Source organism: Schistocerca serialis, chromosome 4 (assembly GCF_023864345.2).
Source record: "Schistocerca serialis cubense isolate TAMUIC-IGC-003099 chromosome 4, iqSchSeri2.2, whole genome shotgun sequence".
Taxonomy (NCBI): Eukaryota; Metazoa; Arthropoda; class Insecta; order Orthoptera; family Acrididae; genus Schistocerca; species Schistocerca serialis.
The window spans coordinates 767,971,073-768,043,161 of NC_064641.1; positions in this window are offsets into that span (position 1 = coordinate 767,971,073).

A 72,089-nucleotide genomic window follows, 5' to 3' on the forward strand; every position below is an offset into this window, starting at 1 on the left:
CAAGTGACTTAAACTATGAGACTAGCCGGCCAGTGGACAGAAGGGGCACCCTTGACTTCGCACTGCCGCCTTCCGCGGCAGATCTGATTCCTTACTTGAACGTGCCGAACCGTTTAGTGATATTGAAATGAGGACATTGAAGCGACATTGTCAATAATTTGATGAGACGGTTGCTTGCTTACGTAACCTTTGCTTATCAGTACATTACGCGGTTTTTCAGATTTGTTCAAGGCAAGTAGTTTAAAATTGTATTTCCTGTTAGCAATGTTAGTACTCTTGTTCGGGTCCCACTACTTTTTTATAAAAAATGGGAATAAATATTGATTTTCTGTTTATTCATCTGGCTCTGAAAGTTGGCTATGTTCTTGGTTTTCTACTCATTAAATAATATTGTTGGTGTTAATATGAATATAGGATTATTTTTCTTCCTTTTTTAAATGGGTGGCCATGCAAAGTCACGTGGTCCGTTGAAGGTACTTGTATGTAAGACATACGACTTGTATTTGTTTTCTGCATAATACACAAGGTGAACGAAAGCTCCAACGATGAGCTTTCAGAAGTATGGACCAAAAGAATACTACCGAATAATTTGGAATAAATATCCATTTTCTATTGATTCATCTGGGTCTGTAAGTTGTCTATGCCATTGGTATTAAGGGTAATATTAAGGATATTAATATGAACATAGGATTAACTTTCTGTCTTCTTAAATGTGTGGTCACACAGAGTTAAGACAAGAGACTTGTATTCATTTTCTATACAATACACAAGGTTAACCAGAACTCCAACGTTAAAGTTGAAGAAGTATGAACCAAAAAAAGACAACCATATGAGCTGTGAGCATTTGTTTATCTTCGGTACACATGACTTATACTAATGGAAGGAGGTAGTATGGATCAAAACAAAAAACAAAAAAGACCGGAAAACAATGCCTCTAAAATGCATACCTTAAGAGCTGCTAGCACTTGTTCTGGACATTCTTTTCTTATTTTGTCCGTACTACGTCCTGCCAAAACAGGGAACCAAAGAGCTATCAGTATAAGACAACAGTCTGATAGTAGTGAAGTTGAACAAGCCCTTAAGGTAAGAACTGAAGAGAAGCTCATGTTTACCAGACTTATTTTCTTGTTTATGTCCATTATGCAGCCTCTGAATGTTTTTTGAAGTCGTTCTGGTTCATTCTGTATACATGCTTATTCACTATTCATATAATTTGTGACTCTTACGAAGTCATTTCCCACTCCTTTGATGTTTGTTTAACCCCTCACATGTGCTCACTTCAGAATCTCGTTAACGAGAGAATTACTTTCAGTTCCAATATATTTCAAGACGAAAGAGAGTGATCTGCCTACATCAAGGAGAATATTTTTAAGTGGGATTTTCAACTAGCAATTTAAGTGTGTTTCGCAGTGGACGTTCAAGGCACGTGTGTGGCAAGAGTTCGTTAAATCTCCCTTTCATTATTCCGTTGCGCTGTGAGAAAGCTCCTGGTCACTACAGCATATAAGGTAAAGGTTAAATCGAGGGCGTTTTTGTTCACTTACGAGTCACATTTCAGTTAAAGGGGAATGTTTGAGAACACTAAAACCGAGGCCAAAGTATTTTAAAAACTTGTAGGTTTAAGTAATGAGCAGCATATGAAATAAAGTTATTAAAATCGCTAAAACGTACATTTTAAAAATATTGGGGATTAATTATAGAAAAAATGGTGGACAATACGAATTTTTAACTATCATATTGGGATTCGCTACTCTTTAAACCACAAAAAGACCTACTTTAATTAAAAAAAACGGTTTTCGTCGTCGGCATTTATAAAGAATAGCAAAAAGAAACCGAGAGGTCTCCTACTCTTAATTGCAGACATACGTATGGGCAAGCAGCAACACGTAAGTAGTTAGGGAACATCTGGATTCACAGCTCGCGCGTAAGACGCACAAAACAGGCCGCAGACCACGTTGAAACACGACTTTCCACTAGGCCGCATTAGCAGCGTTACTGAAGCAGAACTAAAGAGTGGTGCTCAGTTCGCGACAGGTTTGTTCATTTAACGCGATACCGGAAATTTCCAACCACGTGCCTTGCACTACCAGACAACCACCTGGAATCTCTCGAGCAGTGTCTGCATTCAGCATGTGAGTGGTTAACAGCTCCTGGTATAGATACTGCAATATCAATAGTGAGCGACACCGACATCAAAGAGACTTTCAAGACTTTGACGCACTCTGTATCTACGGCCTCGTGGTGGTGTTTCTGATTCCTATAGTTTCCAAATATCAAAACCTAAGCGGTAATGATTGGTCATTCTTAGCTCATTAGCCAGAAATATTGGGATTGCCCGCCATCTTTCACCCTAAATGGGACAAAGATCAAGTTCTCTCCTTCAGAGAAGAGCCTACGTATAATAATAAATGAAAATCTCAAATGGACTGAGCACGTAACCGTAATGTGGAACACCTGACAAAGAAACTTCTACAAACACATCCAAATACTGATTACAGCGATGTTAATCTGCAAGGCCTTTTTCGGTGCAGCTCACGGCCGCTGGAACTGGTTAGGAATGCTTGTGTTAGTAATATCTGTGACGTTTGATTCTTTGATCAGATTTCACCATAATATGCACAGATATCCCGACTGCATGCAAACAAGCGTAGAGATTTCCGTACCCATTGTCTTCTCTACTGTCTTATCTACGCACGCTGTCCCCCTAACACTCCTCGACCTTAACGTCCTTGTCTGAACAACGAGACAGAAAAACCCGTTCCCATCAGAGTAAAATCCTTTCTGTCCTAATCCATCGCTCAGCCAATTTCTCGAAGTCCTTCTCAGTTGTAGAAACCGATTCTGAAATCAACTCCCGCAGTATATTAGAGAATTGAATAACATCTCCAGCTTCGGAAGGCAGTTAATGACATATCTACTAAAGGAACGACATTGATTACCATTACCTGTACGCATTCATTACTGTTGACCACCCTCTTTCCAGTCACATCTTCCTCATTTTCCAGTATTCTTAGGTGATTCAGCCTCCATTAATTTCTGTTTCCCCGAGATTCCTGCATCAGAAAACATCGTTTTGAACACCTGTAGATACTTGTCATATTTGCCACTATCGTTGTTGAAATGACTGTTAGTATTATCACCATTAATGGCAGCAACAGCAGTACAAGTACTGCCAGTATTAATTTTATTAGTTCATAGTCAGAATTATCTACTATCATTGTCACTATAAACACTCAAATCACTTTAATACTATTTGTCATGTTAAAATTGTTATTTCTCAGGTAATTACGACATAAAAAGAACTGTATATGTGAAACACTGTTCAGATGAAGAGAGGGCCTCATAGCCCTAATCAGATCAGTTTCAATAAATAAATAACTAAATAAAATAAGGGAATGAATCTATTAAAGTATGAAAGAGCGACTCAAAGAATTTAGAAAAAGAAATGACGCCTCGTGATAAACATGAATAAGCAATTCTTGACTTTCCTCCGATCAGATGCATTTTTCTTGTACCATTGCTGATCTACTTCTTCATTTATTGCTGGCGATCCAGAAGATTCGCGAATGCTAGGTGATCCACCTTCATGGTGTGTCTTTCCGAAACTGTAAATGTGCCCTCTATTCCATCTTCGTATATTTTGCGTGGAGATTGTGTTGAGTGACGAGAGTACCTTCACGGCGATATTAAACGCCAGGATGTGGGCGCAAAATTGAATTTCCCGTGTGACGGCACACATGGCAGACTTACCGGCCCACTTTTCGTTGTGACCAAACAACTACGGCAAGCCTAGTCCCGTAGTGTTGGAGAGCGTCAATGTTCTTGACGTAAATAGGTCTCGCTGAAGCGTGCAACGAACACTCATAATTTAATGAATGTCGTATAAAATCTGGGAAGAGCAGCTCTCCTTACCTCCGTAAAATTTTAACAAAGGCACTTTTAAGGTTTTCCAGTGCTCTCAGCAATATTCATGTGCCTTTAGGTGTGGCAAGCGTCACAGTCCGAAATCGAAAGTGAGAACCAGAAACTACAACGAATCTTTAAAATTCAGAATTCACTAGTTATCGTTTTACACTTCACAGAGTAGTCTGTATGATTAGTCCCTTTGGCACTGACCATAACCTTAAGTCACTTTTGCCGGCCGATGTGGCCGAGCGGTTCTAGGCGCTTCAGTCCGGAACCTCGCGCCTGCTACGGTCGCAGGTTCGAATCCTGCCTCGGACATGGATGTGTGTGATGTCCTTTGGTTAGTTAGGTTTAAGTATTTCTAAGTCTAGGGAACTGATGACCTCAGCCATTTGAGCCATTTTAAGTCACTTTTTTTAATGCGACTACTTGTCTGCTGTTAAGTTTTTTGCTAAAAGCTCCGGAAATAATTTATATGTAAAGGGTCCTCAGGCATAATAAATTTCTTGACAGAAATAACTATCATGTATCAGCTGTTATCAGTGCCTTTTTTATATTTTATTTTGCGTGGTACATCGATTCAGCTGTGTATACACTCTCAGGTAAAATGTTCTCAACGGCTTAAACATTTCACTTGCTGATAGCTACGCAGCCGAAAAGTCGTAGTACGCGAAATAAGAATAAAATGGAACGAATAAAAGGTGATGCAGGTAAGTTATTTCTTTCAATGAGAACCCTGAACTCGTATTTGAGACGAATGAAGTTCAAAAGCAGTTTGCATTCACACAGATTTAGGTTTTCTTTGTTTTTCAAAATCGCTCAACAAGAAGGATGGGATTATTTGACGAACATCCTTTCCTATACGAGGTGCATTCAAGTTCTAACGCCTCCGATTTTTTTTCTAATTAACTACTCACCCGAAATCGATGAAACTGGCGTTACTTCTCGACGTAATCGCCCTGCAGACGTACACATTTTTCACAACGCTGACGCCATGATTCCATGGCAGGGGCGAAGGCTTCTTTAGGAGTCTGTTTTGACCACTGGAAAATCGCTGAGGCAAAAGCAGCACGGCTAGTGATGTGCGTCCACGGAGAGTGTCTTTCATTGTTGGAAAAAGCCAAAAGTCACTAGGAGCCAGGTCAGATGAGTAGGGAGCATGAGGAATCACTTCAAAGCTGTTATCACGAAGAAACTGTTGCGTAACGTTAGCTCGATGTGCGGGTGCGTTGTCTTGGTGAAACAGCATACGCGCAGCCCTTCCCGGACGTTTTTGTTGCAGTGCAGGAAGGAATTTGTTCTTCAAAACATTTTCGTAGGATGCACCTGTTACCGTAGTGCCCTTTGGAACGCAATGGGTAAGGATTACGGACTCGCTGTCCCAGAACACGGACACCATTTTTTCAGCACTGGCGGTTACCCGAAATTTTTTGGTGGCGGTGGATCTGTGTGCTTCCATTGAGCTGACTGGCGCTTTGTTTCTGGATTGAAAAATGGCATCCACGTCTCATCCATTGTTACAACTGACGAAAAGAAAGTCCCATTCATGCTGTCATTGCACGTCAACATTGCTTGACAACATGCCACACGGGCAGCCATGTGGTCATCCGTCAGCATTCGTGACACCCACCTGGATGACACTTTTCGCATTTTCAGGTCGTCATGTAGGACTGTGTGCACAGAACCCACAGAAATGCCAACTCTGGAGGCGATCTGTTCAACAGTCATTCGGCGATCCCCCAAAACAATTCTCTCCACTTTCTCGATCATGTCATCAGACCGGCTTGTGCGAACCTGAGGTTGTTTAGGTTTGTTGTCAGACGATGTTCTGCCTTCATTAAACAGTCGCACCCACGAACGCACTTTCGACACATCCATAACTCCATCACCACATGTCTCCTTCAACTGTCAATGAATTTCAATTGGTTTCACACCACGCAAATTCAGAAAACGAATGATTGCACGCTGTTCAAGTAAGGAAAACGTCGCCATTTTAAGTATTTAAAACAGTTCTCATTCTCGCCGCTGGCGGTAAAATTCCATCTGCTGTACGGTGCTGCCACCTCTGGGACGTATTGACAATGAACGCGGCCTCATTTTAAAACAATGCGCATGTTTCTATCTCTTTCCAGTCCAGAGAAAAAAAATCGGAGGCCTTAGAACTTGAATGCACCTCGTACTTGGCCTATTCAAGCCTATGCTCTGTTTCTGATGACGAGTCGGCAAAACACTTTTTTTCCTTCCTTTGTTCATTTCCGACTGCAAATCGTGGGTTCAGATCCCATCTACAGTAACCAATCAGTGCACAGAAGTACTTGGATACTTAATGAGCAGGTAAAAGTCAACAGATCGCGTATTATTTGCACAATTGCTAGTTTCACTCTGTAGTTGAAACTAGTGTGTTAACGACAATGCCACTAGGTCAATGAATATCTAAAAAATGTTCTCGTCTGTACGGTGAAACTACTAATAAGTCAAACGCGGCCTGTGGAGATCATCTGTGTTCTAATTCCTAATGGTCGCTGTGTATCTTGCAGATGACACCTGCGTTTGTTCCATTTGATTCCTTTTTATAACGATAAAATCTTATTCTCTCTCGCATTTGATCAGCAGTCAACAAATGTGACATCCATAATACACTAAAATGCCACATAGTTGACGCCACATACACTGATAAGCCAAAACATTATGACCACTGCCCACCGCAACGTTGGATGCCGCCTGGTGGCGTTGTGGTCACGTGACGCGGTAACAAAAGTATGATAGCAAAGTAGGCACGGACGGGGGATCACCCTAACGAAGATATGGGGTGCAAATGGGAAAATACATTGAGATAAGCGACTTTGACAAGGGCAGATTATTATTACACGGAGTCTGTGGACGAGTATCTCGAAAACGCCGAATCTGGTCGAAAGATCACGTGCTACTGTCGTGTGCATCTACGGAAAGAAGTAGGACAGAGAACGTACCATTAGGTGCTAAGTGGTTGGACGTCCAAGACTCCTTACAGAACATGCGGTTCGGAGGCTTATCTGCTCTGTAAAGTGATCTGGTCTCTGCCGAAAGAGCACAATGCTGATACACGCACATGTCTTTCTGGGCACTTCGTTACATTGTTGAACATGGAGCTCCGCAACAGACCACCCATACGTGTTCACATGTTGACACAACGACATCGTCAATTGCGATTGTAGTGGGCACGGGACCATCTGGATTCGACGGTCGATCAATGGAAACGTATCGGCTCTTCGGGTGAATCACACTTTTGCTGCACTAAGTCGCTTGATGACAGACCCCTGAAGGTGGAGGACAAAGTCTTTGAAAGGGTAAAAGACTTTAAATATCTTGGGGCTAAATGAAAGGAACGAGACGGACTAGGAAAGTACCGCACGAATACAAGCAGGAAACAGGTCAAGGTTAGCTCTGGGAAAGCTGTTAAAGTCCCATCTTCTGTCGAGATCCTCAAAGACCAAGATCTACAAGACCATAATACAACCTCTAGTCTCATATGGAGCAGAAACCTGGACCATCACCCAAAAGATGGAAAGAAAACTCTGACCTTTGAGAATGTCATCCTCAGAGAGATTTTTGGTGTCAGTGAAGGATGGAGATGAATGGAGGAAACGAAAGAACTGTGGATTGCTGGAGCTATACAAGTCGATGGACATGGTGGCAGTGATCAAAGAAAGAAGACTGAAGCAGTATGGACACGTAATGCGTCGAGAAGACCAGATCATCAAGCAGGTTGTGGAGGAAGATATTAGAGGCAAAAGACCACGGGAAAGACCACGATTCCGATGGATTGATCAGGTCAGAGAGGATGTGGGTACGCTGGGGCTGTCTGAAGAAGAGTACATGGACCGAGGCCGCAGGAGAAGGCTGATTGGTGAGGCCATAGATAGACTGCGGTTTGTGTGGCCAACGCAGTAAGTAAGGTCAGTTGTATTCTCCACAAACGTCATCATCGAGGTGAAGGGCGGCTCGAAACGTGCTGCGCGCCACGGACGCAGGCTGATGGGAGCACTATTAAGCCATGGGAGACATTCTCTTGTGTTTGTGTGGGACCTGTGGTAGTAATCGAAGGCACACTGACAGCTGCGGACCATCTGCATCCCCTCATTATTGATGTCTTCCCCGACAGCGATGTCATCTTTCAGCGGTATGGTAATATGTGTCTCGGAGAGCCGCGCCGGGTTAGCCGCGCTGTCTAGGCGCCTTGTCACGGTCCGCGCGGCTTCCTCCGTCGGAGGTTCGAGTCCTCCCTCGGGCATGGGTGTGTGTGTCGTCCTTAGCGTAAGTTAGTTTCAGTTACATTTAGTAGGTGTAAGCTTAGGGATCAATGACCTCAGCAGTTTGGTCCCATAAGACCTTACCGCAAACTTCCAAAATTTGCGTCTCGGAGCCATAAACGTGCTACACTGGTTTGAGGAGCGTTGTAGTGAACTCACATTGATGTCTCGGCAACCAAATTCGCCCGATGTAGATCTTATGGAAACCATATGGGTCGCTATCGGGCGCCATAATCGAGTGCGCACATCAGTGGCTCGTTATTTACCTGAATTGCATGATCTGTCCGTAGACATCTGATCCCACATACCTCCACAAACCTACCAACAAACTGTCGGATCCCTGATGCCCAGAATCAGTCCTGTATTTTGTTCCAAAGACGGACAGACAAGCTATTAGGCAGGAAGTGATAATGTTTTGGCTCCAGTGTATACAGCAAGCTGAACTCGATGAAGATCACTTTGAGTTCCGGAAAAATGTAAGAACACACGAGCGAAAACTGGCCCCACAACTTATCTCAGAAGACGGGTTAAATAAAGGCAAACACACGTTTGCAGCATTTGTAGATAAGAGACAGCTTTTGACATTGTTGACTGGAATAAGGTCTTTGAATTTCTGAAGTTAGCGGGGATAAAATACAGAGAGTGAAAGGTAATCTGCAAATTGTGCCAGAACCAGACTACAGTTAAAAAACACGAAAGAGCAGTGCCTATGTTATTAAGAAGTACGACGGAATTTTCCCTCGGACTTGCAGGCAGTGGCCAATATCAGGCCCTCGACTCTCAATCAATATGTCCTTCTTGGACGGAAAAATACGTAACGTACGAGTGCAGTTTGTGACACAAGGACGACGACATGTGAAAATTTGGGCCTGGCTGTAATTCGTGCACGGATAGCGGAAGCAATTAAGGCGACGGCCAGCGCAAAGCGGGAAATCAGGGTTCAAGTCCCTGTCCAGCACAAATTTTTATATTATTTTCTCTTGGGCACGCAGTATGGTAGATGTCTTGTAATGACATAATAAAATAAAAGACGGTAATGTAACAGAATGCAGCTATAATTGCTAACTGATAGACGTTTTATATTAGCAACTGGCCTATTTCGGCATTATCGTCATCTTCAGGCTATTCCATATTGCCTTGTGGCGCTATCGCTGTCTTACACTCCTGGAAATTGAAATAAGAACACCGTGAATTCATTGTCCCAGGAAGGGGAAACTTTATTGACACATTCCTGGGGTCAGATACATCACATGATCACACTGACAGAACCACAGGCACATAGACACAGGCAACAGAGCATGCACAATGTCGGCACTAGTACAGTGTATATCCACCTTTCGCAGCAATGCAGGCTGCTATTCTCCCATGGAGACGATCGTAGAGATGCTGGATGTAGTCCTGTGGAACGGCTTGCCATGCCATTTCCACCTGGCGCCTCAGTTGGACCAGCGTTCGTGCTGGACGTGCAGACCGCGTGAGACGACGCTTCATCCAGTCCCAAACATGCTCAATGGGGGACAGATCCGGAGATCTTGCTGGCCAGGGTAGTTGACTTACACCTTCTAGAGCACGTTGGGTGGCACGGGATACATGCGGACGTGCATTGTCCTGTTGGAACAACAAGTTCCCTTGCCGGTCTAGGAATGGTAGAACGATGGGTTCGATGACGGTTTGGATGTACCGTGCACTATTCAGTGTCCCCTCGACGATCACCAGTGGTGTACGGCCAGTGTAGGAGATCGCTCCCCACACCATGATGCCGGGTGTTGGCCCTGTGTGCCTCGGTCGTATGCAGTCCTGATTGTGGCGCTCACCTGCACGGCGCCAAACACGCATACGACCATCATTGGCACCAAGGCAGAAGCGACTCTCATCGCTGAAGACGACACGTCTCCATTCGTCCCTCCATTCACGCCTGTCGCGACACCACTGGAGGCGGGCTGCACGATGTTGGGGCGTGAGCGGAAGACGGCCTAACGGTGTGCGGGACCGTAGCCCAGCTTCATGGAGACGGTTGCGAATGGTCCTCGCCGATACCCCAGGAGCAACAGTGTCCCCAATTTGCTGGGAAGTGGCGGTGCGGTCCCCTACGTCACTGCGTAGGATCCTACGGTCTTGGCGTGCATCCGTGCGTCGCTGCGGTCCGGTCCCAGGTCGACGGGCACGTGCACCTTCCGCCGACCACTGGCGACAACATCGATGTACTGTGGAGACCTCACGCCCCACGTGTTGAGCAATTCGGCGGTACGTCCACCCGGCCTCCCGCATGCCCACTATACGCCCTCGCTCAAAGTCCGTCAACTGCACATACGGTTCACGTCCACGCTGTCGCGGCATGCTACCAGTGTTAAAGACTGCGATGGAGCTCCGTATGCCACGGCAAACTGGCTGACACTGACGGCTGCGGTGCACAAATGCTGCGCAGCTAGCGCCATTCGACGGCCAACACCGCGGTTCCTGGTGTGTCCGCTGTGCCGTGCGTGTGATCATTGCTTGTACAGCCCTCTCGCAGTGTCCGGAGCAAGTATGGTGGGTCTGACACACCGGTGTCAATGTGTTCTTTTTTCCATTTCCAGGAGTGTATAATCTTGCTGCCGCATAGTTCGTTTCCAACTGCATCGAAGTTTTCAAATATCTGTCTTAATCTTTACTAATTGCTATTGTTCGCAGATGTATCCTACGTCTTTTATCGCTTGTATATACTGTTGGAACAGTAAGATTGTAAAACAGCGACAGCGCCACGATGCAATATGGAAATAGCCCGAAGTGGGCGATAATGCCAAAATACCCCTGTTGCTAATGTAAAACAACAGTTAGCAATTATAGTAGCATTCTGGTACATTACCGTATTTAATTTTATTTTATAAATTTTCACTGTCGTCATTCTAATCTATGGCCGAAGGTGTTTCATGTTCGCAGCTGCAAACACATTTCCTGCAATTATAAGAGTCGAAGGACATGAAACGGAAGCAGTAGTTGAGAAGGGAGAGAGTCAGAATTGTAGCCTATCGCCGATGTTATTCCATCTGTACATGGAGCAAATAGTAAAGGAAACAAAACAAAAATTTGTAGAAGGAATTAAAGTTCAAGGAGAAGAAACAAATACTTTGATCTGAATAATACCGCTGTTTTCTCCCACCTTGTTAGCAAGGTTGAAAATCGTGCATATGCAGTGACAGAAAAAATGAAAAAAACTCGCAACACAAAGATTGCAAATTTAACCAACACACCCACAAATGACACCAAGTCTAAGGAAACACGCCAGTTCTATCCAAGACCGGTCAAACTCACTGACACTATTTTGCATACAGAAGAAACAACACTACTCGAAAAAGGTCTGAAACACAGCGTCAACATACAGATAGGCGAAAAATACATAGAAAACCTCATAGTTCAATCAGAAAGCATTCTCATCCAGGTAAACAGAAACGAAACAAGTGAGGTAAACATTGGTCTGACGGGAGAGCTAATCAGTAATGAAATCAAAAACATAATAACACAGATGAAAGAAAAGAGAAGAAACCGAAACAATACAGATTCTATAACACTGACAAAACTTAGAAAGAAACTACAGGAACACAACACCATCATCAGAAAGGCAGATAAAGGAAACCCAGTGGTTCTCAGGGATAAAGAGCAATACACCGGTAAGACGCAAGAGTTCATAAAAAAAAATTATAAAATTAATATTAGATCCAGAAAACATATTCCAAACGAAGCTAAGAAACACTCTGAAAGACACCGAACATTCAATAGAAAACAAAGAAAAAGGAAACTGATACAAAGAAATCCCAGTGCACCTTCCCTTCAATGCAAACCAAAGCTACACAAGAAAGATCTCCTTGTCAGAGCCATTGTGAATTATGGAAACGCTCTCACTTACCTACTTGCAACATATATGTTGAAAATATTATCAGAAAACTACAAATTACATGAAGACAGCACTATAAGAAACACCACACATTTGATTTAGTACATAAAAGACATACACGTTACAGACACAGCCACCCTTCTATCATTTGATGTAGAGAATATGAATTCCAAAATACCAATAACTAAAACAATAAACATAATAGAACAAAATTTGAAGACACATGGTACACTTTCACATGAATATACCAAAGAAACAGTCAGGCTTCTAGACCTAATAACAGAACAGAATTATTTTCAGTTCAATAATGAATTCTGTTTACAAAGTGAAGGATTACCAACGGGATCTCCAGTGTCTGGAACCATAGCAAACATATTTATGAATCATGTGAAACAGGTTATATTTAACAAAATAGTGCCAAATAGGTACAATATCCTATACTGGATTATATATATTGAGGACATCATGTCCCTGATAGATAAACCAAAAAAATAAAATTGACCAGTTACACACAGAAATAAATTCTGTTCATGATAAATTCGTTTTACAATAGAGAAAGAGCAAAATAGACAGTTAAATTTCTTGGATATCACCATCAAGATTCAAAACAACTAACACACATTTTCCACATACCGAAAACCGACAATAACAGACAAAATTATAAATGAGACACCACAACACTCCAATTCTCAAAAAGCAGGCGTCACTTAGATACATGCTCCACAAGCTAAACACAGTACCATTAGATACAGACAATTACGAAAAGGAAATGAATACTATAACAGAAATAGCTACAAACAATGGATACAAAGAGAACTTAGTAACAAAGCTGAACAAAAAAAATCAAGAAACACAAAAGAACAAACAGCTATCTGTTGCCAACACAAGGACAAAATCACACACAAACAAATACACAAAATACAAGAATAGAAACAGCACAAAGTGTGAAAGAAGCTGACAGTAAAAGATGGTACACAAAGGCATACAACTACAAATATACACACAAAATATCCAATACTTCCAAAAAACAAGGCATAAAAATAGCATAGCAAACCAAGTTCTCAATTCAGAAATACTTCCCAAAAACAATGGGAAAAACTGATCTGTATCAGAAATCAGGAATATACCAACTGAAATGCAACACATGTGATGGAAGATACATAGGTCAAACCAGAACGACATTTGACACTAGATACAAAGAACATGTAAGAGCATGGATGTGTAGGACAAATCATTCAACTTTTGCAGAACACTTACACCAACACCAACATAAAATTACAACCAGAGACACAGATATGGAAATCATAAGGATAAGTAACAACAAAAAAAACCTCCTCACCTTACAAGAAAACTACCACATCCAAAAAACCATAACAGAAAAGAAACAACTCATAAATGATCAGATTAATTTGGCAAACCACACACTCTTTACACAGATTGACCACTTAATATAACATTAAAAGTACACATATAATCACAGGCTCCATTTACCACTACCATTTCCCCCCAGATTCTGTCCTACAATCGCTGTCCAGGTCATTCCTATCTTCCTTCCCTCCCCCCCCCTTCCCCCTCCTCTGTTCGTTTCATAGGTTGGCAACACTCGCAACGTGAACGAAAACAAACGAATAGGCATAAACACTGTGGCAGTGATGAATGGAAAACAGTTAAGAAACTCAATTGTAAATTGTGCAGCGCCTTAAATAACGCAAAATGCCAAAAACTGCCAAATACAGATGTGAAATGAAGCCTGTCGATACCAACCACTGCTAGCAAGAGGGGAAGGTGTAGGCTATGTAAAGAAACACCGTAAGTAGCTTGCAGACCAACTTTATAAAGAAAACGCTGTTTTTAACCGAAGACAATAAAAAATGTACAGACGTGTGTATCCAATTTACAGAATACCACAGAAGACTCTTTGTAAATAAAAGCGAAACGCGTTTGGTGTAATTCTTTTTAATTAGATTGCAGTCAGCTCAAGACAGATAACCTATAATAACAGAACTTTGATATTTGTCGATAAACTTGCGATTTTGTCAGAAACAGCAAATGATTTGACTGAGTAGATTAATGGAAAGAATAGTGTCTTGAAAAGAACTTTTAAGATGAACAATGAATAATAGCAAAAGTGAAACAGTCGTAGTGGAACGTAGTCAAATAAAGCACGTGATTTTGATAGAATTAGTTTACGAAATGAGACACTAAATGTAGTGAACGAGTTTTGCTATTTGGGCAACAAATAAGCTAATGATGGCTGAAGCAGATAGGATAAAAAGTAACCAGTAGTAGCAATGGAAGTATTCCTAAAAAAAAAATATTTAATGTAAGTGTTAGGAATTCATTTCTGAAAATATTTGTATGTGTATCCTTATACAGAACTGAGACTTAGAAGATAATCAGTTCAGACAAGAAGAGAATTGAGGCTTTTGAATTATAGTGTTACACATGGCTACTGAAAATTAGGTATGTAGATAGAATAACCAATGAAAAGGTAGTGCCGGCCGAAGTGGCCTTGCGGCTGTAGGCGCTACAGTCTGGAACCGGGCGACCGCTACGGTTGCAGGTTCGAATCCTGCCTCGGGCATGGATGTGTGTGATGTGCTTCGGTTAGTTAGGTTTAATTAGTTCTAAGTTCTAGGCGACTGATGACCTCAGGAGTTAAGTCGCATAGTGCTCAGAGCCATTTGGAAAGGTAGTGAATCGAACTGGGGTCAAAAGAAATTTGTGGTACAAGGCTTGAACACAGAAAATAGGTTCAAATGGCTGCAGGTTGCAGGAGTTATGCAGAAATAAGAGGCTGGCACAGGATAGAATAGCGTGCAGATCTGCAACAAACCAATCTTTGGACTGAAGACCACAACAGCAACATACAACATCCCGCTACTCTATGGCCTAAAATACCCATAGTGCCAACTATTTTATACGCTTTTAATCGCTGATCTTCAGTTACCATATATGAAGCCTTTGGTGGCAGTTACGTCACTACCTCCAACGTGGACCACTTCGAGGAAAGTACGGTCATGTTACACATCACTCCCAAGTCTTAACTGTGGAAATAATAGACAGTCTACAAACCTTTACCACCTTTAGATTGTCGATGACGCGTCCGAAACGAATAATTTTGTAACGTCGCAGCAGCGGGAATTCGCCGTCAGATATGTGAATTTTACGATGATAACGTTGCGAGTGACAGAAAAGTTTGAAATGGTTGAGAATGTTCAGGGATGAACGGGTTAATGTACATGAGGAGCCACGCCCTAGTCGACCTTGTCTAGATTTGGTTCGCGACATGAACAACAAAACCCAAGAAGATCGAGGATTCATGATTTCAAAGTTACCAGTTGGATTTTGACAGGTTACAAGGGCAGTTTTATACAGTATTGTTTCCGAGAAACTGAATTATCGTAATTGTTTTCTCGTTGGATTCCAAGACTGCTTTCTGATGATCACGATGGCTTGATACAGGCAGACAGGAGATGAATTTTTGGATCATATCGCCAGAGGAGATGCGACTTGGGTGTCGCATGTGACTCATGAGTCCAAGTGACAGTCAATGGGACGACGATAAACATCGTCACCAGCTAGAGTGAAAGCCTGTCAGACGACTTCAGCATGAAACATCATGGCAACTGTCTTTTGAAGTAGGAAAGGGATTTTGTCAGTGGATTTAATACCGAGAGCCACAGCAATCAATTCTGTTCCGTATCGTGTGACCCTGAGAAAACTCCGGCGTCCCACAAACAACAACCGATGTGGCCTGGTGTCTTCTGGTGTGATGTTTCTCCTTGATAATGGAAGATTACATGTTTCTGCACGTACATAAGGTCTAATTATGACTTTTGGGCGGAAGCAACACGATCATCCACCTTACAGTCCAGACTTTGGATACAGAGATTTTCGCTTGCTGGGTACTTAAAGAAATTCCTCGCTGGTCGACAGTTGAACGACAACGAAGAGGTGAAAAGTGCAGTCCTGGAATGCGTTTCTTCGTAGACGGCATATTTCTTTCTTGTAGGAATTCAAAAACTTTTTGAACAGTATGACAAATGTTTGAACAACAGTCGAAATTGTGCATAAGAACAGACGAAAGTGTGTAGAAAATGGACAAAAATGTATGCTGATGATATTTATAGTATTTTCTTCTTATTAAAAATCGGACCTTAGTTAAAATATACCCCTCCTTTTTGTGTATTCAGTCGATTAGTACGATCCATGCTTGTTTCTCGCGTGTTCCATGCTGCCTTCTTGTTGTTTCTACACTACCGGAAAAAAATATTAGTACACTTCGAAAGACGACGTAGACTTTGATTCGATGACACCATATGCCAACTGGGGAATAGTCGATGCAGTGATAATGGTTTGAATGTCGTTCGTCAACAGATGGCGTACTAGTACAGGTACCAGTGCGCCATCTGTGTCTACCCATTAATGGCGAGTGCTCTCAGCAAGAAGGCGCACTGAGGCGCAAACGTGTGGAGCAAGCAGGCAATCATACCACGGAGATGCACTCGTGCTTTCTACAGCCAACTGAGCGAGTCTGAAAGGGGTCAAAATGTTGCCTTTCGAGTGACAGGATGGTCCTTTCGGAGAATTGCCACACAGGTCGGATGTGCTGCGTCAGTTGTATGACGGTGCCGATACCAGTGGTCGTATGAACATATTCACTCCCGTAGAGGAGGTTCTGGACTTCCACGCAGCACAGACGCCCGCCAGGATCGTCGCATTGTAAGGGCAACAGTGGCAGATCGTACAGCTACTACAGCACAGGTGAGAAGGCTCGTGAGCCCAGACGTGTCAACACGAACTGTTGGGAACCGGTTGTTAGCAGTGGGACTGCGGGCACGCACAGCTCTGGTCCGTCTTCCACTCACGCCACAGCTTCGACGCGCACGGCTCGACTTGTGGCGTCAGAGATCACTTGGAAGGTGGTGTGGCGCGCAGTGGTCCTCAGCGATGAAAGCAGATTCCGCCTGCATTCAAGTGATAGTCGTTTGACCTTACAGCGTAGACCTGCTGAGCGCTGTTCCTAGAGTGCGTTCGTCCAAGACGCGCTGTAATATATTGATTATTCCTTGCTACTGTAGTGTTATCTTGAAGCTGTGAGAAAGGAGGACAGGCGCTCCAAGGCGCGGAAGCAGAGGCTATGTTGAGGGCAGACGAAACTAGGAAAGATATCGTTACATGAAGTAACCGATAATGCAGACGCCCCCAGACGCGATCCCAGGGCGCTAGTTACTCTTCAAGGAATTAACATGTACACTACTGGCCATTAAATTTGCTACACCAAGAAGAAATGCAGATGATAAACGGGTATTCATTGGACAAATATATTATACTAGATCTGACATGTGATTACATTTTCACGCAATTTGGGTGCTTAGATCCCGAAAAATCGTTACCCAGAACAACCGCCTCTGGACGTAATAACGGCCTTGATACGCCTGGGCATTGAGTCAAACAGAGCTTGGATGGCGTGTACAGGTACAGCTGCCCATGCAGCTTCAACACGACACCACAGTTCATCAAGAGTAGTGACCGGCGTATTGTGACGAGCCAGTTGGTCGGCCACCATTGACCAGACGTTTTCAATTGGTGAGAGATCTGGAGGATGTGCTGGCCAGGGCAGCAGTCGAACATTTTCTGTATCCAGAAAGGCCCGTACAGGACCTGCAACATGCGGTCGTGCGTTATCCTACTGAAATGTAGGATTTCGCAGGGATCGAATGGAGGGTAGAGCCACGGGTCGTAACACATCTGAAATGTAACGTCCGCTGTTCAAAGTGCCGTCAATGCGAACAAGAGGTGACCGAGACGTGTAACCAATGGCACCCCATACCATCACAGGGGATGATATCCTGTATGGCGATGACGAATACACGCTTCCAATATGCGTTCACCGCAATGTTGCCGAACACGGATGCAACCATTGTGATGCTGTCAACAGAACCTAGATTCATCCGAAAAATGACGTTTTGCCATTCGTGCACCCAGGTTCGTCGTTGAGTACACCATGGCAGGCGCTCCTGTGTGTGATGCAGCGTCATCACGTTTCCGACTTTGATAAAGGTCCGATTATAGCCTATCGCGATTGCGGTTTATCGCATCACGACGTTGCTGCTGGCGTTGGTCGAGATCCAATGACTGTTAGCAGAATATGGAATCGGTGGGTTCAGGAGGTTAATATGGAACGCCTTGCTAGATCCCAACGGCCTCGTATTACTAGCAGTCGAGATGACAGGCATCTTATAGGCATGGCTGTAACGGATCGTGCAGCCACGCCTCGATTCCTGAGTCAACAGATGGGGACATTTGCAAGACAACAACTACCTGCACGAACAGTTCGACGACCTTTGCAGCAGCATGGACTATCAGCTCGGAGACCATGGCTGCGGTTACCCTCGACGCTGCATCACACACAGGACCGCCTGCGATGGTGTACTCAACGACGAACCTGAGTGCACGAATGGCAAAACGTCATTTTTCGGATGAATCCAGGTTCTGTTGGCAGTATCACGATGGTTGCATCCGTGTTTGGCAACATCGCGGTGAACGGACATTGGAAGCGTGTATTGGTCATCGCCATACAGGATATCACCCGGCGTGATGGTATGGGGTGCCATTGGTTACACGTCTCTGTCACCTGTTGTTCGCATTGACGGCACTTTGAACAGTGGACGTTACATTTCAGATGTGTTACGACCCGTGGCTCTACCCTTCATTCGATTCCTGCGAAACCCTACATTTCAGCAGGATAACGCACGACCGCATGTTGCAGGTCCTGTATGGGCCTTTCTGGATACAGAAAATGTTCGACTGCTGCCCTGTCCAGCACATTCTCCAGATGTCTCGCAAATTGAAAACGTCTGGTCAATGGTGGCCGAGCAACTGGCTCGTCGCGATACGCCAGTGACTCCTCTTGATGATCTGTGGTATCGTGTTGAAGCTGCAAGGGCAGCTGTACCTGTACACGCCGTCCACGCTCTGTTTGATGATTCAATGCCGAGGCGTATCAAGGCCGTTATTACGGCCAGAGATGGTTATTCTGGGGACTGATTGCTCAGGATCTATGCACGTATATTGCGTGAAAATGTAATCACATGTTAGTTCTAGTATAATATATTTGTCCAATGAATACCCATTTATCATCTGCATTTCTTCTTGATGTAGGAATTTTAATGGCCAGTAATGTATTACTGGACACCTACAAAAGATGCCTTGTAAATAAGGCGAAACGCGTCTGGGTGCATAAATAAAAATAAAAATTTCGATGTGCAGCATGCAAAAAAGGCATTTTCTTTGAAACATCTGCAATTCATTTACAGCTGCTGCGAAAATGGCCACTACAAGAAACGTGTCCATATGCACTGTGAGTGAATTTGAAAGCTCTGAAAGGGTGTAATAATTTTTTTCCCAGCGGTGTATTTTAATGACCACCAGTGTATATACAACTGATACACATTGTATTCCAGACATATTTCGTGTTGCCTGTACGCGAGTTTCTTACTTACCGTATCCGTCCGCATGTATGTTATTATCGCTTCTGTACGCTACCGGCATCGCGGAAGGAGAGTAAAAAGACAATGCTCAGTCTGCAACGCGGCCCTGAGCGCGTGCGTCTAGCTGGCGATAGGCATCCGGAATAGCCAGACACCTGCTGCACGGCAGCGCTGCGCGTGCGCAGCCGAGCGGCTCCACAGTTACTCCAGCTGCATAATGACGGCGATAAAATCTTGCGTTGCCGCAAGAAGTGACGCAACGCGTGTCCGTCGCGGCAGGCGCTTTCTCACGCCAGACGTGCCGCCGCAGCCGACAGCTTAAATAAGTGTCCGAGCGCAGTACCCCACACCACGGCCGCACTGTGTAGCACTCTTGTCTCCGCACCGCAACCACGTGTTGACCAGATAAGTATCTCACTACGAGACACTGTGTTCTACACAAAGTCGCGTAAGAAGCACTGGCACTGCAAAGTAACAAGACCGCGCGGCAAGTAACATAACATCAACTCTCCCGTCAGAATGAAGTAACTACACTAGGCCAACGACTCACTGCTTCATCCTTTGCCTAAGGCGTCATTTGAAGGCGGTATACAAAGTGCTCTAAAATTCCCCATACATACTTCTAGGACTTGTAGAATGCACTTTCATTTATTTATTTATTTTGCTTACGCCACAGTCCCGCAGCGATCGCAAGGTCAGCGTGGTTAGAACGGATTTGGCAAGGTTAGTTTTAGGGGTGGCCGGATGCCCTTCCTGCCGCCACCCCGTACCACCCGGGATGGAATCAGTGTACCCCAGCTGTATGCATCTAGTGTAAATTGTGAAGTAGTGTGAACGTGTTGCAAATGTCTGCAACGCATGTAACTCAGGCGGAACGTGGGGACCAGCCCGGTATTCACCCAGCGGGATGTGGAAAACCGCTTAAAAACCACATCCAGGCTGGCCGGTACACCGGCCCTCGTCGTTAATCGATCCGGGGCCGGCGCGCCTACCCGAGTCCAGGAAGCAGCGTGTTAGCACTCTCAGGTACCCTGGCGGGTTATTGTCACAAGTCTATATACGTAACTTTTGTGAATTAACATTATTAAAATAAATATAAACTTAAATATCAATCAATACTTTGCGACATTATTTTTCAACGACATACTGGATGTTGAAATTTGGTTAAAAAAAACAATACAGACCTATGAGACTGGTGGTTAATCAGTAAATTTGTTTTTCACAAACATCTAATTATCTCAAAGCTTTGTTTCTGTGCTTCGAGCCTCAGTGCCTCAGTTCCTTATGTTCTGATTGTAGTTTCACATTAATTACAAACATTACAATTATCGAAAGACACTATTGTCACAAGTCTATTTCTTTCTTTCTTTCGCTTACGCCATAGACCCGCAGCAATCTCAGGGTCCGCATGGTTAGAACGGATTTGGCAAGGCTAGTTTTAGGGGTGGCCAGATGCCCTTCCTGCTGCCACCCCGTACCCCCAGGGATGGAATCAGTGCACCCCAGCTAACTGCATCCAGTGTAATTCGTGGAATAGTGCGAATGTGTTTCAAATGTCTGCGACACGTGTAACTGCGGCGGAACGTGGGGACCAGCCCGGTATTCACCTAGCGGGATGTGGAAAACCGCCTAAAAACCACATCCAGGCTGGCCGGCACACAGGCCCTCGTCGTTAATCCGCTGGGCGGATTCGATCCGGGGTCGGCGCGCCTATGAGTCCAGGAAGCAGCACATTAGCGCTCTCGGATACTCTGGCGGGGCCACTTTTAGAATGTACTGAGTAGACAATATTGTGAATTGAAACCCATGCTCTGGAACGTACCATTTCCTTGCTACAGCCATCTGAAGGCATGTTTGCTAGGTAGGCATGCTACAGGGTAGTCATGGTCGGGGGTGCTTGCATCGGATCGGCTGATGTCATTTGAGGTCTGCCATACCTCTCTGACTTGGTTCCAGCATCATTCACGTGTTAGTGAGTGTTAGAGCAATACAGTTGAGTACACGTTTGCAGAATAAACCGAGATCATCCTTCCACATGGCGAAACTCATGGTAATGGAAGGGCTGCTGGTCGCATTTATCAAGATCGTTATCCACAGCGTCAGACTCCATCGCATACCCTTTTCGCCCCAATTATGCAACGGCTTCGAGAAAGGGGTATCTCCACCGCCAGCAGGCTCCTCTCTGGTGCACCAAGGAGAGGCCGTGTTGTGTCTAGACAAGACAGCCTAGACGCAATGAGTGGAAGCCGAAAGGCACGCGCTAAGCTAAAGCAGGATGGCGTGAGGTCTGAAACAGGATACGTAATGAATGCTATAAAGAAAAGTACGTAGCTTCTGGAATACTTAACTTTAATCCATCCTTTTGATACATCGGGAGATTGTGGCGATACAAGTGAGACTCTTTAGATACATGCAGTGTTACTAATGGCGCCTTGCTAGGTCGTAGCCATTGACTTAGCTGAAGGCTATTCTAACTATCTGCTCTGCAAATGAGCGAGGCTTCGTCAGTGTGCATCGCTAGCTACGTCGTCCGTACAACTGGGGCGAGTGCTAGTCCGTATCTCGAGACCTGCCTTGTGGTGGCGCTCGGTCTGCGATCACACAGTGGCGACACGCGGGTCCGACATGTACTAATGGACCGCGGCCGATTTAAAGCTACCACCTAGCAAGTGTGGTGTCTGGCGGTGACACCACAGGCCACACACCAGAATTGGAAGAGACTGTACTGCATCAAGTTGAGGATAAATCGTCATCGACTGTACGAGCAATTGCGCGTGCAATGGAAGTTATTTCGAGCACCGTCTGGTATTTTCTGCATGACCAACAACTACATTCATACCTCCTCCAAAGGACAGAGGCAATAACGCCAACAGATTTTACACCACGCGTTGAGTTCTGTACACAGTTTCTGCACCGCTGTATCAACGAGCAATCAGTATTTCCAAGGCGAATTCTCTTGACAGATGAATGTAAACTAACTAGAGATTATGTTCTCAATTCTCGAAACAGACATGTCTGGGCAGATGTAGGATAAACCCAAATGCCACGCATGTCCAGGGATTCCAAAACGGATTTGGTATCAATGTGTGTGCAGGTATTGTGGCTGTTCACTGGACCAACGATTCGGACACAGATGGATAGGCCCATGTGGTCCAGTTGCTTGGCATCCACGGACACCTAGTTTGACCTCATTGGACTTTTTCCTCTGAGGTCGAATGAAGAGTTTGGTTTATGAGGCTCCTACAGAGACAGAAGAAGATCTGATGCCTTGGGTCGCTGCAGAGACTCCATGTGTGACAGAGCATGTGCACCACAACGCCATTCGTAGGTACAATGTGTGCACCGAACTTGGTGGTCACCACATCGAACATTACTTGTAGTGGATCAGCATGCAACACTCCTTTGAAAAAGACAAAAATGGTTTACGTTTAACTGTAAGCGACAGTGTTTGTAGAAACAGATTTTCCTTTTTATTTCTTTGCTTATTAATTAATTAGTTGAATTGTAAAATAAGTTACCTGTAAAAGTGGTTGCGTTACCAACGTGTTTTCAACTGTTTGTAGCACTGATACAGTACCTTTCCGGTCATTCATTCCCATTCAAAATATGATCTACTCCTGCTGAATCCCCTATACAAGTCCTAGAAATTTGCAAAGGAATTGCCGACCAGTGTGGCGGACCGGTTCTAGGCGCTTCAGTCTGGAACCGAGCGACCGCTACGGTCGCAGGTTCGAATCCTGCCTCGGGTATGGATGTGTGTGATGTCCTTAGGTTAGTTAGGTTTAAGTAGTTCTAAGTTCTAGGGGACTGATGACCTAAGATGTTGTCCCATAGTGCTCAGAGCCATTTGAACCATTTTTGTAAAGGAATTTTAGAGCACCCCGTAGAGGAGGTACGTGGTTAGTACATTGCTCTCCAGTCACAGTCGCCATGCGATCCACAACATCCACTTCCCATTCTGAAGAATCTCCTTCTAGGCCTCCCATCAAATAAAAAATAATTTGTAATCAAGCAATTTGATCCCAGGTTCTACATATGGCCACCAATAATGTTAAGCACTTAGTTACAGACTGCTTATAATAATAACACATGAAAGAGGCACAATATTTTCAAAGTTGTGATTCTTTTTAAGGCGGTTTCATTAGTCTTCTGACTGGTTTTATAAATACTCTCATGATATCTTCTCTTTGTTAGGAGACCCACGACATAAAATTGTCTTTTTACACTGGAAATCATCGGCTTCAGATATAAGAGCTACTTCTATAAATTCCTGACAAAACCCGCTACCTATGATGTTAATGTAATGCAGCATGTCATGAACACATTTCTTCTGTTCTGAAGTCATTCAGCACTGGTAATCTATGCCGATATACAAAAGGAAAACGTAGTTCCCAAAAAATCTGAAAAAGTGCGAGTCTAATTTACTTCAGATTTTTACACGATATTCCGATAAAATATACAGGGTGTTACAAAAAGGTACGGCCAAACTTCCAGGAAACATTCCTCACACACAAAGAAAGAAAATATGTTATGTGGACATGTGTCCGAAAACGCTTACTTTCCATGTTAGAGCTCATTTTATTGCTTCTCTTCAAATCACATTAATCATGGAATGGAAACACCAGCGTGACTTCAAACACTTTGTTACAGGAAATGTTCAAAATGTCCTCCGTTAGCGAGGATACATGCATCCACCCTCCGTCGCATGGAATCCCTGATGCGCTGATGCAGCCCTGGAGAATGGCGTATTGTATCACAGCCGTCCACAATACGAGCACGAAGAGTTTCTACATTTGGCACCGGGGTTACGTAGACAAGAGCTTTCAAATGCCCCCATAAATGAAAGTCAAGAGGTTGAGGTCAGGAGAGCGTGGAGGCCATGGAATTGGTCCGCCTCTACCAATCCATCAGTTACCGAATCTGTTGTTGAGAAGCGTACGAACACTTCGACTGAAATGTGCATGAGCTCCATCGTGCATGAACCACATGTTGTGTCGTACTTGTAAAGGCACATGTTCTAGCACCACAGTTAAAGTATCCCGTATGAAATCATGATAACGTGCTCCATTGAGCGTAGGTGGACGAAACTAAAATGAGCTCAAACATGAAAATTAAGCGTTTCCGGGCACATGTCCACATAACATCTTTTCTTTATTTGTGTGTGAGGAATGTTTCCTGAAAGTTTGGCCATACCGTTTTGTAACACCCTGTATATACAGTGTGAACATTAATAAAAGCGGCAAACTGCAGTGACAGATTCCTGACTGGAAAGGTCCTATGAACATGTGTCCGGAAATACATCGTTGCCACGGCAGATGGCGCTGACGAATAAGAGTTCCCCTGACCACGTACCGTGGGTTCCTTGTGTGTTGGCAGGCTGTGTGATTGACGCAGAGTATTCATGTCGGGAAGAAGCCGAGATGGCGTTTAGGCACTGCCAACCAGATGGAAATGGCCGAGAAGCAGCACGGCTATACCATAACAAGTACCATCACTGACACCAACCACATCACACAACATTTCAAGCCTTTTTTGGGCATTTGTGTGATCATAGGTCCTTTCAGACAGACGAAAGTGAGCTGGTGCATTTTCTGGCGCCAGTTTCCATCGATCGTCATTTTGATCTTTGAGTCGACTTCGACGCTTATTTGTCTTCTGCTCATCTTTGGCGGCGCGGATTTAACGGCTGCCGTGCGCTCTGCTGGGGAGGTGTGTGCCGGAGTCACGTGTGACTGTACGTAGGCAGGACGGCAAGAGGACGAGTCGGACAACGAAGGAGCGGGGCCAGCGGTTACGGCGTGTTGAGTCGTGAGGGCAGATCCACCGCCCGTGGTGATTTGGTTTTCCTAGAGGTCGGAAGCACAAGCTCCTTCGAGTCCGTTATAAGCTACGCCGACCGATTGATTTGGAGTCGCCGAGTTGCTTCAGTGGGTTGCGTGCGGCTTAATTGAATATGCCAGTGTACTAAAAATCATTTGGAATTGTTTCAGTTGTTTATCACTTGTCTCGGTGTCGTGACAAACTACACTCCTGGAAATGGAAAAAAGAACACATTGACACCGGTGTGTCAGACCCACCATACTTGCTCCGGACACTGCGAGAGGGCTGTACAAGCAATGATCACACCAGGAACCGCGGTGTTGGCCGTCGAATGGCGCTAGCTGCGCAGCATTTGTGCACCGCCGCCGTCAGTGTCAGCCAGTTTGCCGTGGCATACGGAGCTCCATCGCAGTCTTTAACACTGGTAGCATGCCGCGACAGCGTGGACGTGAACCGTATGTGCAGTTGACGGACTTTGAGCGAGGGCGTATAGTGGGCATGCGGGAGGCCGGGTGGACGTACCGCCGAATTGCTCAACACGTGGGGCGTGAGGTCTCCACAGTACATCGATGTTGTCGCCAGTGGTCGGCGGAAGGTGCACGTGCCCGTCGACCTGGGACCGGACCGCAGCGACGCACGGATGCACGCCAAGACCGTAGGATCCTACGCAGTGCCGTAGGGGACCGCACCGCCACTTCCCAGCAAATTAGGGACACTGTTGCTCCTGGGGTATCGGCGAGGACCATTCGCAACCGTCTCCATGAAGCTGGGCTACGGTGCCGCACACCGTTAGGCCGTCTTCCGCTCACGCCCCAACATCGTGCAGCCCGCCTCCAGTGGTGTCGCGACAGGCGCGAATGGAGGGACGAATGGAGACGTGTCGTCTTCAGCGATGAGAGTCGCTTCTGCCTTGGTGCCAATGATGGTCGTATGCGTGTTTGGCGCCGTGCAGGTGAGCGCCACAATCAGGACTGCATACGACCGAGGCACACGGGGCCAACACCCGGCATCATGGTGTGGGGAGCGATCTCCTACACTGGCCGTACACCACTGGTGATCGTCGAGGGGACACTGAATAGTGCACGGTACATCCAAACCGTCATCGAACCCATCGTTCTACCATTCCTAGACCGGCAAGGGAACTTGCTGTTCCAACAGGACAATGCACGTCCGCATGTATCCCGTGCCACCCAACGTGCTCTAGAAGTTGTAAGTCAACTACCCTGGCCAGCAAGATCTCCGGATCTGTCCCCCATTGAGCATGTTTGGGACTGGATGAAGCGTCGTCTCTCGCGGTCTGCACGTCCAGCACGAACGCTGGTCCAACTGAGGCGCCAGGTGGAAATGGCATGGCAAGCCGTTCCACAGGACTACATCCAGCATCTCTACGATCGTCTCCATGGAAGAATAGCAGCCTGCATTGCTGCGAAAGGTGGATATACAATGTACTAGTGCCGACATTGTGCATGCTCTGTTGCCTGTGTCTATGTGCCTGTGGTTCTGTCAGTGTGATCATGTGATGTATCTGACTCCAGGAATGTGTCAATAAAGTTTCCCCTTCCTGGGACAATGAATTCACGGTGTTCTTATTTCAATTTCCAGGAGTGTATCTTGACGGCAGTTGAGGAAGTGTGGGTACGCCCAACCAACGGACATGAAGCGTGGTTAAATACGTAGCTAGGAGTGTAACGGGTAGTGAGTAAGTCCGGCTCTGGCGTTTCAAGACACGCCGAGATACGTCTTCTATTCTACCTTGTAGTTCATTTGGTAGTTTGGCGTGTAAATGTGCGCCGAGATAATTCCTGTCATCTTAACTTTAGTGCATGATCTTTAGTGAACTTATTAATCAAAGTTGACGGACTGGCACTGGCCAAGTAACTCACGGAGGCTAATTTGTTTTGTTCAGTTGTATTGATCACCCGTTCTCTAGATAAGATTGTGTAGTTTATTTCTCAGAATATTGTCTGCCTTTGATGTGTGTTGTGTTGCAGATAACTGGCAGCGGTCGACGCGAGCATTCTGGGAGCAGAGCAGCACGGGGTCAGAAAGATATTTAAGGCCCTTTCCTCTCCTTTACACCTTAGGTTATGTTGTCACTGTTGCGTGATTCAGTCTTTCCGGTGGAGAATTGTAGCATCTGAAGTTCACTTGCAGTGCGAAGTTGAGTACATTTCTATGTCATTTCCTGTCTCGTGGATCTCTCGTATTGATTTGAATCCTTGGTCTGCTCGCGTCTATCGCTAATTCACACGCAATATTGAAGTAACCTCATTTTAGGTGTATTGTCATACGCTCATGTTCTAGTTGTAATCATTCTAAGAATATTGTTGATTAATCAACTAAATAAATTTGAAGATTGGCTTGGTCAAAATTAAAGCACCTCCTTAATTGTTTTAGTCATTTGTATATAGTTTTGTTTAGGAAAGTTGACGAGCCAAACCTTAAAAGATCTGTGTTCTTACCCTTAATCTGTTCCTCAGCTGATTGGAAGTAATGAGAGTTCTGATGGGAATTGTATGGACATTTGTACTATTTAAGTAAAGCTTTACCTGAGTATGTTTACCTAGTCCTATTCAGATTTCAAGTTTTATGGGCCTTGTTCCGGTTAAAGAAATTTATTTGTTATTTGTTCAAGTAATGTGGCCTTGTAAGGCAGTCTCCTGTATTACTGTGATTGTGATTTTATAATGCTTTTGTTTGTAATAAAATATGTGGCAACTACAACGGATTACTTTCGTGATTTTGATGTGTCACTACCATTACCACATTTCAGAAAGTGCAGGGAGACAGTGGATTGTGCGTACATCATATTTGCAGGACCGGTTTCTACAGGATATTGAGAAAACCCAAATACGTACAGGTTCCAGGCAAGTGGTCCGTCCCGGCAGTTTGTCGAATTTATTAATATTCACCCTGTGTATGTGTGGTGTCCCTCCAAAGAGTCGTCATGCGCATTTTCTGTGGCGTTTTAGCAAATATTTCCAATTTCGTTTTGGCATTGTGTAGCTGGAGTCGGCCCAAACAAATGTTGCTCAATATATCTCCCATGCGACGCTCAGTGTCGACGGAAAGTGTAGGTTTGTTGCCCATTACATACAAAATAATTTTTAAAGCGGATTTTACGTGCCCATTCGACAGAGCGGTCGAGTCCGATATTTGGTTATACCGATATATGTTAACACAGTCACTAAAACAGGAAGAATAACCAGAAGTCCAGTAGCGACGTCACCACCCTGGCCCGCTCTGACTGCTACCACCAAGCACGCAGCACTTCCGCGTCGCTGCTAGATCGCTGTTTATTCTTAATGTTTTAGCGTCCTCGTTGAAAAATATCAATAAAGCGCATATCGGATTACGATCATTTGGGAGCGCGCTATTGAATAGGCACGAAAATTTCCGATTAAAAAATAATTTTGTTTGTAATGTCATTGGAAATCCCCTATAGAAATTTTCAGCCTCTATAGCCGTCCATAATTGCAAAAGGGTTGCCCGTGTAGGATGATGTGCACGAACTAACGTGCAATAAAATTCCGATGAGATTCATGTCGGGTGACCTGTGTGGCCAAATCATTCGCTCGAGTTGTCCATTATGTTCTTCAAACCAATCGCTACATAGCTCACTGTCATCCATAAAAATTTCTTCGTTGTTTAGGAACATGAAGTCCATCAATGGTTGCAAATGGTCTCCAAGCAACCTAACATAACCATTTCCAGTGAATGATCGGTTCAGTTGGACCAGAGAACCCAGTCCATTCCATGAAAACACGGCGAGCGTCATTATGGAACCACCAACAGCCTGCAGAGCGCCTTGTTGACAACTTCGGTCCATGGCTTCGTGGGGTCTGTGCCATACTCGAACCAAGCCATGAGCTCTTACCAACTGAAATAGGGGCTCACCTGACCAGGCCACGGTTTCCCAGTCGTCTGGGGGCGAACCGTTAAGGTCAGGAGCCCAGGAGAGACGCTGCAGGCGATGTGCTATTAGCAAAGGCACTCGCGCTGGTCCTCTGCTGCCGTAGCCCATTACAGCCAAATTCCGCCGCATTGTCCTAACAGATACGTTTTAGTTCGCCACACGTAGATTTCCACGATTATTTCAAGCAGTGCTGATTGTCCGTTAGCACTGACAACTCTGCCCAAACACCGCTGCTGTCGGTCGTTCACTGAAGACTGTCGGTCACTGTGATATCCGTAGTGACAGGTCATGCCTGAAATTTTGAATTCTCGCTACACTCTCCGAATACTGAATTACCTAACGATTTTCGAAATGTGATGTCCCAAGCGTCTAGTTCCAACTACTGCTCCACATTCAAAGTCTGTTAATTTCCGTCGTGCAGCCATAATCACGGCGCGAACATTTTCACACGAATCACCTGAATACATACAAATGACAGCTCCGTTAATACACTGTTCTTTTATACAGTTTAGTACGCGATACTACAGCCATCTGTATATGCGCATATCGCTATCCCATTACTTTTATCACCTCAGTGTATGTACAGGCTGATTCATGAAAAAAGCAACACCCCTTTTATTTTGTGAATCTTTCCAGATATCGAAACAAGGTTTTCGGCAAATGATATATACTTTGGTATATGACAAAGAGTGGTAACTCCTTTATCTATGGAGATACTAAAGCAAGCATGATTAATTAAAAACAGAACGATATACTTTATTAACAGCATCCAAAAGAGCTTAAAAAGACAAGTACACTTATATAACGCTTGTTAATACTCAGGTTGAAACTGTTCGCAATAGAATCCGAGGAATATTCTGAAACTGAATGCCTTGTCGACCGGGATCAGTTACTGCGTTGTGAAGAGGCTCATGCCAGGATATGTCACTGTACCGAGCCTTTCGCAAGTTTAGCCGCGCGGGGTAGCCGCGCGGTCTCCGGCGCCTTGCCACAGTCCGTGCGGCTGCCCCCATCGGAGGTTCCGGTCCTCCCTCGGGTATGGGTGTGTGTGTTGTCAATAGCGTAAGTTAGTTTAAGTAGTGTGTAGGCTAAGGGACTGGTGACCTTGAGAGGTGGCATGAGCCCCCTCTCATATTTCTATCTTACGATTTTCCTCTCTAATTGCATACAGTGAAAAGTCGCTATTCCTTCACACGCGGACTTCCCACGCAGCGTCTCTCGTCACCCGGGTGGTCCGGTGACAGGCGGGCTCCCTGATCTGGAAAGGGTTAAGCCGACGGGTGTGAGGAAGTCGAGTGAATGCTTTGCAGACACCGACATTGTCAAAAGACACGCCCGGAGGGGTCTGAAGTAACGGATGGGCTAGAGGTTCCGTTACTTCGCAGAATCATGGCGAAAACACTTCCTGGCGGGCTACCAGCGAGGCGTGGGAATGACTTGTGTACCCAGGCAGTTGTGGCGGGAAAATTCCCGCGCTTGCTGCAAAATAGTAACTGTGATTGGCTTGCTCAGGGCATAGCTCCGTGACGTAGCAAAATCAGCGCAGAAACTGGCGCCAAGAATCTCCATTGGTGCAATGGTAGTGCTCCGGCAATGGAGTGGAATTTTCCGCCGGTTTTCGAGTTGCTGATTGGAACATTTAACCACGGCCACTGTCGTGGGGGTGGGAATGTTGTGTGTTCGGCCTGTATGGGTGCTCTAGGTAGTCGGCTCTTGCCTTTCGGTCGAGGACGTCGAAGCAACCAGCCATCGCCTCCGGTACGCAAAATCGTGTTCTTGCAGTTAAGAAGACAGATTGGTAATGTATGTCCGCAGCACCGGCAGACAGGGATTTTCCTAGGTGATAATCAGAGCTCAGCAGAGCGCACCTGTTCGTCTTTTTCTAACTTTGTTCTGTCTTGGGTAGCAGCAATTAATGTTGCGTTGGCTATGTGTTTTCTCTTAAGATTTGAGTTGCAAGGAATTGGCTCCACATACCACTTCGTCATAATCCTCACAATCTAGTTTAGGGACAACTTCACATTCATAGCGTTTGTTTGAGTATCCAATTTGAGCCAATTTGATGTAATGTAAATGTTTCATGTGTTTTTGTTTATTATTTTGTGTTTAGTCTTAATAAATCATATGGTTATTTTGGACAGAACTTTCATTCTGTTAAGCGGTAGAGCAACCCTATCATTCCTCACTATCTTAATGAAACCTTCGTTTATTTAATTTATTTATCAAATTAAATTATTGCAGGTGCCACACTCTCTTCTACTCCACTGACAGGGTTGATTAGAGTCAGTTCGCGTATTTTTTAATCCTTGTGCAACAGCAAAAGTCGGAGTTAGAATAGGGGGGGCTTAGAGCATCATTTACATATGTAGATTCTAGAAGAATTTAGTGTTAAATACACTGCTAGCCCCGGCACCTCGCATAAAATGGCGACCCTGCCAGGATCTTTCCTGTGAATCACTGATAAGCCAACAGGATTCTTAGTAGGAACATTCAATTTTTTTTCTCTATTTTTTTTAATGAGTAATACCCAACTTGTTTTTCTTGTAGTTCCGCGATTAGTTTTTAAGTAGCGGCGCATGTTTACTGGACTTGTTTTCAGAGTATATATTTGTTTGTTTCTTCATTGTTTTATATGTTTCTTTGATGTGGTGTCTGTACCACTTCACACTTTGTCAGGTTTGTGTGCAGTTTCTGTGCATGTAATTACAGCGTTGGAACGGCGTTGTTGAAATTTTGTGTCTATGTCGAAGAATATATGGAGTAGATTATTTTTATTGTGCATTTTAGATAAAATTGTTTTTCATGAATGATCACGAGAAGTAAGGCACGACTATTATCGAGCGAAGTTAAAACAAAAGAGGATTGCATAATGGATAAGGGGCAGTTTACTGACGAGGATAGGTTCGGAGATGAGATGGGCACATTTTTAGCAGGACAGGACGCCAGGGTCATTGATGAGTGATTTGGACGCGATCCTAGAGCAACGTCGCGACCATGGTAGTGTGGTAGAGGATGAAACAGCGACAGGCACACAGGTCGAGACGGCAGCAGAAGTTTATTATCAAACGAACGAGTGCAGACAGAGGCCAGCTCGGTCACGTCAGAGCTCTAGCGCCCAGGTGTCCAGAGTTACATCACCCATGTGTGACGAGGATCAAAATGATGACATTAACCCAATACTGAGCTTCCTACGATCCATGAAAGAAGAAGCTGACGAACAGCGTAAGAAGGAGAAGGAAGAAGATGAGAAACAACGCAAGAAGGAGAAGGAAGAAGCTGAGAAACAGCGTAAGAAAGAGAAGGAAGAAACTGAAGAACAGCATAAGAAGGAAACTCAGGCAATAATTTCGCATATAGGAGAAATTCGAGGGGAATTACTAACAACAAAGAAAGAATGTGGAGAAGCAAGACAATTGTCAATTGCGTTCCTGGGGATCTACTGGTCAAAGGAAACGCAAGACAGGATTAAAGAGGAAATAATATTTTGCCCTGAACTGGAAGTGTCCAGGCAAAGGAGCGCAACCAAATTTTTTGATGATTTACTCAAGAAGAATCAATTTTTAGATAGTCCATATAGGAAGGGAGAAATCATCAAATTTTGTTTTTCCAAATTGCCTGTTAGGTATCAACAGACCCTTGTCGGCAAGTGTGGATCTGAAATAGAAGCATTCAAGAGTCTATTGCGCGAACTCGAAGTAGTCTTCGATAAACAAGACGCAAAGGACAGGAAGAAGGCGTAAAATAATAAATACCACGGGCCAGCAAGGGCAGACGACAACAGATCGCATAATCGCGCTCGTCAGTTAGGAAATCAGGGTTACGGAAATCAAGGTTACGCAATTCAAGATTATGGAAACCAGAGACACGGAAACGAGAACGTTAGGGTACAGGATCAATCTAGACAAGGAATCTGGGACAGGAGGAATAACGAACGGCAAAGCGACCGTAACTGGAGAGAGCGAAATCAAGGACCACAAGAGAACCAGGAGATTTAAGTTAGACCTGCAAATCCTAATGCACGTCAGAGGAGGGGGAGTCTGACAAGGGATTGGCGCTAGTCCATAGGACTCCACCACATCTCTCACACAAAGAAGTTCGTGGAATAAGTAGTAGTGTAAGTGGTGTACATAGTAGAATGGGCAAATACATGAACCTTGCTATAGTAGTAGTGTAAGGGGTGTGCATAGTAGAATAGGCAAATATATGAACCTTTCTTCAGGGAACAATAATCGTTGCACTAATGGATTAAGATTGCTAAAGTATTAACACGCTGCGTTGTCTCGCCTAAGGATTTACTGCTGCTTGTGTTCGCGACTTCCAATGTCGATGGAGTAGGAGACACTACCTTTTCATGAGCAATGTTTTTGTCCTTTCCTGTCTGGTGTCCATGTTGAGGGATAATGATGAGTGAGGAGATGTCGCACAAACGGGCGCATACAAGAACGTACTTTTAGAAGCGTTCTGAGAAGTCGTGATACGCTCTATAGCGGCCACAACCAGTTCGTGAGACGTTCATACCAATGCTTGCAGGCACGCAACAGTGCACTGAAAGATTGTGGTATATTGCGTGATTTCGAGGATGAATATGGGCAGTATAGTTTTTACAGTGATGCGCCAGCATCGTTGTCTTGCAAGTCGGGGTGAACCTGTGAGCGTTTGACTCCAATGGTGCCCTAGACGGTAGAAATGCGGGCATAAAGCCTACCATGCCAATGTGCTGGTTGGGGATTTAGCATGCTGCTTGCGACTGTCACAGATGAATAACCAGTGACTCATACTAGGATATTCGTGACATACTGTGTAGCTGGCGTGTGGTGGGCGACTGAATCCTCAACAGGAACCAGACTTGGCTTGGTCAAATTACATTGCCTCTGGAAAGGTGCGCTTTTATTGCTAAAACTGCATCACATACAAAATTAAGTTCAACTATAAATTTATTGTCTTGTATAGCCATGGCTAACCCAGTCTCCGGAGTTTCAGTGAGGCGTAATGGAAACTCGGAGGTCATGTCGTACGGCGCGCACATCACTGTCGTCAATAGCGGCGAGCAGCGAGACATCTCAGCGTAACAGGAATTATGTAAGAGTGTTGTAAAAAAAATTAAAAAATAAATTATAATAATAATAATAATAGAGAGAGTACCATATACTAGGATAAATTAAACTTTAGGATTTTACAGTAACTAGATCCTTAATATTGTGGCGGGTTTCTACCACACGTGTTTGGCGCGTGCCTGTTGAGATGCTATTTTTCAGGTCACCAAACCACAGACCCGAGATGGAGGGACGACGGGCGAGCGAAAGTAGCATAGTTGCATGTTCTTTATAGCACAGTAAAACTTAGACCTGCATAACAACATAATTTAATTAAAAGACATAGAATGTAGATCGTTGGCAAATGGTAGTTAATTCTTGAGCATGTCTACTGTCGATCTATATAATTAATAGTAATATTAGTGCAGGCCTGCACATTTAGCTGTTCATCTAGTGTAGTGTCACACACCATGTACAGTAGTGAGACCGGTCTCTACACAAAGATCAAGATTATTATTTCCATGTCTAAATTTGATACACCAAGATTTTGTTAAAATTTATTATAACATTGAAGGTCATGGGAAAAAGTTAGGCATAAGATTTTTGTCAGAACTGTGCAGATGACGGGTATCGTGGCAATGCAGAGGCCAGCCAGCGCAAAAACAAGAGGTCTTCGGCTACCTGCAAGAAGGCGAGCATCCGGTCCTGCAAGCTGACAGTCACCGGGCCGTATACCTGCGGGATTAGGCGGGATCCTCGCCGGGCCACAAGCGAAAGTGAGGCTGGCCGTTGACACTGACACGCGACCCACACGCGACAGCCTGCTAGCTCTCCGGACGCGGCAGCCGTTTGGAGGGATTCCCTGCGGCAGACTACGTTGTCGTGAGTACACGAAGAAGATCACATATCGTGTCAAAACCTGCGCCTCATGTGCCTCAGGACAGAAAGGGACGCTATATACTCACCTGTTTGGGTTTTTACAACTCACTAGCATTGGCCGATCTGCATACACAATATAGGGGGGGGGGGGGGGGGGGGGGCTTAGAGCATCATTTACATATGTAGATTCTAGAATAATTTAGTGTTAAATACACTGCTAGCCCCGGCACCTCACAACCTCAGTAGTTTGGTCCCATAAGACCTTACCACAAATTTCCCATTTTCTTTCGAATGTTTACTTGGCTGCGCAGCAGAACTAGATGGAACTGTGTCGTCTATCGGCAAGTCATTTCTGCTTCAAAATTCCCTTGCATGCAGACATCTACACCAATTTGGACAAGTTGGACATACTACTTTGGTAAGTCTATTTGTAGCACGAGACGTATTGCCAGGGAATGCGGGATTAGCCAGAGGAGTTTCATTTGCGTCTTGCATCGAAATAAATTCCACCCTTATATCTACCATCATATCAGGCACTCGGGGGACGTGATTTCGAAAGCTGTATGGCATTTTGTTGCTTTACTCTGCATCACTAAGACACCTTGTTTATTCCGATGAAGCAACGTTTATAGATCACGGAAATGCAAATTTGAGTAACATGCGCTACTGGGTAGCTAAAAATGCACGCTGGCTTCATCAAGTACAACAACAACGACCTTGAAGTGTAAAGCTACGGCGCGGCATCATAGGAAATTCCATTGCGAGACCTTACTTCATCCCACGGATATATAAGGAAATACGTATGCACACTTTCTTACGAACATTCTGTTTGTTTTCCCAGAAGAGGTACCACTAGATAAGAGACAGAGTATGTAGTTCCAACAGGTCGGCTATCCCGCTCACTCCTCCCGTGTTGCAACCCAAATTCTGAGTGAATTGTTTCCTGTCAGTTGGACAGAACGGAATTCTGCAGTACAATGACTGGCCAAGTCCCTTGATTTAACTCCTCTAGAGTTCTTTCTATGAGGAGCACTGAAAGGTGCGACCCATCATGAAGACCAACTACGCCAGACGACATGCGCCGTCGAATCACCACAGTACCCAACAGCATATCATACAATACACTTTCATCCACCTCTCGAAAGGCGACTGTAAATGTGCCTTGCAGTCGATGTTAAACAATGTGAGCACGTAAGCAAAGTCTAAAACTACGTTTCATTACGAAAAGTGTTTATTTTGTGGGTAACATGTAACAGGTCATTCTGAATAAGCTATTTAGTTTATTTTATGCGTATTGCGCCTAATTACGAGTAGTATTTATAGACACATGTGTCTGACAGCAGATGGTTTACCTTCAGAAGCATTTTGTCGTCTCGAGACAAAGACGATTCATGTTTTTTTCTTTCTTCATTTCTAAGGAAGTTATTGATTGAGCGACATTTTTGTTTTGGTTTTGATAACTAAGCAGTGACAGGGAGGGTCTAAATGGAAAACTACTTGACGAAAGTGTTAATTTTAATTTTAATAACCAACAGTCTCAGTTGCACCATTTACCTAGAATTTACCTAGGTTTCAGTCGGGATAACCCAACCTTCTTCAGAATAACAGTAACTACCGTTTGTCCACAGTGAACATCGTCGAGCTAAAACTACAAATCCATACATTATCGTCAGACTGTAAAAACTTATCTGAAACTGCCTCGGCCCACTTCGCGACCGCGATGCTGCAGTCATTCTTCCCACGTGATTTTCGCGAGTGGAACATGGTTGGAGGGCTCAGTTAGTGATACAAAAGTACCCTCTGCCACACACCATTAGGTGGCTTGCAGACTATGATGTAGATGTACTCGAGGCATTATTTCGAACGAGCTGGCGCAGAGCCTAAGACGGTGGATACACATAGGTTACGGCAGAATTTCGGTATTCCTTCGTTTCGCTAAATAGCTTAAGGTAAATAATGGGATCTCTGATAATTCATCGAGGACAGTGGAACAGCAGCCGGACGTGAAGTAATTGCATTATGATACTGAAATCAACAGCTGTATAGTAATCCAATGTCGTTTCTTCAAAACATGCTACCAGTTTCGACCCCAAAAAGCGTCATCTTCAGGCCCCAAGCGTAATCTGCCATCAACGTACGAACCACAATGACAAAAACCAACGGAACCTTGAAATGGATACGATACAACTTATTGAGCATGTTACGCCAGCATGTGCAACCAACAAAATCGAGTGCAACGGAACCAAAATCTTGTCAAAAAAATGGTTCAAATGGCTCTGAGCACTATGGGACTCAACTGCTGAGGTCATTAGTCCCCTAGAACTTAGAACTAGTTAAACCTAACTAACCTAAGGACATCACACACATCCATGCCCGAGGCAGGATTCGAACCTGCGACCGTAGCAGTCGCGCGGTTCCGGACTGAGCGCCTAGAACCGCGAGACCACCGCGGCTGGCACTTTTTTATCGGGATGTGTTATAGATACCAATGTCAAATTTGGTCAAAATGTTTATTGGTATTTCCTCTACAAACCGCAATTTTTTCGACCGGAAACATCGTAGAGCAAAGGCGGAAGTGCCGTCGGAACGAAACAAAATTTCGATGTAGACATCCACGCGCGATATGTCACAGGTCAGCCGGCTCATCTGAAATCAAAACTGAGTTGACGTTAGCGAAATATATAAGATTCTTTAGGAGTTGTAGCTCACTTAAGTTATTTGGACCATAGGAAACAAAATGGCGGCCATTTGAAAAAAAATAGGGTTGTTTTCATCGATTTTTCGACTTTGTCGGCCAAGTAAAAATATTTATAGTTGATGGATCGAAATGAAAGTGGTACAACTCCTAGACAATTTAGTTAGCTTCGTCGGAAACAAAGAATCATGCCAATCGGTTGAGTAGATTTGAAGTTACCACACCGCGCGATAAAAAAATAGTCATTTCGAGAAAAACGCATTTGAAGTTTTGACTACATATAAATGCAATATTATGCAACTTACGCTCAATCTGCTATTTCGGGTCCATAAACTAGTCCTTCCTCTTCCTCAAAGAGGGCGTTCTGCTCGATCTGGGCCAACCTGCGCTGCTCCAGAGCCGCTCGTACGGCCGGTGACAAGCAGTTTATGGCCGCTTGAAACCGGTGGTCGTCCTAATGCTTGGCGAACTGCGTCGGATAGAGTCCCAGGGTGACGTCCATCGTTGTCATGGTCTTCAGAATTGCTGAATACCCTTCGTTGAAGCTGTTCACTGCCAGGAAAGTCGCAATCTCCACAGTCTTCACACCAGAATGCAAATGCTTGTGGGCTAACTTCCAAACACACGCGTTCAAACTTTCATTTGAATTTTGTGTGTTTCCGCCCAAGCACCGGCACAATAACTCGTCCTCCGAAAGAAAAAAACCGGCGCGCGAAAAGGACCGATTTCAGGCAGGTGCATTTGTTTGTTCAACCGTAAATAACAAACATTTCCGTTCCGTATTCGGAAAAAACCGTTTCAGGGGTGGATTCTGAACACTTTTATGGATCCAATAATGCAATTTTAAAAAATCGATTTTTTGAACCAAAAGATAGTATACCTCCCCTTAATGAGCTACGGCAGCAGACGATCTACATGAGCGCATTTGCTAAGAACACGGCATCGCATGGGGCACCTCTCTTAGGTCCGTGACCATATCGGTTGGACCTTAGACGATTGGAAAACCGTGGCCTAGTAGATGAGCCCCGATTCAGTTGGTAAGAGCTGATTGTAGAACTGGAGTGTAACGCCGACCCTTAAGCCATGGGCCCAAGTCGTTAACAAAGCACTGTGCAAGTTAGTAATCGCTCCATAATGGTGTGGGCATGTTTACATGGAATGGTTCAAATGGCTCTGAGCACTATGGGACTTAACTTCTGAGGTCATCAGTCCCCTAGAACTTAGAACTAATTAAACCTAACTAACCTAAGGACACACATCCATGCCCGAGGCAGGATTCGAACCTGCGGCCGTAGCGGTCGCGCGGTTCCAGACTGTAGCGCCTAGAACCGCCTGTAATGGGCTGGGTCCTCTGGCGCAAGTGAACGGCTCATTGTTTGGATATTGTTATGTTCGGCTAGTTGATTTGCAGCCATTCATGGACTTCATGTTCCCAAACAAGTCAGTGGTCCGCAATTGTTCGCGATTGGTTTGAAGAATATTCTGGACAGTTCGAGCGAATGATTTGGCTACCGATATTGACCGACATGAATCACATCGAACATTCATTGAACGTAACCAGGCGGCCAGTTCGTGCACAAAATCCTGCTCCGGCAACACTTCCGTCATTGTGGATTGCTATAGAGGCAGCATGGCTCAATATTTCTGCAGGGGACTTCCAACGAATTGTTGAGTCGATGCCACGTCGTGATGCTGCACAACGACTTGCAAAAGAAGGTCCGATGCGATATTAGGAGGTATATATCGAGACAACAATAAGAGAGGTTAAGAAGCGTAGGGAGGTACAAAGCAGCCATTTTTCCTTCACTCATTACGAGTTGGCAATACTGCTACGAAACAGTCCCCATCATGCAATGTGCATTGGCTTGCGGAATATATGTTTGATTAACACCTTGGGAAAAATAAATCGACATTTTTTGTTTCATTTTTTGTAGGTATATACCTGCAGTCCTGGTGAACAACGAAACCCGGCACCACAGTTCCGAAGCAACCTGGTGCAGATCAACGATATAGTGAAGTATTGCGCAGTAATTCGTTTTGCGCAGTAGCAGAAATAGTGCAGCTGTATCAGGCCAATCCAGATGACATCTTTAGGCATCTCGATTAGCTTGACACAGCTGCAAGACAACAAGACTACTAACAACATTAAGGAGAATTCCTCACAGGCATTGAATGTTATTCCACTGCAAACTTCCACCACTGCATGGTGAAATACTGCTGGGACAAGTTAATGAAGGAGACAAGAACTGCAAGTATTAAATGAACCAAATTTGACTAAAATAAGGAAGTGGTTAGTTTTTGAACAACTTAAACATATTGTAGTTGTTTATACACTACTGGCCATTAAAATATCTACACCACGAAGATGACGTGCTACAGACGCGAAATTTAACCGACAGGAAGAAGATGCTGTGATATACAAATGATTAGCTTTTCAGAGCATTTGCACAAGGTTGGCGCCGGTGGCGACACCTACAACGTGCTGACATGAGGAAAGTTTCCAACCGATTTCTCATACACAAACAGCAGTTGACCGGCGTTGCCTGGTGAAACATTGTTGTGATGCCTCGTGTAAGGAAGAGAAATGCGTACCATCACGTTTCCGACTTTCATAAAGGTCGGATTGTAGCCTATCGCGGTTGCAGTTTATCGTATCGCGACATTGCTGCTCGCGTTGATCGAGATCCAATGACTGTTAGCAGAATATGGAATCGGTGGGTTCAGAAGGGTAATGCGGAACGCCGTGCTGGATCCCAACGGCTTTGTATCACCAGCAGACGAGATGACAGGCAACTTATCCGCATGGCTGCAACGGATCATGCAGCGACGTCTCGATCCCTGAGTCAACAGATGGGGACGTTTGCAAGACAACAACTACCTGCACGAACAGTTCGACGACATTTGCAGCAGCATGGACTATCAGCGCGGAGACCGTGGCTGCGGTTACCCTTGACGCTGCATCACAGACAGGAGCGCTTCCGATTGTGTAATCAACGACGAACCTGGGTGCATGAATGGCAAAACGTCTTGAATCTAGGTTCTGTTTACAGCATCATGATGGTCGCATCCATGTTTGGCGATATCGCGGTGAACGCACATTGGAAGCGTGTATTCGTCATCGCCATACTGGCGTATCATCCGACGTGATGGTACGGGGTGCCATTGGTTACACGTCTCGGTCACCTCTTGTTCACACTGACGGCACTTTGAACAGTGGACGTTACATTTCAGATGTGTTACGACCCTTGGCTCTACCCCTCATTCGATCCCTGCAAAACCCTACATTTCAGCAGGATAATGCACGTCCGCATGTTGCAGGTCCTGTACGGGCCTTTCTGGATACAGAAAATGTTCGACTGCTGCCCTGGCCAGCACATTCTCCAGGTCTCTCACCAATTGAAAACGTCTGGTCAATCGTGGCCGAGCAACTGGCTCGTCACAATACGCCAGTCACTACTCCTGATTAACTGTGGTATCGTGTTGAAACTGCATGGGCAGCTGTACCTGTACACCCCATCCAAGCTCTGTTTGACTCAATGCTCAGTCGTATCAAGGCCGTTATTACGGCCAGAGGTGGTTGTTCTGGGTACTGATTTCTCGGGATCTATGCACCCAAATTGCGAGAAAATGTAATCAGATGTCAGTTCTAGTATAATATATTTGTCCAATGAATACCCGTTTATCATCTGCATTTCTTCTTGGTGTAGCAATTTTAATGGCCAGTAGCGTAGTTAGTAAGTTAGTATGTACACCGAACTTAGGATGTTCCAGTTCAGCTTGAGAAATGGCCTGCCGCTATATCTGGATTCGGCAAGAAGCAAGATGTCATTAAAATTTGGTGTTCTCAGCCACGTTTCTCTTTATTGGGTTGGACAGTGGGACGTTATATGAGGTACTACAACACTTGCGTTCTTATATCTCAGGCCCCTTGTGTCCTATGACGGAGCACATGGACCAAACTTATGCGTTCACCTCTGTAACTGTCTTTGGACTCGCTACGCTTGTGAGTGTCGAGTGTACGCTGGCAACAAAGATATGCTGTAGGTGTAAGCTCCAAACATCATCGGTGGTGCTTGTGAAACTCATAATGGAACATTAATTGTCAACAAACGGTCTCGATTAAACTTGCCAGGTGTGTATTTTTTGGTTTGTGCTCAATTTCACTTTTGAGGTGCAAAGGTGCAAAACAAACCCAGGAAGGTAATTTGGAATATTAAGTTTGGAGCGAATATCTTCGAAATGATGGTATTTAAAAAAAAAATTTCATATAAAAGTTGATATTTAATTAACGTGCTTAAATTTTGCGAAATACCCCAACACTATTAATGAATTTTAAAAAATGAAAAATTGTTATAACAATAATTAAAGAAGCTTTCAAGCTACATACATCCATGTATAATAAAGCTCGTTTCTGAAATACCATTTTTGTCAGTGAAAGAAACCTCTCGAGTACAGGTGATCTGTAGGTGAATGCTGAGGCAGTCGTTTGACGCGCCGGCGACTGCCAGAATCCTAGGTACCTTTGGAATCGCAACGAAGCTTCTCAGGGGGCATTCTGAGAAGGCTATTGGATTCTTTTACGAAAAGGCGAAGCAGGCCCGGAACCGTAATATCCAAGCACTTGGCCAATACAAGATGAGCAAAGATACTGAAAAAGTAATCACCAACTAGTAACTGAAGCACGATATGGCAAGAAAGATTATGCCTACACATGGCTGTTACCTGTTAAGAGTGTATAAAGTAACTATAGAATGGAACAGGTAAAAGGTTTTAAAATAATTGGGAATCGCCATAGCATTCAATAGTGATAAGAATTTCAACAATAAAACACAAATATTTCAGTACTATAGTACATTAGACTTCGCACATGCAACTGTGCGAATTCCATCTCTTCTGCTGATGTTTAACCGCGCGACCGCTACGGTCGCAGATTCGAATCCTGCCATGGGCATGGATGTGTGTGATGTCCTTAGGTTAGTTAGGTTTAAGTAGTTCTGAGTTCTAGGGGACTGATGACCTCAGATATTAAGTCCCATAGTGCTCAGAGCCATTTGAACCATTTTTTTCTGCTGATGTTTCGGCCGCATATCTTCTGGCCAACATCGAAGAGAGCTAAGAGACTACTACTCGAAGGATGGCCGGAAGCTACCAGACGGGAGTATTAGTAGGTGAGACAGAATTTGCATTGCTGCACATCAGAATGTGGTGAATCACTCAGCACGCTTGAAAAACTGAAAATGCGTTCTAATACTTAGACACACCTTAAGGAGAACACTAATTACGAAAATAAGGAAGGAGGCATTCCTGATTTTCTATCAAGTGTTAACCGTACTTGAAATGTTTAATGGTTCGGAACATGAAATCTGACAAAATCATTTTTTTTATTTGTAGGATAGAGGCAGCCGATATTGGGATACTTGTGTTTTGATGGAGGCTACACATTAATGGATAAGAAGGAAAAGGAAGACATTCACTAAGAACTATGTGGAGTTAGTCGAACAGTGAATATATAACTTCGCAGGAAAGAAAGTTGTATGAATGTGTCTCTAGAGCGAACAGCGAAAGACTGCCTGGTAGCTTGTATATTATGTCCGCATGGGAAAACAAGATCAGAAACGACCTCTAAAGAAATAGAGGTATTTGCTTCAGATCTGGACCCGGAATGGCCTGTATGTTCAATGCTTGTTATCTGATGATGCTGAAGAAAAATTTAAAAGATTCTGAATTTAAAATAATTTTGGGTATTAGGCCATGTCATTACAGAACACTAAAGCAACTGAACTGCGCATGTATCGACCGACTTCGAAGTTCTTCTCTGTAGGGCTGTTAACTGCAGTTAACCACCCTGAAGAGAATCGCTGTAGAGTCAGTCGAAACGTCGGCAGTTCAGTTGCTTTAGTGTCTTATAATGAACCGACCTAACACCCAAAATTATTTTATTCAAAATAGCACTGGCCGTGAAAGCTACGAACTTATATATGTAGTAGTTACTTTCGATGTGAAAAATTGTAGTCCTCCGGACTACTGTATTTGTTGTCACTAGCTATCCGTCACAATACTAAGAGACGGGCTTCTGTCTTGTGCTCCTTCCTATGCCTGTTCCTCTTCCCATTCTGCCCCCCCCCCCCCCCGCGCCCTCTCTCTAAACCAGGGGTCTCCAAACTACGGCCCGCGGGCCGAACCCGGCCCGCGAGGGCCGGCAAACCGGCCCGCGTTAGCTGGCCGGTCATCCCCGGTATCCGGCCCGCCAAATATTTGAGGTGGCACCTATTATGCCAACAATTGAGTTTCGAGGCCTATCGCGACAAATACACCGCGAAATTGGCTCTGCTACTCGCTACAAGACTACGTAACTAAACTTATTGTTGCGCCGCTTGAAATAACAGTGCGTTGACATACTCCACCTCTGTTACGTCTTGCAGTAATAGTATTGCTAACAATGATTTTGAGATTTCGTTAACTTTGCAGGACGCTTTCGTGAAGAATTTGCAGTGACATACTTTTTTATCGGTGAAATTCGCCAGAATTTCGGTTCAAAATGGCTCTGAGCACTATACGACTTAATATCTATGGTCATCAGTCCCCTAGAACTTAGAACTACTTAAACCTAACTAACCTAAGGACATCACACAACACCCAGTCCCAGAATTTCGGTCAAGTACGTCCACCAATCACTAATTAAATAAAAATCGTATTTCGTTTCAGTGCTAGCTATTCCCATAACCTTAGATTTTTGCGATTTCATCTTTCCTTTAGCCTTACTTTACGGTGATCATGGAGTGCTAGGGTGCTTTAATCCCACTAGGTAGATCTTGGCCCTTATGACTTCGTGGAGGAGTCAATGTGTCCCGCGCACTAAAAAGTTTGGAGACCCCTGCTCTAATCAATGCAAGACGTCCCTGCTCATAGCCACCTTCTAAGCACATCGGTCATTCGCTGAGTGGTGTTTAACTCACAGTGGTCGTTTTTGTCTGCCGCCGAGGCTACTGGTTAATGTACGCACGGCATTGCGTAACTCGCAGCTGGTCACAGGCCCGTTAGTTGTACAATGTCATTTCTCACCTGCCACTGCATTTCTCGCAATGCCTGGTGTTTTATTCTGTCCTTGGCGACATCTCAGTACAAAAGTACGAGGTGGCTCGTGCCCTGTCAACGAGCACTGTGTGGCATGCTGTCACACTCTTCGAACAAGAGATACGTAAATTTATCATATGAAAGTTTATCTCGCGGAATGAAAAGTATTTAGTGAGCCACTAGTTAATAGTATAATCGGTATACATATGCGAAACTGTGATATCTGCACATTCATTAAAAAAAAAAAACTCTTTATAATACTCTTGGAATCAACAAGGCATGCTGCTAGAAGTGATAAAAAAGATAGCGATTTTGACGTGTTGATATTACGAAAATAATGTCACATTCCGTAATTACTGTATACTTCGTAGTCATCGAATTAATACACAAAGGATGACGGAATAGTGATACTGTCGATAAGTTTCGGAAAAGCTTTACATAGAACTAGTGAAATTGGGATGATGAACGTTTCACACAGACGCAGCAACATTATCAGTGGGAGTGCCATTGCCGGCCGAAGTGGCCGAGCGGCTCTAGGAGCTTCAGTCCGGAGCCGCGCGACTACTACGGTCGCTGGTTCGAATTTTGCCTCGGGCATAGATGTGTGTGATGTCCTTAGGTTAGTTAAGTTTAAGCAGTTCTAAGTTCTAGGGGACTGATGACCTCAGATGCCTCAGATGTTAAGTCCCATTGTACTCAGAGCCATATGAACGTGTTTTTTTTCTTTTTTTTTGGCATTGACATTGATGAGTGGATTCTTTATGAGGCACTCCAAACTGAAAGAGATTCTAAAACACATGTATCTTTGTTTTGTTTCTGAGATATTTTGTTTTTCATTTACGTGCAGATTTATGCAGGTCACATTAGGTCATGGAGCCTCCTTGTTCCACGTGTTTCTTGTTGAAATCACGTCGTGATGTCATGAGAATACGCTTTGAGCACAGTGAACTCCGTGTCATTAAAGAACGCTGCTAGGGAAATCTGTTAATAGCGGGATTCTGTTTGTCCTCACAAAAGAGAAGAGCATTGAGCTCATATAAGCTACAGGGGGATAAATGCTGCTTGGGAGGGGGGGGGGGGGGGGCGGAAGGCACTGTGAATGTTGACTACGCTATGGCGGGAAAGGGCTAAAGATGTAGCTGCGAAACAGTCAAAACTAGTAATTACTAAAAATACTGATCTCAGGAAAACTATTTGTTTATTTGCTGTGCAACAATAGTGTGCGGAGGGCAGTTCATCACTGTTAACGAAAACGGCTAATATTCTTAACATTCAACGGTCATCCCAGAATGCACTTGGAAATTTAGAAACTGTTATGAAAGTTCTGAACGAGGTACAACAGGATAAAAGTGGGCGTCTCTCATATTACAGATCATTTTTGCCGAATCGAGCTTTGTATGATAGTTACGCCATTCGAAGTGCGCAAACCAGTACGTTACGTATCAGTTTCAGATCTCAGTATACTTTTAATTATTTATGCTCTGGAGAATTACGAGTTGTAGGCGGAATGTTATCAACAGTGACACACACGCTGCATGCGGTGACGAGTAAATACGATTTTCTACGGTGTATTTAGGTTAATCGATAATTTACCCGCTTCCATTGTCAAGACCAATCTTTTACCTATTTTTCATGAATAGACACGCTGCCGAGAGCAAGAGTTGACACCGACAAATAAGTAGCCATGACATGAATGTGGCGGGGACTTACTAGGGAAGGTACAGGCGGCTGTTTCTTGAACGCAGCTGCGTCCAACAACACTAAATCAACCAACACACAATGTCTGATCAAAAGTTCCCGGAAATCACTGTGTAATGTGGAAGTGACCATTGCATGTCACGAGAGGCGGACAGACTGGTATAAAAGAAGGCGGGGAGTCCTGTGTTGTTGTTGCTGTTGAAGCAATCACAGGAGATCAGTTTGGTCAGGAAAAGTCGACTTCGAATGTGGAGTAGTCACTGGATGTCACCTCGAAAACAAATCCATCAGGGCATTACGACCTCTCGAAAACTACCCAAGTCGATCGTTGGTGAAGTGATTGTGAATTGGAAACGTGAGGGAACAACCACAGTTAAATCAAGACCAAACACACATCATGTGCTGCTGGGCAGGGATCATTGAGCGTTGCAGAGGGCGAAGTCGCACGAAACTAGTGCCAGGAATCAGTTTTGAGTACCAAAGTGCTACCGGCAATCTATGTTGTTCAATGAATGTGTGTAGGAAGTTAGGAGGAATATGCCGTAATGGTCGAACAGCTCCTCATGAGCCGTACATTCCTGTAGTCAGTTGTAAGCGACGCTTGATGTGGTGTAAGGAGCGACACAGGTGGACTGTGGAGGACTGGAAACAAATGATTTGGAATGATGAATCACGCTGTACATGTGGCAATGTGGTGTAAGGGTTCGGGTTTGGCCAATGCCTGGAGAACGTTACCTGTGACCGTGTGTAGTGCCAGCTGTGAATTATGGATGGTATGGGAGTGTTTTTCGTGGTTGGGGTGTAGTGCCCTTGTAAGGAGGCATAATAAATGAAGGTCAATTTCGCACCTTCCACAAGAGTTTTATAAATCGTAATAGGAAGGTGAATATGACACCTAACTTACTTCGATGGTAATGAGCAGATTTAGCTACAAGTATGTAATGCAAAAGGGATGACACTCAATCGATGGTATTAACACACCACTCCTATATGATGCATGCCAATGAGCAGAAGGTGAAACAAGCAGCGAGAGGAAACGTTTTGTGTGGAAGCCAGTGTGCACAGATGCAGAGGCCGCACCCCGGGAGGCACTAGAGAAAGCTCTTAAGGGGGCGCGTCCCACAGCGAGAGTCAGTGACCGGACAGGTGACACATACTGCAGGACGAGTAACAGTGCCACCAGTGTTTCGGATTTCCAGATGCGTACGAACAAAACCAGTGACGCATTCGATCACATGAACTGCAAATGGTACATACATGATAGACACATGTAACGTTTTAGGTGTCTGGAGCAGGCACAAAACATCCGATTGGTGGAAACGCACTCGGAAGGAATAAAGTGCTAAGGTTTCGACGCAGTTTAAAGGCAGGACCCTTGAAATTGGTAGAGAGACTTCCCACAAAATAAGAGGAACGCTCCTATTGGTCGAAAAAAGCCGTGTTGTGGAGAACGAAAGAACCAAGGTGGGAGAGAGTTTGCCTATGAGAAATACGAGAGCGAAATTTTCGGGGACTCTTCTCTGAACTGGCGCCAAGTGCAGAACGGAGCCCATAACACTCTGTACGACGCAGAGGAGAAATTTGTGTGAACACTGCGTTCACAGTGGCTGACCTCCAGCTAGAAATTAGCTGTAGCATCGTCGGGCTCCAACTGTGGAGAAACTAACCAGCTAGTTAGTTAATTGTTCTTGTGAGAAATGAGAGGGCATTATAATATGCACGCTGCACCAGCCATGAGCGTGAGGGGATGAGTCCATGTTTTCTCGCATATTGAGAAACATAGGGAGAGTTTCTGCTGAAAATTCAGCAAAGGCGTAATTAGATTTTATAGGAATTTCAGTGGACGAGAGCAGCCATGCAGACGACAACTCATCGCAGCTAAGGTAAGTACCACGTGCAGAGGCATAAACTTGTTGGTTCACCAGCCTGTGTCCACTGTAAACTCAAGCGACCCTGGGTAATCTTTTGCTCGACTTGTCACAAAACTAACCATCCTCCTTAGACTTGATTGTCATCCTAAAAGTAGTACTGAACTTTGAACTTAAAATGTCTCTGAGCACCATCGGACTTAACATCTGAGGTCATCCGTCCCCTAGAACTTGGGACTACTTAAACCTAACTAACCTAAGGACATCACACACATCCATGCCCGAGGCAGGATTCGAACCTGCGACTGCAGCAGTCACGCGGTTCCAGACTGAAGCGCCTAGAACCATTCGGTCACAACGGCCGACGAACTTTGAACTGGAATCGGATGATTTATCGCAGTACTGGCCAACATCATAACGTAATCATAAGAAGAATTTTGTAAGGAAACTTCTAATTAAAATTTAATGTTGTTGAGTTTAGGATTATTTAACTTTCTAAGAGTTACAATTTAATACTGTTGTGTTTAGAATTAGTTCACTTTCAGAGGTCAAGATGCGTCATTTTGACATCTGTCTTAACATTGTCACACTGTAAACTGTGTAAACGCGTGTATTTCCATGACAAAATTGCAATATTAAACTGTAATTACAGCTTACACAGTTGTATTCAGTCATAGAATAAGAAACCACCTAACCATAACCTTACACTCTTATTCTGCTTAAGGAAACGCTAAATGCGGAAGGATACGAACGTATTTTACAGGACTCTGTACCGTGTGCAACAGGGGAAAAGTTCGGAGACGATGATTGTTTGCATCAACATGAAAATATACACTGTCATAAAACGGCATCTGCGAAGCAATGGCTTTTTTGGACAATAATATTCATGAAATGGACTGACCTGCCCAGATTACGCACATGAACCCAACAGAACATCTTTGGATGACTTAGAGCTTAGACTGTCGACTTCGCTACAGACCCAGCGTCCAACAGCGCTGCCTTCTCTCGTTTCTGCACTTGAGGAAGAAATTGCTGCCATTCCTTCAGATACATTCAGACACCTCATTGAAAGTGTCCCCAGCAGAGGTCAAGTCGTCCGGAAGGTGAAGGGCGGCCACACCCTGTGTTAACGTCCACTAATTGGTAACCTGATTCTTTTGAGGAAATAGCGTAAGTCGTTGACGTATTTGACAGCAGCCTTCAATAGCGCGTAGCAATCTACCGGGCGATCAAAAAGTCAGTACAAACTTGGAAACTGAACACACATGCTTGGAATGACGTGGCGTTTTATTAGAACCAAAAAAATACAAAAGTTCAAAAAATGTCCGACAGATGGCGCTTCATCTGATCAGAATAGCAATAATTAGCATAACAAAGTAAGACAAAGCAAAGATTATGTTCTTGACAGGAAATGCTCAATATGTCCACCATCATTCCTCAACGATAGCTGTAGTCGAGGAATAATGTTGTGAACAGCACTGTAAAGCATGTCCGGAGTTATGGTGAGGCATTGACGTCGGATGTTGTCTTTCAGCATCCCTAGAGATGTCGGTCGATCACGATACTCTTGCGACTTCAGGTAACCCCAAAGCCAATAATCGCACGGACTGAGGTCTGGGGACCTGCGAGGCCAAGCATGACGGAAGTGGCGGCTGAGCACACGATCATCACCAAACGACGCGCGCAAGAGATCTTTCAAGCGTCTAGCAATATGGAGTGGAGCGCCATCCTGCATAAACGTCGTACGTCCCAGCAGGTGTTTATCAGCCAGGCTGGGGATGATGCGATTCTGTAACACATCGGCGTACCTCTCACCCGTCACGGTAGCAGGTACAAAACCAGAATCACGCATTTCCTGGAAGAAAAAAGGCCCGATAACGGTAGATGTGGTAAATCCAGCCCATACCGTGACTTTCTCGTCGTGCAATGGAGTTTCCACGACAGTTCTAGGATTTTCGGTAGCCCAAATTCTGCAGTTGTGGGCGTTGACAGATCCTCGGAGCGTGAAGTGAGCTTCGTCGGTCCACAACACGTTACTCAACCAATCGTCATCTTCCGCCATCTTTTGAAACGCCCACACCGCAAATGCCCTCCGGTGCACTACATCGCCAGTTCATGATGCCGATGGATTTTGTACGGATAGCATCGGAGGGTACAGCTAAGTGCCAACCAAACGGTAGTGTATGGAATGCCGGTGCGACGTGCGACTGCACGAGCGCTGACTCCCCGGTGCATAGACAAACCCGCTACAGTCGCCATTTCTTCCTGAACTGTCTCAACAGCATTCCGCCTTGTGCTCGGTGGGCCACTACGGGGTCTATCGTCTAAACAACCCGTGGCTTCGAACTTCGAAATCATTCTCACCACAGCTGCATTTGTCAACGGACCTCTACTCGTTCGAATCCCCTTCCTATGGCGATAGTGTCGTAACACTGAACTAGCACATTCGCCATTCTGATAATACAGCTTCACTAAGAGCGCCTTTTCAGGTACCGTCAACATGCTGCGACTGCTGGCGCATCTGATTCTCTCTCTCATTACAGCTCCTTTTATACACGATTGTCATGCGCAGTCGCTGACGTTTTGCTGTCCAGCACCATCTGTCGGACATTTTGTGAACTTTGTTTTTTTTCTTTGTTCTAATAAAACCCCATGTCATTCTAAGCATGTGTGTCAATTTTTACCTCTCTACCGACATTATTCCGTGGTTTATTAAGTTTTCAAATTTATACTGACTTTTTGATCACCCGGTACAATTGTTCCGTACATTAATGGACTGGAATGTCTCAGTCTTAACAATCTGAGTTTTGCAGGATGCATCTTATTCTCCCCAAAAATATCACGGTGTGCGGTACAAATGCAGTCGCAACGATCCTGCCCTGGTCCTCTACAATCCGTGAATAATACTGATGATGGCGACAGGATCGGTCGACGAAATATTGTACTCTTTTATGAAACATCAACGGCGGAACACATGTTTATTATTTTGTTATAGAGTACGCTGTAAAAAAATTGAAGATCTACAAAAAATTATACAGTTATTTTAACTTCTCTCATCGGATCGAGGCTCTTATGCCAAAATCAACTGCTGCTATGTGGGCCACACAGTCTGCCACGTTTATCTTGTATGATCAATACTTTCTATACTGGGGATAAACGTGGTGGTATATGCACAGTTAGGGCTCGTGCGAAGCCTAAAATCCGTAGTGCATAACAATAACAACGCAACTCCGTCGCCCGAAAGCGCTACATGGGCACATTTTATGATCCAGCGATAAAATTATGTTCATCGCTTCATCTAGACTTCTGCAGACTATAACAATAGCCATTAATCTAATCGAAACAAATTCTCTGAAATTTAGAATTTTTAAAGTCTTGCATGAAGAAGGAGGTGCTAAATACATAGTTTTCACAATTAATAAAATGCTCCAGGTTATTATGCCGTCCAATGGATTTCAAATTAAAACCCAACGTTTTGCCCCTATCTGCGGAGGCCATTTTCAACGGGGATCGTAGCTTCTTTGAATGTCCGGTTCACACCTTGGCTCGCTACTACCTGCAACAAAATAACCGCTTCCGCGTGCTTCCGCGCAGTGGCGTGATGTCACATGTTTTGAATACCCGAGCGCAATTGGCCGTTGTCGGCTGCCGTCATCCGCTTTGGCTATCATCCCATGGTGGAAGACTGGTACACATCTTCTTCAGCATCGGATGTTATTCAGTTTCACGCCCTTCTCCTTCCTACTGAAATTCCTGATGTGTTTTATAATGTCTATGGTCTCTCTGCCTGTCCTTTCATGGTATCCGCTTTTGGCTGCCAGTACTTGAGTCCTATCAAAATGAATATGGTGGTTTCCTGACTGCAAAGCATCTTCCACAACAGCTGATCTGCCACTCTCCCCTCTTCTGCATTTGTTCTTGTGCTCTTCTAGTCGTTTTTTGACCGTTTCATAGAAACCAAGTACACCTCCCCCAACAACACGGAATCCTACCAATTCCTGCCATTTTCCATCGACTTGTGAGCACCCGTGGCCGATTTCAGGTTATCTTGTATCCTTCGGATGGGTTTGTAGATTACCTCGATGTTTCGCTTTTTCAAGATTTTTCCTATGCGGTCAGTAGCGTACTTACTGAAAGGCAGGAAGACTTCCGATTTCACCGGTGCTTGAGCATCACTGTGATTTCTTCGTGGTGATTTTAACGCTCTTTTTACCTCAGCGAATGAATAACTATTCTTGAGCAATGCTTGGATGAGATCTTTTAATTCTGTGTCAAGCAACTCTGGTTCGCAGATTTTCCTTGCCCTATCTGACAACGTTTTTACGAGGCCTTGCTTTTATTGTGAGCGGTGGCTCGAATCCCGGTGTAGGTGACGGTCTGTGTGCGTCGGTTTTTCTAAACCGTGTGGCCCAAGCTGCCATCTTCTGGTTTGAAAACTAACACATCAAGAAAATTTAATCTTCCGCCTGCCCCCTTCTCCACGGTAAAAATACACAGTTTTGTTGTTCCACACTCACGCATATGGCTTTCAAGTGCTACCGTATGCACATAGTTTTTCACCTCAGGCAAGATGTCTACAGGGTGAGTCACAAAGGGCTTTACAACTTCGGGATGGTATAAAAATTTATTGAGATAACTAGCAAAATCGGTAGATGGTCATTTTGTAGCAAACAGCCTCAAGTTTGGCAATTTTAACTGCGCACTACGCTGGCGCTTGTGGCGGCTGATGGGATGTTGATGCATTACGTGAATCAAACTTTGAGGTTGTTTGCTACAAAACGATACATCTACCGATTCTGTGAGTTATGTCAATAAATTTCTATATCATCCAAAGCTGTAAAATTCTTTTTGACTCACACTGTACTTTTTCTTTGATTATGATGTAGTAGAAAATTTCAGGACTGTTGACTTTTTTTCTAATCGATACCAGAAAAATATGACACACTTGGTGCTCCGCATGACCGCGGGATTTTTTATTTGACAACATGGGTGCGTTACATTCCGTTGAAACATGGTCATCAGTGTCGTCTCGGAGTCTATTTCTTGATCGCCTGTGGATTTTTGAGTGCATGCACATATCATCACGATTGTAATGTTCGATAGTGGTTCAGCCGGCTGCTGTGGTCGAGCGGTTCTAGGCGCTTCAGTCTGGAACCACGCGCCTGCTACGGTCGCAGGTTCAAATGGTTCAGATGGCCCTGAGCACTATGGGACTTAACATCACAGGTCATCAGTCCCCTAGAACTTAGAACTACTTAAACCTAACTAACCTAAGGACATCACACACCGTAGCGGTCGCGCTGTCCCAGACTGAAGCGCCTAGAACCGCTCTGCCACCAGAGGCCGGCGTCGCAGGTTCGAATCCAGCCTCGGGAAAAGATGTATGTGATGTCCTCAGGTTAGTTAGGTTCAAGTAATTCTAAGTCTAGGGGACTGATGACCTCAGATGTTAAGTCCCATAGTGCTCAGAGCCATTTGAATCATTTTGATATTGGCTCACTCCCTGCTTTCAGTTTTAGCACTACACACCCTACCACATAGTTCACATATTCAAATGCTGTATCACTACCATAGCTCGTGTTCGTTTAGTTGGTTTTTATATTTCGTTGTCCTGATTTGAGTGACGTCGTCACCCGGCAGCAAACCCGTAAGTTATTTGAACATGTACCAATTTGTACATAATTCCAATGAAAACAAGTAAAGGAAACCGCAAGGCAATAATTTGGAAACGTGAATTTGCATTTCCTTCTTTCTCTCTTCATTTTTTAACTTTTACTTTCAAAAGCTCAGATTTTTCCTTTTCTGTTGCTGTGAAAACATAGATACTTATTATGAGTAAAAAAGATATTCGTTCATGCAGCATTTTAGGGTCGTGTCTTAAAATTTTTGTCGTAGATTGTGGAACTTGCAAGTAAATTTATTCTGTGATAAGTATTTGACTGATCATGTGAATATTAAGTTATCAGTACAAAATAAAGGGCAGCTATTTAATACCGGGCGGTCAAGAAGTCAGAATAAATTTGAAAACTGAATAAATCACGGAATAATGTAGATAGAGAGGTACAAACTGACACACATGCTTGGAATGACATGGCGTTTTATTAGAACCAAAAAAATACAAAAGTTCAAAAAATGTCCGACAGATGGCGCTTCATCTGATCAGAATAGCAATAATTAGCATAACAAAGTAAGACAAAACAAAGATTATGTTCTTTACAGGAAATGCTCCATATGTCCACCTTCATTCCTCAATGATAGCTGTAGTCGAGGAATAATGTTGTGAACAGCACTGTAAAGCATGTCCGGAGTTATGGTGAGGCATTGGCGTCGGATGATGTCTTTCAGCATCCCTAGAGATGTCGGTCGATCACGATACACTTGCGACTTCAGGTAACCCCAAAGCCAATAATCTCACGGACTGAGGTGTGGGGACCTGAGAGGCCAAGCATGACGAAAGTGGCGGCTGAGCACACGATCATCACCAAACGACGCGCGCAAGATATCTTTCAAGCGTCTAGCAATATGGGGTGGAGCGCCATCCTGCATAAACGTCGTACGTTCAAAATGGCTCAAATGGCTCTGAGCACTATGGGACTCAACTGCTGTGGTCATAAGTCCCCCAGAACTTAGAACTACTTAAACCTAACTAACCTAAGGACATCACTCACATCCATGCCCGAGGCAGGATTCGAACCTGCGACCGTAGCGGTTGTGCGGTTCCAGACTGTAGCGCCTTTAACCGCTCGGCCACACCGCGTCGTACGTTCCAGCAGGTGTGTTGTGACTTGGCAAGACAGCCAAGCCACTAGGAGGTGAAGCCGAAAGGCACGCGTTTAAGCTCACGCAGGCTGGCGTGAGGTCTGGAACAGTTAAAGGATTTGAGTCTAGCAAATAAAGTATGTAGCTGTTGGAATACTTAACTTTAATCCATAATTGGTGAACATCGGTCTGACGGTACATGCATCACAAGATAAATAGCAATTGATAATGGCGCCTTGCTAGGTCGTAGCAAATGACGTAGCTGAAGGCTATGCTAACTATCGTCTCGGCAAATGAGAGCGTAATTTGTCAGTGAACCATCGCTAGCAAAGTCGGCTGTACAACTGGGGACGAGTGCTAGGACGTTTCTCAAGACCTGCCGTGTGGCGGCGCTCGGTCTGCAATCACTGATAGTGGCGACACGCGGGTCCGACGTATACTAGCGGACCGCGGCCGATTTAAAGGCTACCACCTAGCAAGTGCAGTGTCTGGCGGTGACACCACAAGGTGTTTATCAGCCAGCGTGGGGATGATGCGATTCTGTAACATATCGTCGTACCTCTCACCCGTCACGGTAGAAGTTATTTGCTGTCCAGCGCCATCTGTCGGACATTTTGTGAACTTTTTTTTTTTTTGTTCTTTTAAAACCCCATGTCATTCTAAGCATGTGTGTCAATTTTATCTCTCTGTCTACATTATTCCGTGGTTTATTAAGTTTTCAAATTTATACTGACTTTTTGATCACCCGCTACAATCGTGATAGTTTTCCTGATACTGTTGCTACTTACAGTTTAGCGTGTTCAAGCAGTAGTACAAACCAGTGTAGTGATTATGTTAGTATACAGACTTAGTTCCTAATGGCTCTACGCTTTGTTAATGTATATATTAATTCGTCTTACCTTGCTGAAACTTTTCCTTCATGGGGGTTTCTACTGAATAGGATGAGTGGATGCATTCACTGATGCCAAAAGCATTTGCTACAGACTCAGTAACTGAATAATAAAGCAAATTGTCTATAGTAGGGAATTATTTCCTAGTTTAACACAAATACGCTGAGTCTCCTACAAAGAAAACTATACATCTTCTATTCCTCACACAAAATTGTTTCAGATGACATACTGCTTAATCACATTTTGGGATAATCAGTGAAGTGGGGTGCACGAAATTATTCGAATTGAGGATAGAAAGGAAATTGTGATAATTCATGACCTGCTGAAGAAATTGAAAATAGTTACTGTCATTAGTGTCAAACACAAACATAAAATTTGAACTTAATCGCATAACAGAAAATCCTCGCAACTATGAGTATCAAAGATACTGTTGTAAACATCTGAAGTTCATAGAAACTTTTCAAAGACAGAAGGAGGTAGGGAGGATGATCACGATAACGTATCAGATGCTTTCATTCATTCGTGGCACAATTGCGATGTTGCTGCATACGCAATGAACGAACCTTCCTCCGCACTACCTTTACCAGGACACTTACTGCCTGTTGTCAACTGCTCTGATCTTCCGATACACAGTTTCCCCTCGAAATTGCAACACTCTGCATGCTCTGTAGGCATCTGCGATGTAGACTCGATGAATTTCGTCGTATAGTTAACGTCTGTCCTGTATCGCGGAGTGGTTACTCTTTGTCGACCTTGCACTGGCCTGCTAACACTTCCTTAATCTCTGTACCGTCGCCGAAGCCTTGAAACGTCACTTTGTGGCACACTGAACGCCGCTTTGGCTGCGGTCCGTGCCTGACCCACTTCATCGATCATGGCTGTTAGAAATTGCGTGTACTCTCAGCAGCAGCTGCTCCATTGAGAAGGTTGTGAAGGTCTTCTTGCACTTCTGGTGCTGCTACACGTCAGCAAGAGAACGTCCAACGACATTATATTCAGGGTGTCTTCGTCGCAACGCAGCTACAATTGCTTCTTCTCTCACCTGATCATCTGTTTGGGATGTCTGTCTGGACACGCGTGGCCTGTGGAGCCAGTTCAACTGACAACCACTCTCCTGTCACAATTATCATGACCGATACAATATGCCGAACGGGTAACGTCTTAACAAAACAAGAATCATTGGGCTTGAAAGTACATCATCCAAGATGCTACTCCAGGCGGGTGTAAAATGAATGTGCGCAACGGAAAATAATAAACGCTAAAATGAAGATGTGGCCCTGTCTGACTACCCTCTGAAGGAGATCTTAGGATCTCTTAATTCTGTAAATTACAATCTAAACATAAATGAATGATGAAGGCACTAATCCTACTAAATGATAAACATTGTCCCTGTTTATATATTTATTGTAGATTGAAAAAAACTTTTATAAAGGGTGAAAAGCATTTAAACCGACAAAATCTGGGAGGTTGTAGGGGACATCAAAACAAATATTTTTCCCTAAAGTCATTTTTTCCTATGAGGAGTATTTAAACCGGTAGAGGAAGATTATCTGCCGGCAAATTAATTAAACCAACAAACACTTTTCCATTTCTTTATAACCAAGAGACAACAACTAGGTAGCAGATACGGCCCAATTAAACAGTCCCCAACAACACCGACCCACACATTAACGAAGAACCGCACTTGATGAGCGCTAATAACTGTAGCATGTGGTTTATCCTCACTCCAAATATGTGAATTGTGCACGTTGAAGACTCTTTCACGCCTGAACGTTTCTTCATCGGTAAACAACTCAGAGGGTGGAAATGTAGGATGCATTTCACACAGTTCCAAGTACCACTGCGAAAACTGTGCTCTGGTTGGATAATCAACTGGTTCCTGGTTGTGGACACGCTGTAAGTGAAATGGACGTAACAATTGCTCTCGAAGGACTGTTCTTACATTCGTCTGATTCGTCCCCATGTTACGTGCAATTTCACGAGTGCTCATTGAAGGATCCCGCTCCACATGATGCAAGACAGCTTCCTCAACCTGCAGCGTTCTTACCGTGCGACGGCGTCCCTGTCCAGGTAATCTGCTAAATGACCCGGTCTCATGCAGACGTTGGTACACAGCTGCAAAGGTCGTATGATGCGGGATACGGCGATTGGGATACTGTTGTTGATAAACCCGCTGTGCAGCACGTCCGTTGTGGTGCGCTACGTAGTACGCACCAACCATATCAGTGTACTCACTCCACCTGTATCGCTACATTAGTAAACAGAGACAATGGACTACTGCACTGGTAGACAGCAGTTGCCTACAACTGAAGAGCGTAATACGCCCCCTAACAACTGAAGAGCGTAATACGGCCTCCACCGGTTTAAATAATCCTCATAGGAAAAAATGACATTAGGGAAAAATATTCGTTTTGATGTCCCCTACAACTTCCCAGTGTTTGTCGGTTTAAATACTTTTCATCCTGTATTACAAAGGTTACATTTCCTAAGTAAATTATTAATCAATTGCCCAACTCTGCCCCCTTTTATGGTCACGCGATCTAACATAAATAACGCGAAATGACTGACATTATCTACGTACCAAACACTAGAAGACACTACTTTCGAAGATGATCTACGGTGGTGTCGAACCTCAGTGGAAATAAACTAACGCGATCCCACATGTTTAGCTTTTATAGCACTAATAACCCCAAGCAATTTGCGATATCACCGAATGTACTGCGTCCGGTGCTTTGAAGTCATGGTTCTCGTATTCGTCTGCGACGGTGGAAGAACTCTAGTCACAAATAAACTCTTTCAAGCCGGCCGTTGTGGCCGAGCGGTTCTAGGCACTGCAGTCTGGAACAGCGCGACCGCTATGGTCGCAGGTTCGAATCCTGCCTCGGGCATGGATGTGTGTGATGTCCTTAGGTTAGTTAGGTTTAAGTAGTTCTAAGTTCTAGGGGACTGATGACCTCAGATGTTGACTCCCATAGTACTCAGAGCCATTTGAACCATTTTTTGAAACTCTTTCAAACACTAGGACGGCAGAAGGCGGTCCTCTGATTAATATAATTTAATACTGTCTTCTCCTCTCTGTGTTCTACAGACGAGAGACGCGAACTCCCAACCACGAGGACGGAGTTCAGATAACGTCTCAACGTAAGTATAGGCAGAGGAAGTGCTCTCAATTACTGAACGCTGCGTAGTCAACGACGACTTCCAACCCAGAGGTGAAGTCCAGAATCGTATAGGTTCTGTAAGAGGTCCATGATTAAAGAATTTGTTGCTAGCGCACTCGAGCAGATGTAATTTCGATAGATTGCTCACGCGCTGCCTGCGATATGTAAGCTATAAGAGAATCTCAGACCAGAGAGCAGTGTTGTATGCAGTAGGAACTGTGTAGCAGTACGAGTAAGTAGTAGCTAGCAGTCTGGTGTATCATGTTGGCTGGACCGGTCGTGGAGAGCGATGGCGGAGCCTGAGCGATATAATATAAGGTAAAAGCAGCCTCGCGCATATGTACTATTGTTATGTCAAGCCCCATGTAAATGTTTTTAAAAATATCTTAATAATAATCTTTCTTATAAAAAATTAACTTTTGATAATCATTCATCTCAATTTAAAGAACTTACTAATTTCTCCAGTCCATGGTCATCCCGATTATTGTAAAGAAAAATCAGTTGTTTCTTTTTATACATGACAGATCTATCTGCCAGCAATGCACAGGGCTGTGCCAGAAAAATTTCTTGTGGGAGCAGATATATACGCGTTATCCGGCGACCTTATTGAGGCAAGAATTTTCAATTTATTCAGAATGATCTTTCAGGGCCATAACGCAGCGCTGCTGACGTCCAAAATTCACCAGTTTAAATTCACAGTCATTATTGAAAGGTTATAAGTGAGCGACAATTTTTTATTGAGAGATTAGTCACATTGTATTATTGGTAGGTTACGGAATTTATCTGTTGGGCAGTTACACTGAATGTGAATTATATAATTATATTTTTTACTGTTGGGAGGTTTCGGAATTTTTCTGTTGGGAGGTTACAGTTCGCAACAGCACAGTGCCTAACCGTTCTAACTACAAACTCTCCTGAGAGCAAAGACAGCAAGTCCGTCTGTACCAACAAAGCTGATATCGAGGGACCGTCACACAGGGGCGCTCACAACGGAAGACCTCGTCTCTCCACGGCTGGCTTCCGAGCAAGGCTCGGCTCCCCACCATCGTAATTCCGAAAACGAGTCATATTCACGAAACTACGGAATATTCTCCCTCTCTACCGAGTCTTCCGAAAGCCGACCAACCATATTTTAGTCTCTAGTCGTCCAGCGCGGAAAGTTTGCGAGGAAAACCTATACTCGTACAATGCTACACTTCTGAGTAAAAATCCTTGGAAATAACCCAGCCTGCGTGGTTTCCGAGGTGCCACTTCTTCGTTCCTCTCACCTGCATCCAAGATTTCCCTAGTTTCAGAAGTATAATGCTTCCGGTTCGGCTACAACATTGGCCGGTCGTGACTATTGTGCTCCAGCGCTTAGGTGCTACGATGTCCATCTTGCTATTTCCCGTGTTTAAGCAGGACCAACACACCTGTGTGGGCCTTCCACCCAGGGATTCCCGCTGTCGTTCCAACCTCTACCAGTATGATAATAAAGACACTCCGTCACCTTTCATGCAATAAGCGTTAACAATTATTTATAAGGTGCGCATGACAATGTCAGTCTCCTTTAAATATTCATATATACAATGTACTACATATCAAATAATACCTAGTGTGGTTGTAGATCATGGCAAAGTATGTGGATGAGTGCTTCTAAGGTGCGAATTTATAGCCACTTTACAATAATGACTTATAAAACGTTAACTGAAAGTTCAAATGAGTTTCGAACAAGTTTCACCCTGATTTTTCTAACAGAATTTCAAATATGGAAACCTGGATAACGCAGTCTGATTTTCAAACTCTGGCAGAACCTCTGAAAGTGCTACAGGGTCTTTTGTAAAGCGGTTCTAATTCGCATAGATAGAATATTAATTATTTCTGCTGCCTAAAAAAAGACCAAATGCTTAATGAACCTTGCCTTATAGGCTCAGTTCGCTCAGGGAACGTGTGGTTGCCATCCTTTACGGGTATCATTTGAAAAATTACTGAACAGTGAGTTGTTATGGACCTGAAAATTATCCAATTACTACTCCAAGCTGCAGCTCAGGAACAGCGCCGCGGCGTCCTCATCTGACTGCTGAAAAATTATACGAAATATAAGCGAACTGCGAAGCCAATAGGTGCTTTCCCTTCAAAGCAAAGCACGCACACAACAGCAGCGTGTACTGAACATTTCGTTAAGCTAAGCAGTTACTAAAGTAGGAAACGTAATGTGAAACTACCTTATATTTCATAATGCTAGATTCTTCCCTCTTTTTTGGAGATGTCGTTCATCTCCAGATGGTAAAATTCAGGTTCAGACCTGAGCTGCCACGGAAGATCTTTTTCCATTGGTAAGGGAGCTGCAGTAAGTCGTAAGCCATTCTTAGTTTGTGAACTACGTACACCTTTTAGGACTAAAAAGCTTCTCTCAACTGGCGAACTGGTTGCAGAAGTAATCGAATAAGTTCACAAACTTTTACGATTCCACTGAAGGCTGTCTGGAGTTCGTTTGATTTAATAAAACCCAACATACCACCAACATTTGTTTGTCCCATTTCTCCTGGAATTTACGTAACCATTAGCTGTGAACTTAAGCAAGAAAAATCAAAATATGACCAGCAACAGCCCTTTATTGATTGTAAGACAAATTCAGGGAAACACTGTTTTTATTTACCAAAACTATACACGTTTAAAAATTTCAAAAACAACTCAGTGTTCAATTACTGAATCTATCTAGCAACTGCCCCATCACTCTGTCCAAAATATAACAATTACTATGAATGAGGTCAAAATGTTAAATAAAGGTATTAAATATGCTCCCCCATACACAATCCCTGAAAAAGAGCAAGATGTGCTAAAAGTAGATCTTGAACACGCGTCACGTTACGATGTTTCTAGGAAGCATTTTGTAGCCCAAGAATGTGCAGTGAATTTAGGACGTTAAGCAGGTTTAAGAAGAGAATAATCTCTAACAAAATTATCGCTACGAAAGCCGATAAGTCAAACAGTGTAGTTGCTTAGAACAATGCTGATTATGTTATCAAAGTGAACCAGTTCCTTGATTGTTCCAACTTTCAACATCTGCAAAAAGATTTGACTGCAGCATTAATGGACTAGCAAAAACCACCATAAAACCATATAAACATATTATATCTGAAAGTAACAGCCTTATGCTTGTTAATATGACTCCTATAATTCATAGATCATAAGGCTAATCTGATTACGTAAAGATCGCATTCCAGTACACATAGTCGTGTCATCCTTTTTTACTCCTTTTTACCTGCTAACTTGGAATAAAAAATTTTGACTTCTGTAGATAATATGAAAGATATGCAAATTCCACCCAGTTCTAAAATAGTTTCGTTTAACCTGACTAGCTGGTTTACAAATGCTCCTAATGACGAATGTATAAACATATTAACAGATCTTTGGCTCAAATCTTGAATAAATCCTGTAAAATTACATGACTTGATCGTTGCTACTCATATTTATGTAAAACAGAATTACTCCCAATTTAAGAACAAGTGTTGTCAATCTGGTGGCCTAGCTACAGGTTTATCACTAAGTCCTATACTATTTGAAATTTTCATGGACTGGTTCGAATGAAATTTCTTACAGAAAGAACCACTGAATTGCAAAATTAAGTATTATTTCAGACAAGTGGATGATATTATTTGTTTATGCAGTGACACCACTAGAGAATTAGATACATTACTCTAATGTTTACACTGACAACATTCAAAAAATCAGTTTACAATCTAGCTGGGAGGCTCTTCTATAAATTCCTTAGACCTTAATGTAGATATTAACGAAAGGAGACACTTATTTTCGGAAAAAACATAGCTTCTGATATCGTAATCCCTGCAAGCTCCCACCACCCTCACAGCCACAAACATGTAGCTTTACATTCGATGGTGTATCGCTTCATATGTGTTCCATCATCTGGATCAGCCTTTCAAACAGAACTTTTTTTTGGTCATCAGTCTACCGACTGGTTTGATGCGGCCCGCCACGAATTCCTTTCCTGTGCTAACCTCTTCATCTCAGAGTAGCACTTGCAACCTACGTCCTCAATTATTTTCTTGACGTATTCCAATATCTGTCTTCCTCTACCGTTTTTGCCCTCTACCGCTCCCCCTAGTACCATGGAAGCCATTCCCTCGTGTCTTAGCAGATGTCCTATCATCCTGTCCCTTCTCCTTATCAGTGTTTTCCACATATTCCTTTCCTCTCCGATTCTGCGTAGAACCTCCTCATTCCTTACCTTATCAGTCCACCTAATTTTCAACATTCGTCTATAGCACCACATCTCAAATGCTTCGATTCTCTTCTGTTCCGGTTTTCCCACAGTCCATGTTTCACCACCATACAATGCTGTACTCCAGACGTACATCCTCCGAAATTTCTTCCTCAAATTAAGGCCGCTATTTGATATTAGTAGACTTCTCTTGGCCAGAAATGCCTTTTTTGCCATAGCGAGTCTGCTGTTGATGTCCTCCTTGATCCGTCCGTCATTGGTTATTTTACTGCCTAGGTAGCAGAATTCCTTAACCTCATTGACTTCGTGACCATCAATCCTGATGTTAAGTTTCTCGCTGTTCTCATTTCTACTACTTCTCATTACCTTCGTCTTTCTCCGATTTACTCACAAACCATACTGTGTACTCATTAGACTGTTCATTCCGTTCAGCAGATCATTTGATACTTCTTCACTTTCACTCAGGATAGCAATGTCATCAGCGAATCGTATCATTGGTATCCTTTCACCTTGTATTTTAATTCCACTCCTGAACCTTTCTTTTATTTCCATCATTGCTTCCTCGATGTACAGATTGAAGAGTAGGGGAGAAAGGGTACAGCCTTGTCTTACACCCTCCTTAATACGAGCACTTCGTTCTTGATCGTCCACTCTTATTACTCCCTCTTGGTTGTTGTACATATTGTATATGACCCGTCTCTCCCTATAGCTTACCCCTACTTTTTTCAGAATCTCGAACAGCTTGCAACATTTTATATTGTCGAACGCTTTTTCCAGGTCGACAAATCCTATGAAAGTGTCTTGATTTTTCTTTAGCCTTGCTTCCATTATTAGCCGTAATGTCAGAATTGCCTCTGTCGTCCCTTTACTTTTCCTAAAGCCAAACTGATCGTCACCTAGCGCATTCTCAATTTTCTTTTCCATTCTTCTGTATATTATTCTTGTAAGCAGCTTCGATGCATGAGCTGTTAAGCTGATTGTGCGATAATTCTCGCACTTGTCAGCTCTTGCCGTCTTCGGAATTGTGTGGATGATGCTTTTCCGAAAGTCAGATGGTATATCGCCAGACATATATTCCACACACCAACGTGAATAGTCGTTTTGTTGCCACTTCCCCCAATGATTTTAGAAATTATAATGGAATGTTATCTATCCCTTCTGCCTTATTTGACCGTAAGTCCTCCAAAGCTCTTTTAAATTCCGATTCTAATACTGGATCCCCTATCTCTTCTAAATCGACTCCTGTTTCTTCTTCTATCACATCAGACAAATCTTCACCCTCATAGAGGCTTTCAATGTATTCTTTCCACCTATCTGCTCTTTCCTCTGCATTTAACAGTGGAATTCCCGTTGCACTCTTAATGTTACCACCGTTGCTTTTAATGTCACCAAAGGTTGTTTTGACTTTCCTGTATGCTGAGTCTGTCCTTCCGACAATCATATCTTTTTCGATGTCTTCACATTTTTCCTGCAGCCATTTCGTCTTAGCTTCCCTGCACTTCCTATTTATTTCATTCCTCAGCGACTTGTATTTCTGTATTCCTGATTTTCCCGGAACATGTTTGTACTTCCTCCTTTCATCAATCAACTGAAGTATTTCTTCTGTTACCCATGGTTTCTTCGCAGCTACCTTCTTTGTACCTATGTTTTCCTTCCCAACTTCTGTGATGGCCCTTTTTAGAGATGTCCATTCCTCTTCAACTGTACTGCCTACTGCACTATTCCTTATTGCTGTATCTATAGCGTTAGAGAACTTCAAACGTATCTCGTCACTCCTTAGTACTTCCGTATCCCACTTCTTTGCGTATTGATTCTTCCTGACTAATGTCTTGAACTTCAGCCTACTCTTCATCACTACTATATTGTGATCTGAGTCTATATCTGCTCCTGGGTACGCCTTACAATCCAGTATCTGATTTCCGAATCTCTGTCTGACCATGATGTAATGTAATTGAAATCTTCCCGTATCTCCCGGCCTTTTCCAAGTATACCCCCTCCTCTTGTGATTCTTGAACAGGGTATTCGCTATTACTAGCTGAAATCAGTCAGTAGTACCACAACTAATGCAAAATCCCATACATGGGGAACATTTCAGACAACTTTGCAGAAAGGTTAATCTCGCATCTACAGATTGCGTTTTATTATACCAACAGCATATCAAAATGTCTATTCAATACTGAAGACAAAATGCAATGCTTATCACAGAGTGGTGTGTATAAAGTCACATGCAAGCACAGTGAAAAAATATGTGCTGAACTGATCAGTCAAGTAGGTTATCTAAACATTAGAGATGGAAGAAATATTGAGCCTTTGCCAATCATCTTTTAACAGAAAACCATTCATGTAATGTACAATGTGATGTTTTAGATTCTGTTAAGAACAGCAGAAAGATGACCCTACTGAAGTATTGGAAATCAACAAAAATATGACACACAATACAGGCTTCATATGATATCATCAGACCCAGTGTTCTTTTTCCCCTTTTTCCAATTAAGTTTTCTTTAAAAATACTGGATTTATATTGTAAATGCAATTTGTATCTCATCAGTCGTTAATGTATCTTTAGTTAATTTAATTATTTCTATAATAAGGAATATAAGGATTCCTTATGTAAACACTCTACACCATTGTTATATCTTTCATACAAATAATATCTGTGTAGCTCACATTATTTTATGTGTTTGCGACATTCAGTTGTCACCTGAAGGCATCCTAAGAAGCCCAAACCTGATTTTTGAACAAATAATAATCATTTTGCAGAATATTAGGAAGTATTTCTTATTCAGTAGTGTTATTATGTTTTTCTAAGCACCAGCAGAAAATTCAGTTAATGTTATTCTGAAGTTTGTTTCAAAATCGACTGCAACATCATACCCAGGATACATACTGGTACACTCATATTTGGGCATGAATGACTCCTCCAAGCCGGCCGGAGTGGCCGTGCGGTTCTAGGCGCTACAGTCTGGAACCGCGAGACCGCTACGGTCGCAGATTCGAATCCTGCCTTGGGCATGGATGTGTGTGATGTCCTTACTTAGTTAGGTTTAAGTAGTTCTAAGTTCTAGGGGACTGATGACCTCAGAAGTTGAGTCCTATAGTGCTCAGAGCCATTTGACTCCTCCAATATTTTCCGAAATCTGTCTCGTTGCATTTTCAGCATTTCCTTGAATTTTTTAGTTTTTGTTAGAAGATAGCAACAATATCAGCTCTGGCTTCAAACATATCAAATGATGGGTCAGTGAGAGGGAAATTTTCTGGAAAAGTGTGCAGAAGGAAACTGAAGTTGACATTCTAGAAGTACTAGGGCTATACCAGTCTTGGCGTTATTCATGGGATAAATATGCAAATCAGCTGTCACTTTCAAGGTCAACCCAACACGCTCTGAGGTCAAGGTCACCCCTCTCCCAACGTCCACAACCTCCCTGCCCCCTTTTCAGGCAACTGGGAAAAGCTGGAGCATTATAATTATGATGTCGCTAAAGATGGCGCCCAAGGTGTCTGACTATGATATCAGTATCAAAGATGGCAGTGGAAAGAATAGCTACCACTATGATCTCATTTCCATTGTGAATTGTGGTGTAAGTTCGAACTAGAATTTTAGTTGGGGGCGCTGCAGTTGCTTATCCGTCAGTCGCACTATCCATCAGGCACTTGTGTTCTGTACACAATAGGACATCCTAATTTAGCCTACTTTTAGTTTGTTAATGTCAGTAAGCATTGTTACATTTAAAAAATTGTATATTTGCTCAGAAAACACAGTTTCTAAACATTTTTGCAATGTGTTTATTGGATAACAATACCAGCCCCTGACTACCAATGTGTTCCGTGAAAACCGCGTATCAACAACACTTTCCATTCTACAATATTTGGACTGCAGGTTTCAGGTGATTGATTCTCTTTATATAGCGTTTTCCCTCTAACTCTGCAACATCACATTTCCGAACTAAAACAAAATGTGAAAAACGCAACTGGACAAGGATGCATTTTCGTCAGGGTTCACACAATCGGCAGGAATGCGCAATCCATGAAAATAAAGAAACATCACTTTCAACAGAAAGTTACGTTTATTCAAATGGCACATGCATATTTTTTCTACCGAAATGAAATATTCCAGACATTATTTACACCTTTTACATATGTCTTGTATCTTTACAGTAGTCCCAAAATAACGAAAAGCTTTCGAAATGCGTCCCTTTGACTAAAAATGATCCTCATCTGTTTAAATCAACTTGTTAAATGACCCTTTTCTTTACAAAAAAAGTATCAGCGTACCTTTCGGCTTCTAAATAACAAATTTTACATGATTACAATCTGAATAACTGCTATATTTTTCCGTAGACTTTAATCACAGCGTAATCTCCTGGGCTGAGAACGGTACCAGGTGGTTTCTCATTTCTGTCACATTCTTAGTCTTCGTCGGAAGAAACACTGATGATTACCGTTTATATCATCTCACAAATTCCGAAAACACAACCGTAAGTTTTCATTTAGCCTTACCATGTACTTAAATTGAAAGAACACAATTTTAAATGGTACTTTCAAATAAACTTCGAAGTAAGGCAAAAAATGGTTCAAATGGGTCTAAGCACTATGGGACTTAACATCAAAGGTCATCAGTCCCCGAGACTTAGACTAATTAAACCTAACTAATCTAAGGACATCACACACATCCATGCCTGAGGCAGGATTCGAACCTGCGACCGTAGCAATCACACGGTTCCGGACTGAAGTGCCTAGAACCGCTCGGCCACAGCGGCCGGCTCGAAGTAAGCAAATTCCGCACCATATACAATGACTGTCACAGAATGAACAAAATATCAATTGACAGTGTTGCCAAGTTTGAAAATCATAATTTCCCTGTTAGTTTGGTTCACTGCCAACCTAGATAAACAAATCTTTGAATGATACTTCCATTTGTCTTCCGACAGGATGGCATAGAACTTGTAAGTTTCGTATCTATTCACCCCATTGTTTCCATTCACCGCAATCTATGACACCTTACATTCAAAAGGCAATAAGACATACTACGGGCAAAGAGTAACGGATATATAATGTTTAGCAATCTATACAAGTATTTTATCAAGCGATGTAGCGCAATAGCTAGCATCTTGGGCTCGCATTCCGTAGGATGACAGTTGAAATCTACGTCCGACCATCGCGATATAGGTTTTCCTAGATCGCTCGAGCCAAATGTTTCTTTGAAAGGACACGTAAGATTTCCTTCCCTTTCCTCGAAAGAGTCTAAGCTTGTGCTCTGTCTCTAATGACATTGATATCGACGGACGTTAAAAGCTAGTCTTCTTGCCCTTCCTTGGGGCTTCAGCGAGGCACCCTTCCACTACACTCCAAGTTCTATCAACGACCAGAAAAATTAGTGAAATTTAAAATATGATTAGTTCTACTTGAAAAAAACCAACGGTCTTGTCGCAGTGGTAACACTGATTCGCTTCAGATCACCGAAGTCATGCACTGTCGGGCTTGGCTAGCATTTCTGTGACCATCCGAGCCTGCCGAGTGCTCATGGAATGAAGGGTGCGTTCAGCCCTTGTGAGGCCAGTTTATGAACTGCTTCACTGAAAGTAGTAGCTCTGGTCACGACAACCGACAACGACCGGGAGAGAAGTGTGCTGACCTTCCCTGTCTGCATCCGTAGACGCCTGGTGGCCAAGGGTGACATGGCTGTCGGTCGGTATCGCTGGGCCTTCCGAGGCCTGTTCGAACGGAGGGAAGTTTCGACCTGAAAAACTTTATGAGAATCTCTACTAGCGTGTTATTAAATTACCATTAGATTCTGTATGGATTTCAAGTGGGGACCAAATAGGTATGGCGCGGGGAAGGGGTGGGGGTGGGGGGGGGGGGGGGGGCTCTGAGCACTATGATGCGAACCTGCGACCGTAGCGGTCACGCGGTTCCAGACTGAAGCGCCTAGAACCGCTCGGCCACTCTGGCCGGCCCAAATAGGTACGATTCTGTCAAGAAACACTACACAGGATGTAACATATAATGTATTCCCCTCTCCATTGCCTACCGAGTGGCTGAGTTATCTGATGTGACTACGGAAAAAATTGCCCTTAACTGAAGTAATTAACCAGGTAAAAAGGTTCAACGTACATGGATAAATGAAGCGTTCAGGACTCATGTGTCGCATTGTATACTCGGTGCCTCTTCTTCCCTTTTCATCCACACTGTCTTCCTCATCTACAACAGTGTTTAGCGCTGAAAAATTTCACCAAATTAATTATTCGCTTACAAATACAGTACCAAAGTCACAGTGAATTCCTTTCTCTGTTCATCCAATAAGATGCCAGAAAGTAGAAAACATTGCTGTGCTTTTGTACGAGTGATTACGATCTTCACCTGTGAAGTCATCGTAACAGTTAGACGCGTGCACCATGTGTTACTAATTAGCGTTGTGTGAATTGGTGTAGCGTGAAAACGCGTTTAGCTAGGACACTGATTCGTTTGCCGTTGTGAAGAGCTTGCGGAGCACCATTAGAATTTAGAGTGTGACAATAAAAATATTCGCCGGAATATAAGAGAAACTCGTTATTAAATTGAAAAGTACAAAACATGATGGGCGTCGTGTCATATGACTCCTAAGTAAGTTCGGAATTACAGAAATGCAAGTAAGAGGGAGTCTCGCATCGAAATGAATCAAAAAGCGTTTTAAGTCCAGTGACGAGCGAATGCGAAAGCTATGACAGCGTCGAAAAAGAAATGTAAAAGCGGCGAAAAATGATTATGTAGCTGGTCCATCTGTCATGCATTGGGCAGCGATAATCCAGACTACTGATTTATCTATTCTGTTACTATTATATAGGGTACTGACGACCTCAGAAGTTAAGTCCCATAGTGCTCAGAGCCATTTGTTACTATTATACCACTTTGAGTAACTATTGTACTAAAGAGACTGATAACAATTAAATTGCAAATAAATACGAAACAGTTGCTACGATTTTATCCCGACATTTTTACGAAAAATCGACTACGCGGACCCGAACTGAACGCACAGAATGTTTTTTCCCGAGACGATTTTCACCTCTCTAGCACAATGTTTTAATCAGCCACTAAAAATTCGATACAGTGCACATTGTTTTACTAAGCAAAGGATTACTGTTTTTAAATTGCTCCTTATCTACCATTTCACAAACTCCTTGTCCAAAAACAGGGTAACAGCTGCGTTCTCATCCTGGGAGGAAGTTGTGGTCGAAATCGTCTACGTCGGTCTGTCGTCACAGGTAGATGCGCTGTCGAACGGCCGCGTATGGAAGCAGTGAGTCAACTGTTTACGTGATGATGTGTGACTCCACTTCCTTCCCGCGACCTTGTGGAAACGCGGCGGTGCTTTGCCTTGGCTTCTCTGGATATAGTTGATGACGAGACTTTTGAGACAAGTAATTTGACATTTCTATATCGATAGCTATACTCGTGAATTATCGGCAAATCTAAGATATTTATTGAAGGTATGTTACCTCCACAAATGTTAAGAAATACAAGTCATACGCAGATATTATTGGGGCAGCCCACCCGGTTAGCCGTGCGGTTTAACGCACTGCTTTCCGGGCCCCAATGAGTGCCGGCCCCCGGGAAGAATTTGCCCGTCGGATTAGTGTGGAGGTCCGGTGTGCCGGCCAGTCTGTGAATGGTTTTTAAGGCGGTTTTCCATCTGCCTCGGCGAATGCGGGCTGGTTCCCCTTATTCCGCCTCAGCTACACTATGTCGGCGATTCCTACGCAAACACTTTCTCCACGTACGCGTACACCATAATTACTCCACCACTCAAACATTGCGGTTACACTCGTCTGGTGTGCGACGATCCCACGGGGGTACTCTGGGGTCGAACAGCACAGTAACCCTGGATTCGGTGTTGGGCGGCGGTGGGGTGAGTGGACTGCTGTAGCCTGTCGTGGGGTTGTGGACCACTGAGAGCTACGGCGGGGACGAAGCCTCTCCGTCGTTTCTAGGACCCCAGTTCCATACAATACACCATTCATCCCAAGAGTTCCGAAACCAAGATAGTATCTACAGAAGTAACCCTGAGTTTGGTGTGGGGCGGCGGTGGGGTGAGTGGACTGCTGTAGCCTGTTGTAGGGTTGTGGACCACTGAGGGCTACGACGGGGGACGAAGCCTCTCCGTCGTTTCTAGGACCCCAGTTCCATACAGTACAACAACGGGGGCAAAATGAAACTCTTTGGGACCCGATACAGAGACTGTCTTTATATTAATGGACTTCGCTTTCAATGTTGGGACATGCAACATAATGTAAGTTAAGTGTCAACATGTGCTGCAGAATAGTTTTGTTTGGAGCATTTTTACAGTAGTCGTATTGTGGCCGATTGCTTCGAACTGAAAATATAGAATAATATGGAATAATGAAATTCTTTGTTTTGGAAGTTTATCACGAAAAATAAAACATTAGTTCAAAGTAAGTGAAGCTTTGTACTTCCTTGTTAGTAATCCATGTGCCAGCCGTCCAAAGACAGCAATCACTCATGAACACATGTAGAAATT